Source organism: Nicotiana sylvestris, chromosome 11 (assembly GCF_000393655.2).
Source record: "Nicotiana sylvestris chromosome 11, ASM39365v2, whole genome shotgun sequence".
NCBI classification, from domain to species: Eukaryota; Viridiplantae; Streptophyta; class Magnoliopsida; order Solanales; family Solanaceae; genus Nicotiana; species Nicotiana sylvestris.
Window position 1 is genome coordinate 130,096,864 of NC_091067.1, and position 72,089 is coordinate 130,168,952.

At 39.4% G+C, this 72,089-nt stretch overlaps 2 protein-coding genes across 2 annotated transcripts; both read left to right on the forward strand.

The window, feature by feature from the left end:
• The first annotated feature begins 39,692 nt into the window (after positions 1–39,692).
• Positions 39,693–40,481, forward strand: LOC138881650 (uncharacterized). The gene is made up of 2 exons (XM_070161894.1): positions 39,693–39,868; positions 39,998–40,481. The coding sequence occupies exons 1-2, from the start codon at positions 39,693–39,695 to the stop codon at positions 40,479–40,481; spliced, it is 660 nt and encodes a 219-aa protein (XP_070017995.1).
• A 6,406-nt stretch (positions 40,482–46,887) lies between these two features.
• On the forward strand, positions 46,888–53,405 carry LOC104234871 (probable CoA ligase CCL7). Its single transcript, XM_009788507.2, has 6 exons — positions 46,888–48,045; positions 48,642–48,831; positions 49,149–49,294; positions 52,126–52,193; positions 52,311–52,413; positions 53,157–53,405. Exons 1-6 carry the CDS (start codon positions 47,050–47,052, stop codon positions 53,268–53,270), a joined length of 1,617 nt encoding a protein of 538 aa, XP_009786809.1. The 5' UTR covers positions 46,888–47,049; the 3' UTR covers positions 53,271–53,405.
• The last annotated feature ends 18,684 nt before the right edge of the window (positions 53,406–72,089 follow it).

A 72,089-nucleotide genomic window follows, 5' to 3' on the forward strand; every position in this document is an offset into this window, starting at 1 on the left:
TGTAGGCTGCCCCAGCATTTTTTAGACCGAACGGCATGACCTGATAAAAGTACATTCCCCATGGCATGATGAATGTCGTCTTTTCTGCGTCCTCCTCATCCATTAAGATCTGATGGTAGCCCGCATAACAATCCACAAAAGAACCAATCTCGTGTTTGGCACAATTATCGATTAATATATGGATGTTCGGCAATGAGAAGTTATCCTTGGGACTTGCATTATTGAGATCTCGATAATCAACACACACCCTGGTCTTGCCATCCTTCTTCGGCACAGGTACAACATTGGCTAACCAGGTGGGATACCGGGTGACCCGAATAACCTTGACCTTAAACTGTTTGGTGACCTCTTCCTTAATCTTCACACTCATATCAATTTTAAATTTTCTCAGCTTCTGCTTGACAGGGGGAAATGTCGGGTCAATGGGAAATTTGTGAACTACCAAGCCAGTGCTTAGACCCGGTATGTCGTCATAGGACCATGCAAAAACATCTTTATACTCGAACAGTGCTTTAATTATCTCTTCTCTGAGTTGTGGTTCAAGATAGACGCTTACTTTAGTTTCCCGGACATTATCTTGGTCACCTAAATTGATTGCTTCTGTATCACTCAGGTTAGGCTTGGGTTTTTCTTCAAAATGGCTTAATTCTTTACTAATCTCTTCAAAGGCTTCATCCTCGTCATATTCCGATTCAACATCACATTCTATTTCTTGAATTACTATTTTAGAATTAGATTGGCTTTTAAGACTGGGCCGGAGATTCCTCATGCATGTCATATCATTGAAGCCAGCATAAAAAGAACTGTACAAGGAAGAAAAGAAAAACAAAAATAAAACTATCAGGAAGGAAGAAAAAGGGAAATTGCATTTCATTGAACTTAAAGACAACAAGGTTTATACATCCAAACGGACGGAACATAGAATCTGAATTACAACCCTGGAATAATCCAAATAAACTGGGAAAAAAATCAAAGCAAACTACCAAAACTCCTTCCTGGTGGGGAGAGGAGTAGCTTCCCAATTGTTAATCTTTGCACTGGGCCCAACAAATTGCACATCCGCCTCGCTAGAACCCTCTCCAGCTTCCACCATGTTCACTTCGTCAAATATCCTCTTAAACTTTTCCATCAAATCTCCATCCATATCAACCACCGAACTGGGAACCGTCGTCATTGGGCGCTTTCTGGTACCAGGCCTGACAAATGATCTAGAAAGATGCGGGACTGGCTTTGGAAGGGACCATGCTCTCTGTTTCATTTTTCTGGCTCTTCTCACGTCTGTGATTGTGGGCTTGAACCCCAGACCAAATGTATTCAAGTTTTTAGGAAGAGAAACCGGATGTATGATACCTTGCAGAGATGCACCCAAACCCTTGCCCGGTACAAAACCATTTTTCAACATTTCAACGGCTACCATGACTGATGCAGCAGCTACCCTCGGAGTTGGGATGCACCTCCCTTCTGGAATTCTCTGTACCGATACTGTGTCAAAAACCTGATAAACCCATGGCCCCTTGTCGTCTTCAAACTCTATGAACGGAACAATGGCATCACTGGGAACACACAAATTATCTTCGTCGTGCACAACAATTTCCTGTCTATCCCATTCAAACTTGACCATTTGATGCAGAGTAGACGGGACCGCTTTAGCAGCATGAATCCAGGGGCACCCCAGCAAAAGGTTATAAGAAACCGCCACATCCAACACTTGAAATTCCATAGTGAACTCAACGGGCCCTATGGTTAACTCTAATATTATATCACCCACTGAATCTTTGCCCCCGCCGTCGAACCCCCGAACACAAATGTTGTTCTTGTGAATTCTATCATCGTCCACTTTTAGCTTGTTCAACATGGAGAGAGGACAAATGTTCGCACTAGACCCATTGTCAACCAGTACCTGAGTAACCATGAAATTTTCGCATTTCACCATTAGATAGAGGGCTCTATTATGCTCAGTACCCTCTACGGGCAACTCATCATCAGAAAAAGTGACTTTGTTTACCTCAAATATCTTGTTAGCTATCTTTTCCAAATGGTTTACTGAGATTTTGTCAGGAACGTGAGCCTCATTCAAGATCTTCATCAAAGCCCGATGGTGCTCGTCTGAATGGATCAATAATGACAATAATGAAATTTGAGCCGGTGTCTTCCTCAAGTGCTCCACAATGGAATAATCCTGCACTTTCATCTTTCTCAAGAACTCCTCTGCTTCTTCCTCAGTCACAGCTTTCTTCACCAACACTGGGTTATCTTTGGAGGTCTTAGCTTTTCTCAACTCTTCAGGGGCAAAGCATCTCCCTGATCGAGTCAAACCATGGGTCTCACACACTTCTTCTTTAACCTCTTTCCCCTTGTAAGTCACTGTCACTCGTTCATAATTCCATGGGACTGCCTTACTGTTGACTATCGGTAATGGAGTTATCGGTTTGATAATGACATGATCCATGCGGTCACCCTTCACAATTACCACAGGCTTGTTTGTCACTCCTGGCACAACCACTTTTGCTCTTTCATGTTTCCCTATAACGTCACTTGAGAACCCCTTCTTGACCCCCACAGATGGTTCATTATTTACCCTGTTCAACTTGATCACAGACTTCTCACTTGTTGACTTTTCAAACGGCTTGGCTTCATTGGACCGAATAATCATGACAGTTTGCGAAGGCCTCTTAGGATCCCTTCCCTTATGCATTATCTCAATCATATTTGTCTCATGATGGGTCGGCAACGGGTTCTGGTTGATATTGGGCGCCTCCGGGGTTGGACCTCAATCCGATAAGTATCAATGAGCTCTTGAATAGCTGTTTTCAATTTCCAGCATTTCTCTGTGACATGACCCGGGGCTCCTAAACAATACTCACAACTCACCGAGCGGTCAAGATTTCTGGGAGGGGGGTTTGGTAGTTTAGCCTCGATCGGATTCAACATACCCAATTGTCTCAATCTGTGGAATAGATTGGTATATGATTCTCCAATGGAGTGAAACTTTTCTGCTTTTGTAACCTCTCATTCTTGAAGGCTTGATTTGGCCGAAAACCTGTTCCAGGGGGATTTCGGTTGGCTCTCGGGGGTGGATTGGTATTTTGCGGGGCTGGGTAGGGATTATATGGAGTTGACGCACACCATTGCGCGTGGGCAGGACGTTGAGGGTATGTTTGTGCATGATGGACGGAAAAATGGGGATCTGGTGGTGGGTAATAGTGTTGTGGTGGGCTATATGGAGTGTGGGGGTAAGTTTGGTGATAGTGTCGAGGCTGGTTGTAGTAATGTGAAGGGCCCATGGATCCGACCCAAGCTCCCGACTCAATTGTCGCAACATCCTCTTTCTTCTTCTTCCCGAGTACACCCCCAGTCCCATTTTGGATGGTCTGGGTGGTTGCTTTAATTGCTGAGTAACTCATGATTTTATTAGACTTGAGTCCCTCTTCTACCATGCCTCCTATTTTTACAACCTCATTAAAGGACTTGCCCACTGCTAACACCAAATGACCGAAATAAGTGGGCTCCAAGGCCTGCAAGAAATAATCAACCATCTCACTTTCTTTCATCGGAGGGTCCACCCTCGCTGCTTACTCCCTCCAATGGAATCCATATTCCCTGAAACTCTCACCGGGCTTTTTCTCAATCTTTGTCAGTGACAGACGGTCTGGGATAATTTCAAGATTGTATTAAAAACGGCAGGCGAAGGCTTGGGCCAAATCATCCCATGTGTACCACCTGTTGTGATCTTGTCTGGTATACCATTCTAATGTCGATCCACTCAGACTTTGGCTGAAATATGCCATCAGTAATTCATCTCTTCCGCCTGCCCCTCTCATCTTGCTACAAAATCCTCTTTAGTGTGCTACTGGGGTTACCATGCCCATCATACCGATCAAACTTGGGCATCTTGAACCCTGCTGGTAACTGAATATCTGAGAATAGACATAAATCCTTATAGGCCACACTTACTTGATCTCTCAGCCCCCTCATATCTCTGACTGATTGTTCTAAGCTTTTGACCTTTCTGATCATCTCCTCATGCTCGGGATTTTTGGGTGGCTTCTCGGTCTCTACCGGGAGATCAAGATGAGGAGTGTAAGAATATGGTTTCGGAACTTTGAAGGTGGGTTCAGGGAGATAATATTGGTTATTGTGAGTTTGGAACAGAGGCTCACTGGAAGATCGGTGTACTACAGCATGTGGAGGTGCCACAAAAATGGGAGTGACTGGTGGAGGAGGGTATGGGACTTGTTTGGGTGGTGGAGCTTGAGAAGTATGGGAAGTGGTGTCGTAGCATTGTTGGTAGAGGGAAAAGGCTGGAGATGAGTTCACAATGGGAGGCTCCTGAGGTTGAGCCGATGGTGGGATATAAGCAGGGTTGGCGGGATAAACCGGTGGTGGATGACCCTTTGCCCAGGCCTGGTACATTTCAGCCATTTGCTGCTTTAACTTATACATCTCTTCCTTCATCGCATTAACATCCAATTCTTCCACCTCTTTTGACGGGGCAACAATACTTGCCTCCAATTCTTGGTTGGTCATGTTCAGCTTGTCTTTTGATCGGGTGTTGTATGAGTGAGTTGCCAGAATGCCAATCAACTAACCACCTGCCTGAACTCAATACATCAACAACAACCTTGTTAGCGATTAGGGCTTTAACAGATTGGTAACCGCACATTTTGGGGAATGAATGCACCTAAGCAGTTAACCGTTTCTATTATGCATTTGATCGGATGCTTGCGTCATCCCAGCTTTCTTTTCCTTCTTTTTTTTTCTTTTCGTCTTTTCACTCTTGCCCTTGCTTTCTCTTTGTTTTTATCCTCTCATTTCCCTCTTGTTTTGCTATTGCTTCTTTCTCTTGGTTTACTTATTTTTTCTCTCTTTTCTTTTCTTTTTCTCTCTTGTTTTTCCTCTCTTTTTCTTTTGGTTATGGTCGAATCCTATGGAGATTGCCTACGTATCATGACCCCGCATGAATCAGACTGAGCGTAGTTCTGGGAGATAAGTATGAAAGTAAATAATAAAACGTTTTTGGGATTTTCGATTTTCATAAAAGCAAATGCTTTAATTGCAAAGACTCAAAACTAACAGACTCCAAAAGAAACTAACAGACTCTGATGAAAAGACGAAATACAGACTCCAAAAATAAACTATCATACTCCAACAAGAGAAAATACAGACTCAACAACAACTAATAGACTCCAGCAGAAAGAAAATACAGACTCAAAACAATTGACAAACACTAACGGAAAAGGAAATACAAACTCAAATGAAAAAATCATGAATAAATTAATGCTCCTGGTGTCTGCGGGACATCATTCGGTCTCGCCGCGGGCCTATATGCAAAATCCCTTTGAAGTCGATCCAAGTCACTCATTATCTGTTTAACAAATGTCATCACTGCCGCGAAGAAGGTGGTGCGAGTCATATCCTCACATACTTGGCACTTCACAACAATGTAATTGGTGATGTTTCTAATTCTCTCTCTTATGACACCTTTTTTCTTGTAACAAACGCCCGATCTGCTGGGCCCTGGCTTCCAAAGTTTGCTCGACCACATGATTCTGCTCCTGAAGTTGTTGCAAATCTATTTCTAATTGTGTCAATGTTGTATAACAATGTTCCTTTTCAACCTTGAAGTCTTTCGCCTATTTGATCATTTTGTTTTCCGTGACGGTGACCCTTTTCTTTAATCCCGTTACCTCATTGTCGTACTTTTCTTTCAATTGCTTAACCAGGCGTGCTCGTTCATCTGCGTTTTTAGCCAATTGCTTTTGAACCCTGGCTAGTTCACTTTCTGCTTTGTTCAAATCAAAACTATAGTCACTCACTTTCTGCCTCAGGTTATTTATGAGTTTTTCATCTTTGGCTCTTCGGGCGGGGTTTTCTGCCGTTGTTTTCATTTTCTGAATTTGAGCTCGAAGGGTCTCATTTTCTTTAGCTAGCTTTTTCTTTTATCCTTCGTCTTCCGCGGCTTGCAAGCTATTTTCAAACTGAAGGTCCCTGACTTGTTTTTCCAATTTGCTTATGGTAGCCCTGTACTCATTTTCTTTGGTCAACCAGTCTCATTGCACTTGTGCTCCGTCGGTGAACTGTTGGACATGGGATCTCTTTGCGAGCCTTTCGGGCTCATGTTGAACTCGGGATCTTTTACCATACCAAGCAGTATAACTAGGCTCCACCTCGCCTCTAGATAGATCTCGTACTTGAGTATTAGGCCCTAAGAATCTGCACTGATGCCAAATCCGATGCACTTTTTCTTTTGGGAAGGCAGCTTTTGGCTCTAACTCAATGACTTGCCGACTCAAATCTTCATCGTGTGGGATGCTCTGGTATCGGCCTAACTGACGTAGGGCTCTGTGCGGAGCGTAAGGCTGGATACTCCGAAGACCCATCAACAGCAAAAAACACGCCTCAGCCGACATATAGATTACTTCACTGATAGAGAGCCACCCGATCATCCATTCGATCTTGTTTGCAGTTAGAGATCTCAAATGAGCATGCCATGCTTCTGTACCATCCGGGAACTCATAACCCTCTACCCGCTTTTCATGTTTTTTGATGCATTCAAGGCCAGTCATACCATAATTCAAGTATCCGGGACGATGGCAAAGGTGTTCCTCCATCCATAGTTATAACAGCATATTGCACCCTTCAAAGAACTTCCTTCCTTCTCGACAATGGGTCAGAGCTCGGTAAATTTCTGCCAAGATCAGCGGCACTATAGTCCAATTTGCCATTTTCATCATAAAGTCAGCTATCCCTACAAATCCCAACTCTATGTTCCCGTCTTTTCTTGGGCAAACCAAAATACCCAGGAACGCCACTATGAAAGCTAATCCTCTTCGAGCTTCCCACTTGTCTTGGTTTCCCGCGTGAGTAAGACCGGTATCTGGCATTTCAAAGCCACGGGGATTCCCGTAACGTTGATATAGAAAGTAGAAGGTACAGAATCCTTTGGCCAAATTTTCATCTCGGATGTCACAACTGATGCTTAACAAGTCTAAAAATTTATGAGGGGTTACTGTTCTCGGTGCCACCGGGTATTGACTTCTAATATTCCCTTCGAAACCGGCATAGCCTGCTATCTCTTCCAGTGTAGGAGTTAACTCGAAATCAGCAAAGTGAAATACATTATGTGCTGGGTCCCAAACTGGTATCAAGGCCTCAATCACGTCTTTTCTTGTCTTAACCTTCAAGAGCCCGATAAGACCACCCAACGCTTTTGTCACAACCTTTCTACTATCTTCCCCCAATTCATGCCACCACATATGTAGCTCCAAAGGGATCTCTTCACGGACTGAGAAAGGTTTATTTTGAATTGTGCTCATCCTGCACATTTATTAAGGTGATTTTAATTAAAAGGAAACTATGACTCATTTTGACTCAAGAGAAATGATCATTTTTTCAAAATTTTCACAAAATATTCGGCCTTGCCAATACGGCCTTTCAGCACTCCAAAAACGAAGATTTTAAGGCTGTGTCGGCTAACCAGCCAAAACCTTTAAAAGTGACTAAAGGTGGCTGTTCTTGCAAAAACAGTCTTCCGGTAACCTTTTAGGGACATTCGGCTATTTCTGACAAGAATGGCATCACCCTAATTATTTTCAAGTTAAAGTAAAATTTTTGTTCTTTTGGGCTATTTTTGCAAAACGAAAGTTGGACCCGATGGGGGTTGCCTACGTATCTCACGCCCTGTGAGAATCAAACTGGCGTAGTTCAGGCAAATAAAACAAACTATTTTTGAAAACAAAACTCTTTTTTTCATTTTTCATTTCGTTTTTTCTCAAAAATTCGGAAGAGTTTCAGCACTATTTGGACATTGGTTTTTCTCAAAACAGGTGATTAACTCTCTGAACCCTCTACACTGCTATTTTTTTTTCTCGACTTTTCCCAATATACATAAGCCGGTCAGCATGCAAGTCCGAAGCAAATAAATGCACAAGTAGCAAATAAGATGCATCAGGATGGTCTTTTTCATTTTTGGTACACCTGTCCTAGACAAACCCAACCTTTGTGTTGAGCCTCCAAAGTTAAATGCACATGATGCAAGCAAACATTCCTACTAGGGATCCGACATGAGGTCTTGTTATACTAGGTTCAAAACCTGGGTTTATTGTTCTAGACCTGGCTTACCCGAGCGGACAGCTCGAGCCGAGGGGGGCAGCATACCGGAATACAGAAGCTTCACCAGCTTTGCAACTTGTCCGAACCTCGTTCTAAATTTGGGATATGACTCTAACAGAAAAGAAGTCACACGAAGTGCACACTTCTTCATGATTTAGAAGACTCAGAGAGAAGAGGGATTTCGCAACAGTTTATATACAGTTCACGGAATATCAAAGCGGTAAAAGCAATCAATTAGCACATTAGGCCCAAATCATGTAACAAAATCAGATAATGGATAAAGCCAACTATAAGAATTATTCTAAACTCGAATTCTTGAACCCTGCGAAACCAGAGATTCTGGGTTCGATCCCCAGCAGAGTCGTCAGAGCTGTCACACCTCCTTTTACACACCCGGAAGGGTATAAGGGAGTTTTTCCAATTAAAGTGACAATCGAAACATGATTAATTATTTAAAGATTCAGAGTCGCCACTTGGGATAATTTTTGGTGTCCCAAGTCACCGGTTTTAAATCGCGAATCGAGGAAAAGATTAACTCTGTATTACAGTCTGCAAACCATAAATTCTAAGTAAGGAATTCTATTAACCCGGGAGAAGGTGTTAGGCATTCCCGAGTTCCGTGGTTCAAGCACGGTCGCTCAACTGTTATATCCGGCTTAATTATCTGATTTTAAATAATTATGAACCTATGTGCAAATTTTAACTTTTAGCCGCTTTTATTGAATTTTTAAGAAGATTGAACGTCGTTTAACGCCACATGAAATGCACCCGCGATCCGCAACATACTTTATTCAACGTTGTTGGGATTTGGATTTAGGTCACATGAAATGCACACCCGAGTTTAGGAAGGTAAATTATTAAAATAACGCGCCTAAAGCAACTACGCGTTTTAAATTTGCGAGGACTGTAAATTAACGCGCCTCGATTTCTAGTTGTTAGGGCCATAAATTAAAACTTGTCTACATATGGCGCCTCAAATGTATTTAATGGAATCCAATTAATTAAGCACTAATGGAATTTGAATTCTTACTATCAAGTGAGTGGTTCAATCCAAACTCGTTCAACTACAAGGCTGACATCAAAATAAACACTCATTCAATTAAGGGGAGGGCCTAAACTAAAACAGGCCCAATTACTTATGCGGCGCACCTGTTCAAGATTGAAAGAAACAAGTGGGCTCGAATTACAGGCCCAGAAAAGCTGTGAATACAAGCCATCCCCTTTCGTTTCAGCATGGATTCGGAATCCAAACCCCAAAGCAAACCAAAAATTTTTTAAATGATGCAAGGCCAAAACAAGACCCGAGATCGAGTCCTTGCAGCTCACAAAAGGGACGCCTGGACATCAGACTATCATATTCAAACAAATCAGTCCTTTAGCTAATTCAACAAAAGCAATTGTGCGAGATTCTACACCTGATTCAACCTCATTTCAATATATTCAATAACAAATTACACCTCATGAGACTGTTAAATAAATGAATCTGAATTTAAACAATAGACTCATACTCAACATGTTTACAAATAATCAAGGTAATTCTATATACGTCTCAAACCCTAAAGTGATAATCCAAAACATTTTTTCTTGTCCAAAAATACTATAAAACTGAATACTAACTTAAAACCCATCCAATATGCCAATTCATGAAAACCAAATACTATTTAAGTACGCCAAGCCTGCCATGACAATTCAAATGAATTACACAGCAAAAGAAGCTTTCGTACAATCCACATTACTCGATTTACATGATTGAAGGTAGAGTCTAACTACTGATTCGACTAAACAAGTCATTCATCAAGTTTCTATGATAATCCAGGGTCAGATTCAGGGATAGGAGTTCAACTGCCCAAAAACCAACATTTAGCTATGAGATATTTGATAGAAAATGGAGTCACCCACTAGTTACAAACCAAATTCAGCTCTCAAAAGGGTACTATCAACAGCCAGCAAAATACAATGCACTATATGACTCAAAACAATGCAATCAAAACAAAATAAAGCTAAAACTATGAGCAAAACAAGTTGACACTATGCTTCAAAGCTCCAGATTTCATTTCATCTTTGAATCAGGCCTCACATTAGATAGAACTCAGAAACGTGTACCAGAATACAGCAAAAGAATCAAAAATTTAGCTTGAGACTAGGAGGAAACAACAGTAGCAGCGATCAGCAATGTAACAGTAATAGCAAACTCAAACCCAAACTTTTAAAGATCCAAAACTCAATCCATTTCAACCCAGGTGCAAGACTTTGACATTTTTAGTAGTTTTAAACTAAACAATGAGGATCAGAAAACCAAAAACCAAGCAGTTTTGACAATGAAATGCAGGGAATTCAGTGTTGTTTTTCAGAATTTCAGCCGTTTCTTCAATTTTTGTATTTTTTCCTCTCTAAAGTTCTCTTGGGTCTCCCTTTCAAAGCAAGAAAACCATGCCTTTATAGGCAAGGAAGTAGGGTAGCTTACAGAAAATCAGATTTTGCATTTTGCCCCTTTTCTAATTTTGGTTTTAACTCACCTACCCCTAATGTAAAATTCAGAATTTCAAAATAATCCTAAACCCCAGCTTCCTAGAAGCTTCCCATTCAGTTACCCAAAGATTCCCTTCCTACAATTCCTATTTTAACCCTTAAGCACCATGTTATTACCTCTGAAATCAGATAGATATGGGTCATGGGTTGAATTGACCCAGTAATCTAAATAATGTCATCTGCTTGTTCCTTGCAAAGAACAAGAAAGCAACGTTATTCTGGGGCCAAACCGGCCTTGAACGCTAAGGAAACTTTGAAGGATATCCTTGCATGAACGAACTCGGCCATGACTTCTAGGGCTCGAACCCTAGATTTGAGATTCGAGAAGCATCGGACAGATTTAAGGGAAACCAATTGTGGATTAGGTGTAAGGCGGGTATAGTGGTTATGGGGTATTATTTTGGGGCCGATTGGATGAGTTAGGGTTTTGGCTGTTCTCTTCGATTCAAGATTCGACGAGTTCCAGTAGGATTTGAGAGAGGGAGTTTGGATATTTGGGAAGAGGAGAAGGAGGGGGATCTGTGGTGTAAAAATGGGGTCGATTGGAGCAATGCCGACGGAGACAATTTCCGGCAGTCAGCTTACGGCGGAGGCGGTGAGGGCTCTCTGAGGGTGTGTGGGGACGATGAGAGGGGGTCGTTGGGACATTTTTATACCAGAAGATCCCAGCTTCTCCACCGTTGGATCTGGAAAACCTCGACGGCCAGAATTTGTTTTAAAGAAACGACGTCATTTTGTCGCTAGATGGGGCGGAACGGGTGTGGACGGGTCTGGGCCAAAAATGGGACGGGTTTCAGGGAAAAATATTTGGGCCTATGGAATTATAAACAAAAATGGCCCAAGAAAAATAGGCTTCTTATTCAATTCTTTTCCTTTCTTTCCCAAATTCGTTTTTTTTTTCTCTTTTTTTCTAATTTCTTTTAAATTCAAATTAAAATTCAACCTAAACCTAAATTAATTCAAATAAACCTAAATTAATTCCTACTCAAATATCTTAGCAAATTAATTACCACAATTAATAAATTAAAGAGAAACTACTCAAGATCCAAATTAAAATTAAAAGGTGCAAAATGACCATTTTTGTGATTTTCCCCTTTTTTATAAAATGACTTAATTACTTGATTAATCCTAAAATATTAAATTAGACCCTAAATGCAAATTCACATATTTTTTGTATTTTTCATTAATTAAACAAAAATAAAAATCTACAGACAAATGCAAACAATTATCAGAACATGCCACAAAATCCACAAAAATTGCAAATAATGAAAAGAAGTTATTTTGTTTTGAATTTATGGGAGTAATTCATATAGGGCAAAAATCATGTGCTCACATCCATCCCTAGTCGCTTTCCCAACATAGGGTCTTTATTCCCAAGTTGACTTTATTTTAGACATAGGGTCTTCACTCCCTAGTCGCCTTTCCAACATAGGGTCTCCACTCCCTAGTTGATTTTGTTTTAGACATAGGGTCTCCACTCCCTTGTTGATTTTGTGTTAGACATAGGGCCTCCACTTCCTAGTCGCTTATCCAACATATGGTCTCAATTCCCTAGTTGAAGTTAATTTAGACATAGGGTCTCGACTCCCTAGTCCCTTTTCCAAAAAAGGGCCTCCACTCACTAGTTTATTTTTTTTTAGACATAGGGTCTCCACTCTCTAGTCATTTTTCCAATATAGGGTCTTCACTCCCTAGTTGATTTTTATTTTAGACATTGGCTCTCCACTCCCTAGTCTCTTTTCTAACATAGGGTCTCCACTCCCTAGTTGACGTTATTTCAGACATAGGATCTCCACTCTCTAGTCGCCTTTCCAACATAGGGACTCCAATCCCTAGTTTAAGTTATTTTAGACATAGAGTCTCAACTCCCTAGTCGCTTTTTCAACATAGTGTCTCCAATCCCTAGTTGATTTTACTTTAGACATAGGGTCTCCACTCCCTAGTCATTTTTCCAATATAGGGTCTCCAATCCCTAGTTGAAGTTATTTTAGACATAGGGTCTCAACTCCCTAGTCGCTTTTCCAACATAGAGTCTCCAATCCCTAGTTGAAGTTTTTTTAGACATAGAGTCTCCACTCCCTAGTTGATTTTGTTTGAGACATAGGGTCTCCACTCTCTAATCGCTTTTCCAACATTGGGTCTCCACTCCCTAGTTGATTTTATATTATATATAGGGTCTCCACTTCCTAGTCGCTTTTCCAACATAGGGTCTCCACTCCCTAGTCATTTTCATTTTTAGATATAGGGTCTCCACTCCCTAATCTCTGTTTTTCCAAGGGTATACCTATCCTGACCTTTTATTTGCTTTCAATAATAAAGTAGTATAGAGTTTGTTACAAATAACTCACAAAATTTTCCTAGTGAAAACTAGGGTAGAAAAATTTAGTTCCTTCATTTATTTTGGGATCTGAGCAGGTTTTTACCTTGAGGCACAGGGTTCGAGATGACCAAAAGAAGAATATCAATCCATAAAAAAGAAAAGAAAAGAAAAAAGAAGTGAATCCAAATGTAGAAGCAGAAGAAAGATGTGAACTGATCAAGACATGACTGATGTCATGAGCACTGCATTCCCTATTTTTATCAAAAAAAGGAGTAGAAGAATGAATTAGCACCTGCAGCTACCAAGCATCAAGGTTCAGATCAGAGTCTGCGTGAAGAACCAGTCAAGACTCAAGATCAAGTTTTAGAAGACTTATAGATAGGAATCTTGTAACTCATAGCTGATAGGATTGTTTAGTTTCTTTTTGATTTTGATGTAACAAACAGGACCACGGACCGGAACCTCGATGAAACCTCACTCGACTCTCCACATATTCCATCACTTCATTCACCTCTGAACTACACGTGGCCTGATTCCTTTTTAGCTAAAGATATATAGGCAGCTCAGATACCACGGCTCGGTCACAATCTTCTATCATCTTTCTTTTCTTTTGAATAAGTGCTAAGTCAGAAATCAATTACGTCGCTTACTTATTTCTTTGCTAAAAAATACTTCATGTTTCCAAGCAAAGAGGGGCAGCTGTAAGCACGTAATTTTTGACCCGCACATTAGAATTATCTTTAATAGTCTTAGTATTTTTAGAAATTTTATTTGAGTTTATTTCTATAGGACTTCACTTTATTATTAATTTTAATTCTAGTATAAAAGCACAAAATTGAAAAATACAAAAATAGTTTTTTTTCTATTTTAATTCAGGTATTAGGTATTTTTAGAAAGATATTATTTTTACCCATTTTAATTTTAGTTTAATCTTGAAAATACCAAAAAATAGTTTCATGTCATAATATAGCTGTTTTAATTAATTAGGATTGATTTTACATTTTTATGGTGTTATTTTAGAAAAGAAATTAATATGTTTTTTAGCCAAATTGCAAGAATTATTGAACTAAAGGGTCAATTTTATAACCCAATACCCTTTAACTTGGCAAGCCCAATTTATTAGCCCAATATACCATCAAATTTTTGTTACCTAAAAAAAAGATAATAAAGGAGCTCTCATTCTCTCATTGAAGACACTCAGCCGCAGATCCCAAAAGAGAGACCATCGTCTCCATCTCTCTCTCATTCTAAAAAAAAATCCCAGCGCCTCACCCCACCTTTCTAATCTACAAAAGCCTCACTCACCCCAAAAGCAAAAGAGCCGCATACACAAACGGAAAAACACACAAAAAAAAGAGGCAAAAGGAAAAATCACACAAAAACGAAAGAGGAAGGCAGAGAACAAATCACACATACACAAGATCTTGTTCCTTCTAAAGGCTTTTCCCCATTTCCGTTTCTGTCGTCGATTGCGTGCCAAGACGAGGAGCTGTATCAATAATTCTTCATCCAATGTCTTGGCTGCTTAGCATATAAAATTAGATTATAACTTGGTCATGTGTAAAGCCTTTCAGCTAATGAAGCTCATCCAAACCCAATTATTTCACCAAAGTTCTTGGAACCTATTTTTTTAAGATGTCGGCCAAGCTCTCTATTTGAGCACTTCAAGGTGTTCTGTTGCGTCGTCGGTCCGGAGTTCCAATTAATACCTCGTTTGAGCATTGCTATTTCTTTGGTATTAGCTTTCTTTGTATGCAGTAAAAAGGTTAGAATCCAATAACAAAAGGTCTATTTTCATCTACATATGCATTTGGTTAGTTTCTTTTCTTAAATGTTTTATGTGATTCCTCTGTTGTAATGACCCAAGGGGTCATTTTATGAATTAAGATTCTGTTCTAGGTTTATTAGCCATAAGAAGATTAATTTTAAATACCTCGATTTACGTACATAGTCCGGGCGTGAAACCGGAAAGCTTTTATGTGAAAATGTAAGAAATAATGATTTTTATAATTTAAGTTTGGTTTTAGTTGACTTTGGTCAGCATTTTGAGTAAACAGACCCGGATCAGTGTTCCAACGATCCTGAAAGGTCTGCAGTACAATATTGGACTTGCGCTCTTGCCCGAAATTTAATTCCGAGGTCCCAAGCCTTAGAAATCAATTTTTGAAAGAAATTGTTTTGCTGAATTATTAATGAAATAAAGAAAAGAATTAATGTTTGAAACCATTGGTATCGGGCCCATATTTTGGTTCCGAAGCTCGATACATGTTTTTTATGATATTTAAGTCTTATTTGTGAAATTATGTGAGAATCAGAGTTGATTTGACGTGATTCGGACGTCCGGTTGAGAAATAGTGAAATTTAAGTGTTCTTGAGAAAAATTATGAGTTTTGAGGTTAAATTCATTGTTTTAAATATTATTTTCATGATTTGATTGCATGAACAAGTCTGTACGATATTTTTAGACTTGCGTGCATGTTTGATTTGGAGCCCCAAGGGCTCCGGTGAGTTTCGGGTAGGCTTCGGGATGTTTTTAACTTGTAAAAATAAATTTGTTGTCATAACAGATTTTGGTGCACTGGTGCTCCACGCTTTTTCTTCAAAAAAAAAAAGATAATTCACGTAATCCAACTCGGCGGCAGCATTTTTTCATATTTTCGAACTAAAAAGACCTAGAGGCGATTTTCTTCACACAGGTTCATCCCCAAAGTGTTTCTAAACAATTCTAAACTTTTCTCTTTCGATTACCCAATGTTTTTCATCACTTTTCAATCAAAAATCAAGAATTTTCATGGCAAAAATTTGGGGTTTGGGTAGAATTAGAGAATTTTGTAAAAATCAAATTTTGACCTCGAATTAGGGTCGGTTTCAAACTAATTGCATACTCGGGCTCGGAGGTGAATGGGTAGACAGAATTTGGTCCGAACCCTGAGCTTGGACCAAGCTGGCCCGAGGTCGGTTTTTAATTTTTTTTTTGAGAAAACGTAGGAAAACCATAATTTTTCAGAAAAGTTAGTTCCTTTAACATTAATTAATGATATTAAGTTAATTATGATTAGATTCGAGTGTATTGGAGGTGAATTCAAAAGGAAAAGCTATAATTGAATAGTGAGTGGCATGCGGATTTGAGGTAAGTGTGTGGTTTAACCTTGACTTGAGGGAATAGGAACCCCCAACCTAATTGCTATGTGAATTTGCATGTGCGTGGTGTATAGGTAAAGTGACGAGTATCTATGCACCACCAAATTATCTGTTAAACATGATCCCTTCCCCGTTTCCAATTTAATTGATCCCTGGCTTAATTGTTTTATGATCATTGATGTCTATATACTTACTTGATTTCGTTAAATTGCTGTTAAGTATTGTTTCAAGTATTTTGGAAGTGTTGGTTGTTCCTTTGGCTTCATTGTGATACATAAAAGGGTGAGCTAGTTGACCTTGTTTTAATATATATTACGGTTGGTTTATTTGTGAAATGATAAATGATGAAGTTATGAGTGGTACGGTTTACTGTTTACAATTGTTGAGGCAAAAATATTGTGAAAGAGATTGATTTGAAATTTGTGAATCTTTATAAATAAAAGTAATATGATTGTCTGGTGGGAGCGGGTTGCACGCCGCAACAAGGAGTGATAAGGGTGGGCAGGTGGGATCGGATTGCACGCCGCAACAGGATAAATAAGGGTGATATTTGTATATAGGGAGGAGGAATAAGGGTGGACAGGTGGGAGCGGGTTGCACGCCGCAACAAAGAGAGATAAGGGAGAATACTTATGATTTATTGATTTTTAAATACAAGGAACAGAAATCTCTCTATTTTACTCTACTGTTTATCTCATATTTGACACCTATGGTTACTTTGAAAGCGAAATTTGAAATGTGGAAGCTTATGTGAGAATTTAGTTATAGCTGAGACCTGGAAAGAGGTGGCTGAATTATTTCATTTATTGTTATAGTTTATTATTTTTGTTTAGTTTAGAATTTCTTTCTTGCTTTATCATTTATATGTTATTACAGGTTATATTATAATTGCCCCGCCGTAGCCTCGTCACTACTTCGTCAGGGTTAGGCTCGGCACATACTCAGTACATGGGGTCGGTTGTACTGATACTACACTCTACACTCTTTTGTGCAGATCCAGGTACCGTTCAGTGTTAGAGACTTTAGTAGCTATCATTCATCACTCGGAGACACGAGGTAGATCTGCTGGCGTCCGCAGAATTCCTGGAGTCTTCTCTTAGTTTTATAGAGACTGTTTATTTTACTCAAAATAGACACATTATTTCTTTTAGCCCATTATATGTAGTATTATTAAAAGTTCATGAATTGTGACACCAGACTCTAGGGCAGTCTTAGAGTTATATATTTAGTTTGTGGCTTGGTTTATTTATTCGTTTATTATTTTATTCATGAAGTTATTGATGGAAACTATCAGATTTAGTTATATTTAAATTGTCTTATTGTGTTTGATTAATTATTCAAAGGGATATGGCTAATCAATTTCTAACATTGGCTTGCCTAACAAGTGTGGTGTTAGGCGCCATCACGACCCTAAGGTTGGGAATTTGGGTCGTGACAAGTTGGTATCAGAGTACTAGGTTGCTTAGGTCTCACAATTCACGAACAAGCTTAGTAAAGTCTGAAGGATTGGTACGGAGACGTCTGTACTTATCTCTCAGAGGCTATTGAGTTAGGAAACAACTCCATTTTTTATTTCTATTCTATCGTGCAATTCTTGTTATCTCAAATACTGATTGGATTCTTCTATTCTGTCGCAGATGGTGAGAACACGTGCTTCCTCTTCTGCTGAACATCATTCCGGTCCTCCAACAGCAACAGCTCCTACTAGGGGCAGAGGCCGAGGCCGCGCCAGAGGCCGAGGTAGGGGCAGGACTCAACCCATTGCTCAGGCAGCAACCCCAACTGTGGAACCTCAAATCGAGATTAATGAGGGGGTTCCAACTCAGACCGTTCAGCGGGACTAGCTCAGGTCCCAGAGGGGTTTATTGCTACCCCGGTACTTCAGGACGCTTTGGTCTGTTTAGTGGGTATTATGGAGAGTGTAGCCCATACTGGCACATTCCCTATTGCAGCAGCCGTATCTCAGGCTAGAGGAGGGGTCCAGCCTCCTGCTACCCACACTCTAGTTCAGACTACTCCTCATATTCCAACCCCAACAGTCAATCTAGTTGGGGTTATTAAGACAGTTGCTCTAGCGATGCCCGTTGATTGGGCAACTATATCCACCGATACTTTATGGAGATTGGACAGGTTCATTAAGCTATTTCCTGTGCATTTCAGTGGTGAGACTTCAGAGGATTCTCAAGAATATTTGGATAGTTGTCATGAGGTTCTGCGTAATATGGGTATTTTGGAGACCATGGGATCGATTTTGCTGCCTTTTAGATGACCGGTTCTGCTAAGAAATGGTAGAGAGATTATTTCTTGAATAGACCAGTTGGGTTGTCTGCCTTGACTTGGGATCAGTTCTCTCATCTCTTTTTGGAGAAGTTCTTGCCTGTTACTACTCGAGAGGATAAGCGTCGTCAGTTTGAGCGACTTCAGCAGGGCAGCATGACTGTGACCTAGTATGAGAATCGTTTTGTGTAGTTGGCTAGACATGTTATTCTTTTATTGCCCACAGAGAGAAAGAGGGTCAGGCGGTTTATTAAGGGCCTTGCTCAGCCCATCAAGTTGCAGATGGCCAAGGAGACAGGGACCGAGATTTCTTTTCAGGATACAGCTAATGTGGCTAGGAGAGTTAAGTCGGTTCTTGGGATGGGAGGTCAGGGGTCTGACAATTGACCTCGCCATTCTGGTGGTTTCAGTGGTGCCTCATCTAGAGGTGGAGCTTCATTTATCAGAGGCTAGTCTTCCAGGCCATTTCATTCAGCACTACAGGCTTCACATGGTACTTTGGGTGGTCGTGGTTCTTATATGACTCCTTCTGCTCAGCCAATCTACAGTGCACCATCAACTCCTATTAGAGCACCTCCTTTACAGAGTTATTATTGAGTTCAGCTAGCTCGTCAAGATCAGTCTTCATATCAGGAGGGATGTTTTGAGTGTGGTAAATATGGGCATATTCGGAGAGATTGTCTGAAACTCTCAGGTAATTAGCATCAGTACCAGGGTTCCCGTGCTATAGTTCCATCACCACCTACCTAGCCAGCCAAGGGTAGGGGTCATACAGCTAGAGGTAGAGGCCAGAATATTAGAGGTGGAGGTCAGGTAGCTAGGGTGGAGGCCAGCCCGCTAGAGGTGGAGGTCCTCCTAGAGATGTGGTGCAGGGTGGCGGGGCCCAGCCCCGATTATATGCATTTCCAGCCAGGCCTGAGGTAGAGTCCTCCGATGTTGTTATTAAAGGTATCATCTCAGTTTATGATAGAGCTTCTTCAATTTTGTTTGATCTGGGATCAACTTATTCTTATGCTTCATCCTATTTTGCCTCGTATTTGATTGTGCCTCGTGATTCCATGAGTGTTCCTGTTTATGTGTCTACGCCGGTGGGGGATGATATTGTGGTAGATTGTGCATATCGTTCGTGCGTAGTAGTCATTGAGGGTCTTGAAACTAGTGTGGATATTTTGCTTCTAGACATGGTCGATTTTGATGTTATATTGGGCATGGATTGGTTGTCGCCTTATTATGCCATCTTGGACAGTTATGCCAATACATTTACATTAGCCTTGTCGGGGTTGCCTCAATTAGAATAGAAAAGGACTCATGGTCATTCTCCCAGCCGAGTGATTTCATATGCCAAGGCTCGTCGCATGGTTAAGAAGGGATGTTTGGCTTATTTGGCTCATATTCGTGACTCCGATGCTGAGGTTTCTTCTATAGAGTCAGTTCCTATCGTTCGTGAGTTTACCAAGGTATTTCCTACAAACCTGTCGGGGATGCCTCCCGACAGGGATATTAATTTTTGTATTGATGTGGCTCCGGGCACTCAGCCCATTTCCATTCCTCCATGCCGGATGGCCCCACCAAAATTGAAAGAGTTGAAAGAACAGTTGCAAGACTTGCTTGATAATAGTTTTATTAGACCCAGTGTCTCGCCTTAGGATGCACTGATGTTGTTTGTAAAGAAGAAAGATGGTCGATGAGGATGTGCATAGATTACCAGCAGTTGAATAAAGCTACTATCAAGAATAAATATCCATTGCCAAGAATTAATGATTTATTTGATCAACTTCAGGGTGTTAGGGTCTTTTTGAAAATTGATTTGAGATCGGGCTACCATCAGTTGAAGATTAGGGTGTCTGATATTCCTAAGACAGCCTTTTGGACGAGGTATGGGCATTATGAATTTCTGGTCATGTTCTTTGGGTTGACTAATGCTTCAGCAGCCTTTATGGATTTGATGAATTGGGTTTTAAGGCCTCATCTAGACTCTTTCATAATCGTGTTCATTGATGACATTCTTATATACTCCTACAGTCAGAAAGAGCATGAGCAGCACCTCTGTATAGCACTCCAAACTTTAAGGGAAAATCAGTTGTATGCAAAGTTCTCAAAATGTGAGTTCTGGTTGGATTTAGTATCTTTCTTGGGTCATATCGTATCAGCTGAGGGTATTCAGGTTGATCCTAAGAAAATAGAGGCATTCAAGAACTGGCCCTAGACCCACTACAGCTACGGAAATCAGAAGTTTCTTGGGTTTGGCGGGTTACTACCATCGTTTTGTGGAGGGGTTCTCATATATAGCATCCCCAATGACTAAATTGACTTAGAAAAGTGCCCCATTTAAATGGTCAGACGAGTGCGAGGCGAGCTTTCAGAAGCTCAAGACAGCCTTGACTTCAGCACCGGTGTTAGTGTTACCATCAGGTTCGGGTTCTTTCACGGTGTATTATGATGCTTCCCGAGTTGGACTTGGAGCAGTATTGATGTAGGATGTCAAGGTGATTACACATGCATCTCGACAGTTGAAAGTCTATGAGAAGAATTATCCCGTTCATGACTCAGAGTTGGCAGTCATTATTCACTCATTGAAGATTTAGAGGCACTATCTTTATGTGTCGTGTGAGGTTTTCACTGACCATCGCAGTCTCCAGTACTTATTCTAGCAAAAGGATCTAAATTTGAGGCAGCGGAGATGGTTAGAGTTACTGAAAGATTATGATGTCACTATATTATATCATCCAGGTAAGACCAACGTGGTGGCCAATGCATTGAGTAGAAAGGCGGTAAGTATGGGCAGCGTTTCATTTATTCCAGTCGGTGAGAGACCGTTAGCTTCAAACATTCAGACTTTGGCTAATCAGTTTGTGAGGTTGGATATTTCGCCCAGCAGTGTTCTAGCTTGAACAGTCGCTCGGTCTTCCTTAATCGAGTGTATCAGAGAGCAGCATGATGATGACCCGCATTTGATGGTTCTTAGGGACACAGTTCGGTGCGATGGTGCCAAGCAGGTTACAGTTGGAGATGATAGTGTTTTGAGGATGCAAGGTCATATATATGTGCCTAATATTGATGACCTTCGTGAGTTGATCTTGAGGAGGCTCACAATTCTAAGTATTCTATTCACCCAGGTGCAGCCAAAATGTACCATGACTTGAGACAACATTATTGGTGGAGAAGGATGAAAAAGGACATTGTTGCGTATGTGGCTCATTGCTTAAATTGTTAGCAGGCAAAATATGAGCATCAGAGAATCAATGGTTTGCTTCAGCAGATAGAAATTCCTGAGCAGAAATGGGAGTGTATTACTATGGACTTCATTGTTGGACTCCCACTGACTCAAAGGAAATTTGACGTAGTTTGGGTTATTGTGGATAGGCTGACTAAATCAGCACATTTCATTCCTGTGGCAAGTACTTATACTTCAGAGAGGTTGGCAGAGATATATATATTTGAGAGATTGTTCACCTTCACGGTGTGCCTGTATCTATCATTTCTGATCGAGGTACGCAGTTTACTTCACACTTTTGGAGGGCAGTTCAGCATAAGTTGGGTACCCGAGTTTCGTTGAGCACAGCATTTCATCCTTAGACTGACGGGTAGTCCGAGCGTACTATTCAAATTTTGGAGGATATGCTACGCTCTTGTGTTATTGACTTTGGAGGTTCTTGGGATCAGTTCTTGTCGTTAGTGGAGTTTGCTTATAATAATAGTTATCAATCGAGCATTTAGATGGCTCCTTATGAGGCATTATATGGTAGACAGTGCAGATCGCCAGTTGGATGGTTTGAGTCGGGAGAGGCTCGGTTATTGGGTACAGACTTAGTTCAGGAGGCCTTAGATAAGGTCAAGATTATTCAGGAAAGACATCGTTCAGCTCAGTCTAGGCAAAAGAGTGATGTCGATCGTAAGGTTCGTGATGTGGCATTCATGGTTGGAGAGAGAGTATTGTTTCGGGTATCACCCATAAAGGGTGTTATGAGATTTGGGAAGAAGGGCAAGTTGAGTATATCGGGCCGTTTGAGATTCTTGATAGAGTGGGAGAGGTAGCTTATAGGCTTGCATTGCCTCCAGAGTTATCCTCAGTTCATCTGGTATTCTACGTGTCTATGCTCCAAAAATATCATGGTGACCCGTCCCACGTGTTAGATTTCAGCTCTGTCCAATTAGATAAAGACTTGGCTTATGAGGAGGAGCCGGTAGCCATTTTAGACTGGCAGGTTCGTCAGTTGAGGTCAAAGAGTTTTCCTTCAATTCGAGTGTAGTGGAAAGGTCAGCCCGTTGAGGCAGCTACTTGGAAGTTCGAGTCAGACATGCAGAGTAGATATCCACACTTGCTTGCCAACTTAGGTAATTTTCTAAGTCCGTTCGAGGATGAACGTTTGTTTTAGAGGTGGAGATTGTGATGACCCAAGGGGTCATTTTATGAATTAAGACTCCGTTCTAGGTTTATTAGCCATAAAAAGACTAATTTTAAATACCTCGATTTGTGTGCGCAGTCCGGGCGTGAAACCGGAAAGCTTTTATGTGAAAATGTAAGAAATAATGATTTTTATAATTTAAGTTTGGTTTTAGTTGACTTTGGTAAATATTTTGAGTAAACGGACCCGGATCGATGTTTCGACGATCTCGGAAGGTCCGCAGTAAAATATGGGACTTGCGCATGTACCCAGAATTTAATACCGAGGTCCCAAGCCTTAGAAATCAATTTTTTAAAGAAATTGTTTTGCTAAATTATTAATGAAATAAAGAAAAGAATTAATGTTTGAAACTATTGGTATCGGGCCCGAATTTTGATTCCAGAGCTCGATGCAGGTTTGTTATGATATTTAAGTCTTATCTGCGAAATCTGGTGAGAATCGAAGTTGATTTGACGTGATTCGGAGGTCCGGTTGAGAAATAGTAAAATTTAAGTATTCTTGAGAAAAATCATGAGTTTTGTGGTTAAATTCATTATTTTAGATGTTATTTTCATGATTTGATCGCACGAGCAAGTCCGTACGATATTTTTAGACTTGCGTGCATGTTTGATTGGAGACCCGAGGGCTCGGGTGAGTTTCAGGTAGGATTCGAGATGTTTTTAACTTGTAAAAAAAATGTTGGCATAAAAAAAATATGCTGTCATAACAGTTTCTGGTGCACTAGTGCTCCACGCTTTTTCTTCAAAAAACAATAAAAAAAAATCACAGAATCCAACTCGGCAGCAGCCATTTATTCATATTTTCGAACTAAAAAGACCTAGAGGCGATTTTCTTCACACAGGTTCATCCCCAAAGTGTTGGTAAACAATTCTACACTCTTCTCTTTCGATTACCCAATGTGTGATGACCCAAGAGGTCATCACTTGTTTTTAAATGAAATTCTACGTTCCGAGGCTTTAAAAACCTCTTTTAGCATCACCTCGATTTGTGTGCGCAGTCCGGGCGCATAGCCGGAAAGCTTATATGTGAAAATCTGTGAAAAATGATAAGTTTTGACTATAAAATGAATTAATTTAAATTCGGTCAACATTTTGGGTAAACGGACCCGGACTCGTGATTTGACTGTCCCGGAGGGTCCGTAGGAAAATATGGGACTTAGGCGTATGCCCGGAATCAAATTCTGAGGTCCCAAACCCGAGAAATGAATTTTTAAAGAAAATTATTTTCTGAAATGGTTTAAAGGTTTTGGAATTTTTATTAGAACATGTTCGTATCGGGCCCGTATTTTGGTTCCGGTACCTGGTACAGGTCTTATATATGATTTAAGATAATTCTATGAAGTTTGATAAGAAACGGAATCCGATTGACGTGATTCAGACCTTAAATGTAAAACTTAATGTTTAAAGAAGTTTTGAGAAATTTCATTGATCTTGAGGTTTAATTCGATGTTCATGATGTTATTTTGGTGATTTTATTACGCGAATAAGTCCATAGGATGTTTTTGAGGTTGTGTGTATATTTGGTTTGGAGCCCCGAGGGCTCGGGTGAGTTTTCGATAGGCCATGGGGGCTGGTGTGGCCAGGCCTGCAGGCTTTTGCGAAGCCTGGCTCGCAAATGCGAGCTCGCAAATGCGAAGGATGGATCGCAAATGCGACCCTTTCTTCGATCGCAAATGCGAAATTCCCCTGCTCAGCCTTGGGTCGCAAATGCGACCCTTTCTTCGCAATTGCCAGGTCGCAAATGCGACATGTTGATTGCAAATGCGAAAGTCCAGTTTTTCCTAAAGGGTTCGCAAATGCGAGCCCTGTTTCCCAATTCCCAAGTTAGCAGAGGTCGGGGTTCGCAATTGTGAACCCCTGTTCGCATTTCCCATACCTGCGACCTGCAACTTTATACTTAGACGATTTTAAACCCATTTTTCACATCTTTTCAAAACACAAACTCTTTTGGGCGATTTTCCAAGAACAACCCTTTTTCGAAATCGATTATAATTAATTTTAACTCATTTCCTTCAATCATTAACATCTTTTAACATGATTTCAACTTAAAATCAATGATTTTCATGGGGGAAATCTGGTGTTTTGGGTAGAACCTTGGTTTTTCAAAAATTAGGGATTTGGACCTCGATTTGAGGTCTGATTTCAAAACAAATTATATATTTGGATTCGTGGGGGAATGGGTAATCAGGTTTTGGTTCGAACCTTGGGTTTTGACCATGTGGGCCCGGGGTGATTTTTGACTATTTGGGTAAAACTTTAGAAAACTCATTTTCATGCATTGGGGTTGATTCATTTAGCGTTTATTGATGTACTTAAGTAACTTGTGGCTAGATTCGAGCGAATGGTGGTGGAATCAAGGGGTAAAGCTATAATTGAATCGTGAATTGTGTTCGAGGCATCAAGGTAAGTGTTCGGTCAAACCTTAGCTTGAGGGATTAGGAGTTGTGTCCTATTTTCTATTTGCCTTTTGTTGAGTACGACGTATAGGCATGGTGACTAGTATCTATACTTTGGTGTCGAGCATGACCGTGAGTCTTAAATTGCAACTTGTTGTATTCTTAAATGATATTACGGATTCTTTAATTGATGACTCTCGATATTGAGCAAGGATTAAGTTTGTTTTCGTGGAAACTATTAAGTTTGAGTATTGGTGATAGCAGAAATGGTTAGATGTTGGAGTAAGATTGGTTATAGCTGTTTCTCCCTTGCCGGGACGTATTTATTTATGCTATCGATTCCCTTGTCGTGATAGTGTAGTTCGTTATTGATCCCTTGTTGGGACTATTGTTATGATTATTTTTGACTGTATATTTGGAACGGGTTGCACGCCGCAACATTATTATATATGGATCAGGTTGCACACCGCAACAATGTTATATTGGATCGGGTTGCACACCGCAACAAATATTATATTGTATCGGGTAGCACACCACAACAGTGATATAAATGGATCGGGTTGCACGCCGCAACAATGTTAAATGATAAGGGATCGGGTTGCGCGCCGCAACACCATTATTATTGTTTTGTTGTTGATCTTGAATCATTCTCTCATATTTCTCTAAGTTTCTGCTGGATTTGATATTTTCCCCGTAGCATGTACCCCCTCCCATTTAAATTGTTTATTCCTGTTTGTTTTCCGCTGTATAGTATATAATTGCACAGGTTTATCTAGAGTCTGGTCCTAGCCTCGTCACTACCTCACCGGGGTTAGGCCAGGTACTTACCAGCACATGGGTTCGGTTGTGTTGATGCTATACTTTGCACTTTGTGCAGATACCGGAGCAGCATTTGAGCAGTAGCACTTGGGGAGCCAGCCTTCAGTCCACTCAGAGATCCCGAGGTAGTCATGTAGGCGTCTGCAGGCCCGGCATTCTCTTCTATCCATTTATATGTTCTATTTTCACTTGTCTCCGATATAGACTGTATTTCCTTTTTCAGACATTTGTATGTTGCTAGTACTCATAGATAATCCGTGAATATTGTGACACCAGATTCTGGGTAGAGGAGTATATTGGCATTGTAGTACTATTTTGATCGTTTTTAGCTGTTTAAGTCTTCCGCTTATTCTGTTATCATTAATCTTTAAATTGTTGATTTTTTGTTAACTCAGGTTGTTAAAAGGATTAAAATGAAAGAGTTAGAATTTCTATATTTCATGGCTTGCCTAGCTTCTATGAGTAGGCGCCATCACGACTTCCGAGGATGGAAAATTCGGGTTGTGACAAGTTGGTATCAGAGCTCTAGGTTACATAGGTCGCACAATTCATGGACAAGCTTAGTAGAGTCTGCGGGATCGGCACGGAGACGTCTGTATTTATCCCCCAAAGGCTACAAAGTTAGGAAAACTTCACATTTGTTCTTTCTCGTCATGCAGTTTTGTTTTTCAATGCTAATTGAATGTCTACTCTGTTCTTTCGCAGATGGCGAGAACACGCACTTCCTCATCCACCGCTCAGCAACCCGAGCCCCCAGCAGTAGCTCCCACGAGGGGTAGAGGGTGAGGCCAAAACTGTGCTAGAGGCCGAGGTAGGGGCTGAGCTCAGCCCGGGCAGCAGCACCAGTGGCGGAGCCACAGGTTGACTTTGATGATGAGGTTCCGGCCCTAGCAGTTCCGGTGGGCCCAGCTCAGGTCCCAGAGGGTTTTATTGCTACCCCAGTTCTTCAGGATGCTCTGGGCTGACTAGTGGGCCTTATGGAGAGTGTCACCTGGGCAGGTTTGCTTCCTGTAGCACTAGTCGTCTCTCAGGCTGGAGGAGGAGCCCAGACTCCTGCTACTCGCACTCTGGAGCAGGTAGCTCCCCGGATTCAGACTCCACTGGTTTAGCCAATTGGAGCAGTTCAGCCGAGTGTGGTAGCTTAGACCAGTGATGGAGCAGCTATGTCTGCCGATGCTTTGTGGAGGCAGGATAGGTTCACCAAGCTCTTCACTACTACTTTCAGCGGTGCATCTACTGAGGATCCCCAAGATTATCTAGACAGCTGCTATGAGGTCCTCAGGAACATGGGGATAGTTGAGACCAACGGGGTCGATTTTGCCACTTTTCATTTATCTGGATTCGCCAGGACTTGGTGGAGAGATTATTGCTTGGCTAGACCAGCCGGATCGCCAGCCTTGACTTGGGATTTGCACAGCTATTTCTAGAGAAATTTCTCCCCATCACTCAAAGAGAGGTCTATCGGAGGCAGTTTGAGCATCTCCATCAGGGTTCTATGACTGTTACCCAGTATGATACCAGATTCATCGACTTGGCTCGTCATGCTCTTGTCATACTCCCCACCGAGAGAGAGAGGGTGAGGAGGTTTATTGACGGTCTTATTCAGCCGATTCGTCTTCAGATGGCTAGGGAGGTTGGGAGTGAGATTACTTTTTAGGAGGCGGCCAATGTGGCCAAGAGAGTGGAGATGTTTCTGTCGAAGGGAGTTGGTCATGGATCGGATAAGAGGCCCCATCATTCAAGCAGATTTAGTGGTGCCTCGTTTGGAGGCAGGGATTCGTATGGTAGAGGTCATCCTCCTAGGCCCTTTCAGTCAGCACTTCAGGTTTCTCATGGTACTTCAGGTGGCTGTGGTTCTCACATACAGTATTCTGATCAGCAGCCCTACAGTGCACCACCAACTCCTATTAGTGCACCGCCACTCCAGAATTTTTGGGGTGGTCATTCAAGTTGCCAGGATCAGTCTTAGTTTCCTCAGCTGCAGCACTCAGGTGGATGCTATGAGTGTGGTGAGTGTGGTCATATCCGGAGGGCTTGTCCAAAATTGGTGGGTACTCAATCGCAGCAGCAGGGTTCCCGTGCTATAGTTTAGGCCCCAGGTTTTCCACAGCCCGCCCAGCTAGCTAGAGGTGGGGGTAGTGGTGCTAGCGGTGGAGGTAGAGGTGCTAGAGGTGGAGCTCAGACCGCTAAAGGGGGAGGCTAGCCAGCTGCAGGCCGTCCCAGAGAGGTAGTCTAGTGTGGTGGGGCCTAGACCTGATGTTATGCTCTTCCAGCCAAGCCCGAGGCTGAGGCTTCAGATGCGGTTATCAGAGGTACGGTTCTGGTTTGTGATAGAGATGCTTCAGTGTTATTTGATCTAGGGTCTATGTACTCGTATGTGTCATCCTATTTTGCACCGTATCTGGTTATGCCTAGTGATTCCTTGAGTGATCATGTTTATGTGTCTACACTGGTGGGTGATTCTATTGTGGTAGATCGAGTCCATCGCTCTTGTATAGTTTTGATTGGGTGTCTTGAGACTCGTGTAGATTTGTTGCTTCTAGACATAGTCGATTTCGATGTCATATTGGAGATGGACTGGTTATCACCTTACTACGTTATCTTGGACTGTCATGCCAAGACTGTGACCTCAGCTTTACCGGGTTTGTCTCGTTTAGAGTGGAGAGGAACTCCTGGTCATTCTACCTATAGTGTTATCTCTTATGTGAAGGCTCGGCGCATGGTCGAGAAAGGGTGTTTGGCCTATTTGGCATATGTTCGTGATTCTAGTGCTGAGGTTCCTTCTATTGATTCGGTGCCCATTGTTCGTGAGTTTCCTGAGGTATTCCCTTCAGACCTACCGGGTATGTCACCCGACAGGGATATTGATTTGGCTCCGGACACTCAGCCCATTTCTATTTCGCTGTATCGCATGGCCCCGCCTGAGTTGAAAGAGTTAAAGGAATAGTTGCAAGACTTACTTGAGAAGGGTTTCATTAGACCCAGTGTTTCGCCTTGGGGTGCACCAGTGTTGTTTGTTAAAAAGAAGGATAGATCGATGAGGATGTGTATTGATTACCGGCAGTTGAACAAGGTTACAATTAAAAATAGGTATCCGTTGCCGAGGATTGATGATTTATTTGATCAGATTCAGTGCGCTAAGGTACTTTCAAAGATTGATTTGAGATCTGGCTACCATCAGTTGAGGATTAGGGCATCTAATGTCCCTAATATAGCTTTTCGCACTCGGTACGGGCATTATGAGTTCTTGGTTATGTCATTCGGGTTGACAAATGCCCCCGCAGCTTTTATGGATTTGATGAACCGAGTGATCAAGCCTTATTTGGATTAGTTTGTGATAGTCTTCATTGATAATATTTTGATATATTCCCGCAGTCGAGAGGAGCACGAGCAGCATCTCAGAGTGGTTCTTCAGACTCTGAGGGATAGTCAGTTATATGCTAAGTTCTCGAAGTGTGAGTTATAGTTGAGTTCAGTTGCATTCCTGGGTCATTTTGTATCAGCAGAAGGTATTCAGGTTGATCCGAAGAAGATTGAGGCAGTCAAGAACTGTCCTAGACCAACATCAGCTACAGAGACTCGGAGTTTCTTAGGATTGGCAGGATATTATCGTCGGTTCGTGGAGGGGTTCTCATCTATCACAGCCTCGATGACCAGGTTGACCCAGAAGGGTACCTAGTTCAGATGGTCGGACGAGTGTGAGGCGAGCTTTCAGAAGCTCAAGACAGCTCTGACTACGGTACCGGTGTTGGTTTTGAACACAGGTTCAGGGCCTTATACAGTTTATTGTGATGCATCTGGTATTTGACTCGGTGTAGTGTTGATGCCGGATAACAAGGTCATTGTCTATGCTTCACAGCAGTTGAAGATTCATAAGAAGAACTATCCGATTCATGATTTAGAGTTGGCAGCCATTGTTCACGCATTGAAGATTTGGAGGCATTATCTGTATGGCGTGGCATGTGAGGTGTTCATGGATCACAAGAGTCTTCAGTATTTGTTCAAGCAAAAGGAGTTGAATTTGAGGCAGAGGAGGTGGTTGGAGTTGTTGAAAGATTATGATATCACTATCTTATATCATCCGGGAAAGGCCAATGTGGTGGCTGATACTTTGAATAGGAAGTCAGCCAGTATGGGCAGTCTTGCTTATATTTCGGTCGGTGAGAGACCGCTTGCTTTGGATGTTCATGCTTTGGCCAATCAGTTCGTGAGGTTGGATGTTTCTGAGCCCAGTCGGGTGTTAGCTTGCACGATCGCTTGTTCTTCTTTATTGGAGCGTATTCGTGACCAGCAGTATGATGATCCCCATTTGTGTGTCGTCAGAGACACGGTGCAACACGGTGGTGCCAAGCAGGTTACCTTAGGTGATGATAGAGTTTTGATATTGCAGGGTTGAGTTTGTGTGGCTAATGTAGATGGGCTCTGAGAGTTGATTTTAGAGGAGGCCCATAGTTCCTGGTACTCTATTCATCCGGGTGCCGCAAAGATGTATCAGGATTTGGCAGGATTATTGGTGGCGGAGAATGAAGAAGGATATCGTTGCACATATGGCTCGGTGTTTGAATTGTCAGCAGGTTAAGTATGAGCATTAGAGGCCTGGTGGTTTGTTCTAGAAGATTGAGATTCCTGAGTGGAAGTAGGAGCGGATCACTATGGGCTTCGTTGTTGGACTCCCACGGACTCAGAGGAAGTTTGTTGCAGTGTGGGTTATTGTTGATAAGCTGACCAAGTCAACGCATTTCATTCCTATGGCAGTCTCCTATTCTTCCGAGAGGTTAGCTAAAATCTATATCCAGGAGATTGTTCGTCTTTATGGTGTGCCCGAGTCTATTATTTCGGACCGAGGTACGCAGTTTACCACACATTTCTGGAGAGCAATTCAGCGATAGTTAGGAACGCGGGTTGAGTTGAGCACAACATTTCATCCTCAGACGGACGGGCAGTCCGAGCGGACTATCCAGATTTTGGAGGATATGCTTCGAGCCTGTGTCATTAACTTTGGAGGCTCGTGGGATTAGTTTTTGCCTCTAGTAGAGTTTGCCTACAACAACAGCTACCAGTCGAGTATCCAGATGGCTCCTTATGAGGCTTTATATAGTAGGCGGTGTCGGTCTCCAATTGGATGGTTTGAGCCAGGAGAGGCTTGGTTGTTAGGTACGGATCTGGTTTAGGAGGCCTTGGACAAGGTTAGGATTATTCAGGATAGGCTTCGTACAGCTCAGTCCAGGCAAAAGAGTTATGCCGACCGCAAGGTTCGAGATTTGGCTTTCATGCTCGGTGAGCGGGTATTGCTTCGAGTGTCGCCTATGAAGGGCGTGATGAGATTTGGGAAGAAGGGCAAGCTTAGCCCTAGGTCCATTGGTCTGTTTGAGATTCTTGATTGAGTGGGAGATGTGGCTTATAGACTTCCATTGCCACCGAGCTTATCAGTAGTGCATCCAGTGTTTCATATGTCCATGCTTCGGAAGTATCACAGAGATCCATCCCACATGTTAGATTTCAGCACTGTCCAGTTGGACAAGGACTTGTCTTATGAGGAGGAGTCGGTAACTATTCTAGACCGGCAAGTTTGCTAGTTGAGATCGAAAAGTTTTCCTTATGTTCGTGTTCCGTGGAGAGGTCTGCCTCCTGAGGCATTGACCTGGGAGTCCGAGTCCGATATGCGGAGCCGTTATCCCCATCTTTTCTCTGACTCAGATACTTCCTTCTTCTGTCCGTTCGAGGATGAACGGTTGTTTTAGAGGTGGAAAATGTGATGACCCAAGAGGTCATCACTTATTTTTAAATAAAATTCTGCATTTCGAGGCTTTAAAAACCTCTTTTAGTATCACCTCGATTTACGTGCGCAATCCGGGCGCGTAGCCAGAAAGCTTATATGTGAAAATCTATGAAAAAAGATAAGTTTTGACTATAAAATGAATTAATTTGACTTCAGTCAACGTTTTGGGTAAACGAATCCAGACCCCTGATTTGACGGTCCGGGAAGGTCCGTAGGAAAATATGGGACTTGGGTGTATGCCCGGAATCGAATTCCGAGGTCCCAAGCCCGAGAAATGATTTTATAAAGAAAATTGTTTTCTGAAATGGTTTAAAGGTTTTGGAAATGAATTTTTATTAGAGCATGTTGGTATCGTGCCCGTATTTTATTTCCGGCATCCGGTACAGGTCTAATATATGATTTAAGATAATTTTGTGAAGTTTGGTAAGAAACAGAATCCGTTTGACGTGATTCGGACCTTAAATGCAAAACTTGATGTTTAAAGAAGTTTTGAGAAATTTCATTGATCTTGAGGTTTAATTCGATGTTCATGATGTTATTTTGGTGATTTTATTACGCGAATAAGTCCGTAGGATGTTTTTGAGGTTGTGTGTATATTTGCTTTGGAGCCCCGAGGGCTCGGGTGAGTTTTAGATAGGCCACGGGGTGGATTTTTAGACTTAGAAAGTTGCAGATTTTAGCTGGTGTGCCCAGGCCTGCAGGCTTCGCATCTCGCAATGCAAAGGCTGGATCGCAAATGCGAAACCAGCTCAGGCCTGTCTTGCTCGCAAATGCGAGGCTTTGATCGCAAATGCGAAATTCCCCTGCTCAGCTTTGGGTCGCAAATGCGTCCCTTTCTTCGCAATTCCCAGGTCGCAAATGCAAAAGTCCTATTTTCCCTGAAGGGTTCGCAAATGCATTCCCTGTTTCGCAATTCCCAATTTAGTAGAGGTCGGGGTTCGCAATTGCGAACCCCTGTTCGCATTTCCCATACTTGTGACCTGCAACTTTATACTTAGACAATTTTTAACTCATTTTTCACATCTTTTCAAAACACAAACTCCTTTGGGCGATTTTTCAAGAACAACCCTTCTTCAAAATCGATTGTAAGTTAATTTTAACTCATTTCCTTCAATCATTAACATCTTTTAACATGATTTCAACTTAAAATCAATGATTTTCACTGGGGAAATTGGGTGTTTTGGGTAGAATCTAGGTTTTTCAAAAATTGGGGATTTGGACCTCGATTTGAGGTCCGATTTCAAAACAAATTATATATTTGGGTTCGTGGGGGAATGATTAATTGGGTTTTGGTTCGAACCTCGGGGTTTGACCATGTGGGCCCGGAGGTAATTTTTGACTTTTTGGGTAAAATTTTAAAAAACTCATTTCCATGCATTGGGGTTGATTCATTTAGCGTTTATTGATGTACTTAAGTAACTTGTGGCTAGATTCGACGAATGGTGGTGGAATCAAGGGGTAAAGCTATAATTGAATCGTGAATTGTGTTTGAGGCATCGAGGTATGTGTTCGGTCTAACCTTAGCTTGAGGGATTATGAGTTGTGTCTAATTTGCTATTTGCCTCTTGTTGAGTACGACGTATAGGCATGGTGACGGGTATCTATACGTTGGTGTGGAGCATGACCGTGAGTCTTAAATTGCATCTTGTTGTATTCTTAAATGATATTACGGATGCTTTAATTGATGACTCTCGATATTGAGCAAGGATTAAGTTTGTTTTCGTGGAAACTATTAAGTTTGAGTATTGGTGATAGCTGAAATGGTTAGATGTTGGAGTAAGATTGGTTATAGTTGTTTCTCCCTTGCCGGGACGTATTTATTTATGTTGTCGATTCCCTTGCCGGGATAGTGTAGTTCGTTATTGATCCCTTGCTAGGACTATTGTTATGATTATTGTTGACTGTATATTTGGAACGGGTTGCACGCCGCAATAAATATTATATTTGATCGAGTTGCAGGACGCAACAGTGATATAAATGGATCAGGTTGCACGCTGCAACAATGATATAAATGGATCGGGTTGCACGCCGCAACAGTGTTAAATGATAAGGGATCGGGTTGCACGCCGCAACAATATTATTATTGTTTTGTTGTAGATCTTGAATCGTTCTCTCATATTTCTCTAAGTTTCTGCTGGATTTGATATTTTTCCTGTAGCATGTACCCCCTCCCATTTAAATTGTTTATTCCTGTTTATTTTCCGTTTTATATTATATAACTGCACAGGTTTATCTGGAGTCTGGTCCTAGCCTCGTCACTACCTCGCCGGGGTTAGGCCAGGCACTTACCAGCACATGGGGTCGGTTGTGCTGATGCTACACTCTGCTCTATGTGCAGATATCAGAGCAGCATTTGGGCAGTAGCACTTGGGGAGCCATCCTTCAGTTCACTCAGAGATCTCAAGGTAGTCCTGTAGGCATCTGCAGGCCCGGCATTCTCTTCTATCCATTTATATGTTCTGTTTTCACTTGTCTCCGAGACAGACTATATTTCCTTTTTCAGACATTTGTATGTAGTACTCATAGATAGTCTGTGAATATTGTGACACCAGATTCCGGGTAGAGGAGTATATTGGCATTGTAGTACTGTTTTGATCATTTTTAGCTGTTTAAGTCTTCCGCTTATTCTGTTATCGTTGATCTTTAAATTGTTGATTTCTTGTTAACTCAAGTTGTTAAAAGGATTAAAATGAAAGAGTTAGAATTTCTATATTTCGTGGCTTGTCTAGCTTCTACGAGTAGGTGCCATCACGACTCCCGAGGGTGGGAAATCCGGGTCGTGACACAATGTTTTTCATCACTTTTCAATCAAAAAACAAGAATTTTCATGGCAAAAATTGGGGGTTTGGGTAAAATTAGAGAATTTTGTAAAAATCAAATTTTGACCTCAAATTGGGGTCGAATTTCGAAACTAATTGCATACTCGGGCTCGGGGATGAATGGGTAGACGAAATTTGGTCCGAACCCCGAGTTTGGACCAAGTGGGTCCGAGGTCGGTTTTTAATTTATTTTTTTGAGAAAACGTAGGAAAACCATAATTTTTCATAAAAGTTAGTTCCTTTAACATTAATTAATGATATTAAGTTAATTATGATTAGATTTGAGTGGCCTGCGGATTTGAAATAAGTGTTTGGTTTAATCTTGACTTGAGGGAAGAGGAACCCCCAACCTAATTGCTATGTGAATTTTCATGTGCGTGGTGTATATGAGAGGTGACGAGTATCTATGCACCACCAAATTATTTATTAAACATGATCCCTTCCCCGTTTCTAATTTAATTGACCCCTGGCTTAATTGTTTTATTATCATTAATGTCTATATGCTTACTTTGTTTCGTTAAATTGCTGTTAAGTATTGTTTCAAGTATTTTGGAAATGTTGGTTGTTCCTTTGACTTCATTGTGATACATAAAAGAGTGAGCTAGTTGACAGTGTTTTAATATATATTACGGTTGGTTTATTTGTGAAATAATAAATGATGAAGTTATGAGTGGTACGGTTTACTGTTTACAATTGTTGAGGCAAAAATATTGTGAAAAGCATTGATTTGAAATTTGTAAAATCTTTATAAATAAAAGTAATATTATTGTCGGGTGGGAGCGGGTTGCACACTGCAACAAGGAGTGATAAGGGTGGGCAGGTGAGATCGGGTTGCACGTCGGAATAGGAGAAATAATGATGATATTTGTATATAGGGAAGAGGAATAAGGGTGGACAGGTGGGAGCGGGTTGCACACCGCAACAAGGAGCGATAAGGGAGAATATTTATGATTTATTAATTTTTAAATAGAAGGAATGGAAATCTCTCTATTTTACTCTACTGTTTATCTCATATTTGACACCTACGATTACTTTGAAAGCGAAATTTGAAATGTGGAAGCTTATGTGAGAATTTGGTTATAGTTGAGACCTGACAAGAGGTGGCTGAATTATGTCATTTATTGCTATAGTTTATTGTTTTTGTTTAGTTTAAAATTTCTTTCTTGCTTTATTATTTATATGTTGTTACAGGTTATATTATAATTCCCCCGCCGTAGCCTCGTCACTACTTCGTCGAGGTTAGGCTCGACACATACTCAGTACATGGGGTCGATTTTACTGATACTACACTCTGCACTCTTTTGTGCAGGTCCAGGTACCGTCCAGCGTTAGAGACTTTAGTAGCTGTCATTCATCACTCGGAGACACGAGGTAGATATGTTGGCATCCGCAGAAGTCCTGGAGTCTTCTCTTAGTTTTGTAGAGATTGTTTATTTTACTCAGAACAGATACATTATTTCTTTCAGCCCATTATACGTAGTATTCTTAGAAGTTCGTGAATTATGACACTAGACCCTGGGGTAGTCTTAGAGTTATATATTTAGTTCGTAGCTTGGTTTATTTATTCGTTTATTATTTTATTCATGAAGTTATTGATGGAAACTATCAGATTTAGTTATATTTAAATTGTCTTATTGTGTTTTAATAATTATTCAAAAGGAAATAGCTAATCAATTTCTAACACTGGTTTTCCTAACAAGTGTGATGTTAGGCGTCATCACGACCCTAAGATTGGAAATTTGGATCGTGACATCTGTAATTTCGGTTTCTTGTTTGGATTAATTTATTTTATTTGCTTTGATATATAAGATGAATATTAATTGTTTTGATTGCTTTTGTTGGTTTTACCATTGAATCTTTAAAGATTGGAAAATAAGAGCATTTATTTATATTATAATATGTGTTGTCAGCATTTTGTAACCAAAGTTGTGCTTGAATTACTTTTGACTATTAAGTGGCCGTCGAGTTGAGCTACGTAAAAAGAATTTTTAGCTTATGAAGTTTCAATTTGAGATAATGGGCCTAATGTATTATTTTCGTTTGCTCCAATCCGATAATAGTTAAAATGTTGTCAACTAATTAAATAAGGATGTGGTGAACTCATGTGCCTTTCTACAGCAATACTTTATTCATAATCCTTTGACCTTGCACAACGAATCTCACACTAGTTAAGAAATTAATTAACTTTGAATATGCGTAGAATGTTTTAGGCACGTTTTAAAATTATTATCGTGATTATGTACACGTTTGTGTGATATGATTATGATTTTTTAAAATAAATCAAGGTACGCATTCGTGCGACTTTGGCCAAACAATCTTGATAATTAATAAAGCGTGATAATTATATACACGTATGCATGACATGATTTTAGCGCCCCAAATAAAACAGATTTATACACATGTGATCCGTTTCCAAGATAAATCCATAAACGCCATAATTAAAAGCGGTAAAAAGGGTAAATACACATAGATTCAAAAAATATGTAATTAAATATTTAAATAAGCCAGGTATGATTAAAGCGACCGTGCTAAAACCACGGAACTCGGGAGTGTCTAACACCTTCTCCCGGGCTAACAAAATTCCTTACACGATCTTCTGATTTCACGGAATTTAAAATAGAGCCATTTTTCTCGATTTGGGATTTTAAATAAATCGGTGATTTGGGACACCATAAATTATTCCAAGTGGCGACTCTGAATTAAATAAATAATCTCATTCGATTAATGTCACTTTAATTGGAAAAACTCCCTATCCCTTCGAAAAAAGGAGGTGTGACAAAAGAGATCAAGGTTTGCACGGCAATTACGTGGAATTAGAAAAGGAACAAGAAATAAAGAAAAGAAAAAAGAAAAGAAATAAAGGAGTCAAATTTGAGTGTGAACTATAAGTTATGCTAATAATAATAATAATAATAATAATAATAATAATAATAATAATAATAATAATAATAATAATAATAATAATAATAATAATACGATTGGGCAAAAATAAATGAATAAAAGAGAAAAAAGAAAAAAAAAGAAGAAAACGAGAAAAAAGAAGAGGAGAAAAGAAAGAAAAAAAAAGGAAAAAAGCATAGAAACAACAAAGAATTAGAGAAAAAAGAGAAAATTCCCCACAAAAATTAATATGGGTAGGAAATGTAATTTTTGATGGATAAGAAAATAAATGGGTAGGTAAGAGTAAATAGTTTTATTTTTATAGATAATTGTGTCAATCTCCTTTAAAAATATGTAATTCTTTTAAGACGGAGGAAATAACATTTATGGAGTTCGGAAGGAAAAGAGGTCTCCCAAAGAAAAGCTACGGCTACCCCTTGAAACGGAGGTAGTACCTTTTTTCGAAAATATTTTCACTTTTTTTCAAAATCAGTGTTTGACCATGAAATTTTCAATTTTCACTTGAAGATGAATTTCGAAATTTTTCGAAAATTTGAAAAACTCCAAAAAATAATTTTTCAAAATTTTCACTTCAGCCAAAATTATATTCATGTCCAAATACAACATTAATTTTCAAATATCATTTTCACTTGATTCCCCAACCCCCGGGACTAGGGATGTGCATTCGATTTATCGATTCGATTTTGACCCTTATCGATTATCGATTATCGATTTGTACATATGCTTATCGTTATCGTTTCAATAAGGTTTCGGTTTTTCGATTTCGATTTATCGATTTTTGGGGCTTATCGATTCGGTTATCGATTACACCAATAAGAAAATTTGCGGGATTCCACGGAAAGTATATCGCTATAAACACGCCTAACTAATATGGACAAGAAGAAGCTAAAATAAGACAAAACACCGTTTATAACATAAAAATTGTGTCAACAAGCACATGTAACGAAACTAAAATAAGGGATCAAGTGTATGCCACCAACACTCCAACGATTTATAACATAAAAATCAATGAACTTGTACAAATAACATGTCTAGCTTTTACTTGTTCTAATTTTTATAAAACCTTCTGTTCTATTGTTGAAAACATTTTTTTGTTTCACTAAACTTATGATATTTACGAACTAAAGTATATTATAGTTTTTTTTCATAAAATAAGTTATCTCATAAAACTAATCAGTAACATAATAAACTATTTTCAAGAACTTAAAATACGTACACTAAATTCAGAGGGAAAGTTTATTCATTTTGTATGGAAGTAAAGGGCATAATAGTCATAACGACGTAGTATACCAAATGTGGTGAGAGAAACAATGGTCAGGAGAATAGTACTAGTGTAGTAATAGGCGTAGTCCGTAGGGTGATTGGCCTGAAGAGAGTAGTAAAAGAATCCAAGAATATCCTCTATTTTATCGGTTTATCGATAAACCGATAACCAAAGAGGATAAAATCGAAATCGAAATCGATAACTCGATAAGGAAAATTTCGAAATCAAAATCGATAAATCGATAAACTGATAACAAATAATCGAATCGATTTACCGATAAACCGATTCGAAAACATACCCCTACCCAGGAACCCCCGGGAAATTTTACAATTCTTTATGTCCAAACGCCCACTATGTTTCTTGCTTTCCTTTTCTCGGTTACTTTTTGGAGTGGAAATTATTTTTCGAGTAGTTAATAGAAAGGAAAAAAATAAACTAGATAAAGAGGCTCATTAGTTTATTTATTTGCCTACTAGTTGTATACAATTGATATGCCCACGATCTGTGTTGAATAATAAAAGAAAAAGTACAACATCAGTGTTGTTATGATAAGTATCACGTTATGTTGGATGTCTACTTTTCTTCCATGATCTTCGTCTCAAATGTTTAATGACATATTTCATGACATATTATCTTTATTTTTATGCCTATATAAAGGCCTTGTAATAGATAGGAAAATACACACAATTGAAGAAGAAATAAGAATCTCTCTTCCTCTTTTTCTCTCTATATCTCTTAGTTTGTTTTTGCTTGTTATATATTGTTATTTTGGGTTATATTTTATAACACGTTATCAGCACGAGGCTTTACCATCTCAAGAAGATCTTTGAGAAAATTAAGGTATAATTTTTCTCAAATTTGTATTTTTTAATTATGTCTGATATTATGAAAAGAAAGTTCATTGCCCTTGAAATTTCGGGCAAGAACTATATGACATGGGTATTGGATGCTGAAATCCATTTAGATGCAATGGGTCTTGGAGACGCCATTAAAGATAAAGATAAAGCATCCACCCATGATTGTGCTAAGGTCTTGATTTTCTTGCGCCATCACCTGGATGAAGGGTTGAAAATTGAATATCTCACAGTGAAAGATCCACTTGTTTTGTGGAATGGTTTAAAAGAAAGATATGACAACTTCAAGTTGGTCACTCTTCCACAAGCATGATATGATTGGGCTCATCTTAGGCTCCAAGACTTTAAGTCTGTTTCTGAATATAATTCTGTTATGTTTAGAATTACTTCTAAATTGAAACTCCGTGGAGATAATATCAGTGACTATGATATGTTTGAAAAAATGTTTACAACGTTTCATGCCTCCAATATGGTCTTGCAACAGCAGTACCAAGAGAAAGGCTTCACAAAGTACTCTCAGTTGATTTCTCTTCTACTTGTGGCTAAACGAAATAATGAATTTCTTATGAAAAATCACGAAAATCGACCCACTGGGTCTACACCATTGCCTAAAGAGGATGAGGTGTATTCCCATTATGCTAATCGTGGAAAAGGTCGTGGCCATATTCGTGGTCGTGGCCATATCCAAGGAAGAAAATTTCCTGGTGTTAATCATCCTCCACCGAAAAATAACTTCCAAAAATGGAAAGGGAAAGATGAGAAACGAAATGCAGAGGTTCAGAAACTAAATGCTATCGTTGCGGTGGAAAAGGGCATTGTTGTCGCATACCAAAACATTTGGTTGAGCTTTATCAAGCATCTCTGAAGAATAAAGGCCATGAAGTCAATCTTGTCTATGACAATGAATTTGACATCACCCACTTGGATATGGCAGATTTTTGAGCACTCTGATGAAAAAATAAACCACTTGATCGGTGATGGATCTGTCGCTAGAGATAATTGAGCATTTTAATTTTTATGCTTTCCTATTCGTAGTATGTAATGAATAAACATCTCGTAATTTTTATTGCAATTTATAATTCTTCTTATGTAGTTCTTAAGAATATTTTATTTCTGAAATTTTAAAAATTTCACAAACAAGGAGTAATATCCTATTAATTAGTATTCTAGTCTCAGTGATCTTTTAACAATTTTAACTTTTCTTTATGTTGCTTTAATTCTCTTTAAGAAAAGGTTTACAAGCACCCTGGAACAACTTTTGTTACTTCACCCTCAATTTTTTTATGAGTATGTTCTTTTCTTACACGGATCAATTATTTTTCATACAATGTGTAGGAAAATGCAAATAATTTATACATGTAAATAAATTTGTTGTAGTTGTATTAGTCATATGTGTACTTGTATTATTTTTTGTGTAATTATTTGTATAATAATTAGAATTTGCCAGAAAATGCATTAAAGGCTACTATTGAATTATTGGTTTAACTTTATTTCTTTTCCATTTTTCTCTAAAAATACTAATATTTATTCATATACTTCTTTTGTATGTCAAACTACGGGAAGCAAATATGGATATCTTTCAAAGCAAACTTGGATCAAAGTTCAATTGTAAAAAAATTTGCTTAATTGATTCATGTACGACACATACAATATTCAAAGAGAAGAAATATTTCTCTCATTTAAGTATGTGTAAGACAGATATTACTACAATTTCTGGTAGTAATAATCTAATTGAAGGCTCTGGAAGAGCTACTATAACTCTGCCTATGGGAACAATAATTATCATAGAGAATGCAATGTTCTCCTCCAAGTCCAAGAGGAACTTATTGAGTTTTAAAGATATCCGCAGAAATGGATTTCATATTGAGACAATATATGAGAATAATATGGAATATCTCATCGTTACCAAGAATGACTCTGGCCAGAAAAGAGTTATTGAGAAGTTCCCATCTTTATCTTGTGGCTTGTATTGTACAAAAAATAGTGCAATTGAGGCACATTCTACCTTAAATCAAAAGGTTACTGCTTCCAATACTTTTGTACTTTGGCATGATCGATTGGGCCATCCTGGATCAATTATGATGAGAAGAATCATAGAAAACTCAAATGGGCATCCATTAAAGAATTTGAAAATTCTTTTAAATAATGAATTTTCTTGCACTTCTTGTTATCAAGGCAAGTTAATTATAAGACCATCACCAACAAAGGTTGGGATTGAGTCCCCTGCGTTTTTAGAACGTATACAAGGGGACATTTGTGGACCTATTCACCCACCTAGTGGGTCGTTTAGATATTTTATGGTCTTAATAGATGCATCTTCTAGATGGTCTCATGTATGCCTATTGTCATCTCGCAACCCCGCGTTTGCAAAATTAATGGCACAAATAATCCGATTACGGGCACAATTTTCCGATAATCCAATTAAGTCTATTAAACTTGATAATGCTGCTGAGTTTTCATCCCAAGCATTTAATGATTATTGCTTATCAATTGGAATAAAAGTGTAACATCCTATAGCTTATGTTCACACTCAAAATGGCCTTGCAAAGTCTTTAATTAAATGTCTACAATTGATAGCAAGACAGTTACTCATGAAAACGCAGTTGCCCACTTCTGTTTGGGGTCATGCCATTTTACATGCAGCAATGCTAATTCGTCTTAGACCAACAAATTATCACAAATATTCCCCGTTGCAATTAGTTTTATGTCATGAACCTAATATATCTCATCTAAGAATTTTTGGATGCGCTGTATATTTGCTTGTAACACCCTCATATCGCACCAAGATGGGTCCCCAAAGAAGGTTGGGAATATATGTTAGGTTTGAATCGCCCTCCATTATTCGCTACCTTGAAACATTGATGGGAGATTTGTTCACTGCTCGTTTTGCAGATTGTCGATTCGATGAGGCATTTTTCCCAAAATTAGGGGGAGAAATTAGTGAAACCAAACGTGAAATTTTGTGAAAAAATACATCATTGTCTCATCTTGATCCACGTGCCTCTATTTGTGACACAGAGGTGCAAAAGATTATCCATTTGCAGAAAATAGCAAATCAAATGCCAGATGCATTTACGGATCTGAAAAGGATAACAAAATCACATATCCCTGCAGAGAATGTCCCAATACGTATTGATGTCCCTATTGGACAATCTTCTAGTGTCATAGCTAATGAGTCAAAAGCACGCCTAAAACATGGCAGACCATTAGGTTCTAAGGATCGAAATCCTAGAAAAAGGAAAACAAATGATCAAGATGACACTACAAAAGAGTCTCATAAAGAAATTCACAATTTAACCAATCCTGAGATTCATGAGGAAATTAATGAGCTTGAGACTCAAGAAAATAAGGAACTATCAATAAATCCAATCGATATTGAGACAAATTTGAATCGAATGGATATAGTGGTGGATTACATCTTTGCATATAATGTTGCATCTAGCATTATGCAAGAAAGTGAGGATCTTGAACCTCAATCTGTTGAAGAATGTCGACAAAGGCTTGATTGGCCAAAATGGCAAGAAGCAATCCAATTAGAGTTAAGTTCACTTGCAAAACGTGAAGTTTTTGGGCCTGTACTCCAAACACCTAATGGTGTTAAGCCTGTTGGCTATAAATGGGTCTTTGTACGCAAAAGGAATGAAAAAAATGAGGTACAAAGATATAAGGCACGTCTTGTTGCACAAGGATTTTCACAAAGGCCTGGTGTCGATTATGAAGAGATATATTCTCCTGTTATGGATGCTATACATTCCGTTATCTCATTAGTTTTGCTGTCCATGAAAAGCTTGACATGCATTTAATGGATGTAGTTACAGCCTACCTTTACGACTCACTTGATAATGAGATATACATGAAAATTCTCGAGGGATTTAAAATGCCTAACACACAGAATTCAAAGTCCCGAAAATATTTTTAATTAAATTGCAAAGATCTTTGTATGGTCTAAAGTAATCAGGAAGAATGTGCTATAACCGTCTTAGTGAGTATTTATTAAAGTAGGGTTATATAAATGATGTCATTTGTCCATGTGTTTTATAAAGAAAACAACATCGGAATTTGTTGTACTTGCCGTATATGTCGATGACATAAACCTTATTGGAACTCCTACAGAACTCCAAAAGGCAATTGATTATTTAAAGAAGGAATTCGAGATGAAAGATCTCGGAAAGACAAAATTATGTCTCGGTTTGCAAATTGAACATTTGACAAATGAGATTTTTGTTCATCAATCTGCCTACATTAAAAAGGTATTGAAACGGTTTTACATGGATGAATTACATCCATTAAGTACTCCGATGATTGTTCGATCACTTGATGTGAATAAGGATCCATTTCGACCTCAAGAAAAGAATGAAAAGCTTCTTGGTCCTGAAGTACCATATCTTAGTGCAATTGGTGCACTAATGTATCTTGCTAACACTACAAGGCCTGACATAACTTTTTCGATTAATGTCTTAGCAAGATATAGCTCTGCTCCTACAAGGAGACACTAGAATGGGATCAAACACATATTGCGATATCTAAAAGGGACTACCGATATGGGCTTATTTTATGGCAATGATTGCAATCCCGATCTTGTTGGTTATGCCGATGCTGGGTATTTATCTGACCCGCATAAGGCTCGATCTCAAACAGGTTATGTGTTTACATGTGGCGGCACTGCCATATCTTGGCGATCGACTAAGCAATCAATCGTGGCTACTTCTTCTAATCATGCTGAGATAATTGTTATTCATGAAGCAAGTCGAGAATGTATTTGGTTGAGGTCTATAATATATCTTATCCGAGACAAATGTGGTTTGAAGTGTGAAAAACTACCCACAATTTTGTATGAAAACAATGCAGCATGCATAGCCCAATTGAAGGGAGGATTCATAAAAGGAGATAGGACAAAACACATTTCACCAAAGTTATTTTTTACACATGATTTTCAAAAGAATGGTGATATCAATGTGCAACAGATTCGTTCAAGTGATAATATGGCTGATTTGTTCACCAAATCTCTACCAACATCAACCTTCAAGAAAATGGTGTACAAAATTGGGATGCGAAGGCTCAAGGATGCGAGTTGATGCTCTCATCAGGGGTCCCTTACATGGTTTTATCCCACTGAATTTTTCTTGCAAGGTTTTTAACGAGGCAACTAAAAGGCGTATTTCTAAACATGTGTACTCTTTTTCCTTCACTAGGATTTTTTCCCCATAGGGTTTTTTTCTAATCAGGTTTTAACGAGGCACATTATCTATGTCTACTCTTCTTCCATGATCTTCATCTCAAATGTTTAATGACATATTCCATGACATATTTTCTTCACTTTTATGCATATATAAAGGCCTTGTAATAGATAGAAAAATACACATAATTGAAGAAGAAATAAGAATCTCTCTTCCTCTCTTTCTCTCTATATCTCTTAGTTTGTTTTTGCTTGTTCTATATTGTTATTTTGGTTATATTTTATAACAAGTGTGCATTTTTTCGCTTTCCTGGTCTTGCTTAATGTATGGAGCATTTAATAAGTAATTTTCATATATGATATTTACATCAAATCATATTACTAACTTATTATAATTAAGTAATAAACAAAAAATAGGTATATTATTTGATATAATTAAGTGATAAATATTTATTTTCAAATACATATTGTTTACGTACTTATTTAGTTTGTTTTACGTTGAATAATTATTCTTGTAATTAGATATTATGTGGACTAAAAGAAAGAAGCGTGGCCTATTTTGTTGTTGGTCCCAACTCATAAAAGGTAGTAATTTATATCCAAGACAAACGAGTGATATACCAAAATTAAAAATTCACACTTTCCTCAGGCATTGCAAATTGCAATATTTTTCTAAGAAAATGACATTATTAATTATGTGAAGAGTTTTACAGCTTGTTTGGATGGTTATTACCCATTGTATCGTATTGTATTGTTACTTTAAATACAATATTTGTTTTGATTGTTACTTAAATTTTATTGTATCATATCGTTAAATCCGTCGTTGTATAACGACGAAATGTGCCACTTTATGTAACGACCGATTTGGTGTGATCGCGTCGTTATCTTGTCTTTTTCTCTCAATCTCACCTTTTGTTATTATTAAATTATTTTATTTTATCATTTACTCTACTTTTTTATATAGTAATTTTATCTTGTATCATAATTTTTCTTTATAATATTGCAAGTTTATTCTTCATATTACTGGTGCGTGATATCATGGAACGATGACAAACGACACAATCTATCCAAATATTGTATTTATCAAACGATACAGTACAATACAATATAGTACGATAAGATACATTATGAAACGATGCGTAATAACCATCCAAACAAGCTGTTAATTACGCAAAAAACATTGAAATTCACGAGATAATTTCCAATCAATTCGGATTATATTCGTGCACACTTGTTTTATGGCCTAAAATTGTTTGTTCGACAAATGTCAATTTTATATTTGATCGAAACCCATTCAAACGATAGGGACAAATTTTCCTTTATCCTTTTTGAGCAACTTTTAGTTTCATTAAATTTTAGGTTTAATATTATCTCGTCGTTAGGAAAAGCTTTATTTTTTTCTGTGATCTCTGACAAAGCTCAAATTTGAAAATAATATATAGTAAAAAATTGACGGATAATATTAGACCCTTTTCTCTAAAGCAGAGTCTATCCATTTTTTGCTGAAGCTCCCTTAATAAAAAGAACAAATACAAGACTTACTAATTGCAAGAATACAAATAATAGAGAGAAAAATTAGATTATTGCAAAGAAGGCTTAGAATCTTTCCCAATCATAAACATAACAGCAACTCGTATTTCATAGTATAATTTTTTAGTCTGTAACCAAATACTATACCTATTATAGTAAATTAATACAAATTTTTTTTTCTTTGATCACTAATAAAGCTTAAATTTGAGAATAATTTCAAAATAATAGTCAAAATGTTGACGGATAACATTGTCTCGAAAAATTTAAACATGGAGAGTCTACCTATTTTATGCGGAAGCTCTCTTGAAACATACTAACTGTAGGGATATGAATCGACTAAAAGTATGACGAAGAGTGAAACTAAATTATTGCAAATAATGCAGTGACAAATTTGAATATTTCCCAATCATAAACATAACAGCAACTCGTATTTCATAGTATAATTTTTAAGTTAGTCAGTAACCAAATACTATACCTACTATGTAAATTAATAACCATTAAAAAGACAAAATATTTGACTTTTCCTAAATAATTATGGTGGACTCTACCATGGACGACTCAACAAACTGTCTTTCCTCTATCTAATCTTCATAATACCTTATATATTTCCTTGTCATTTTCCTATCTTTTCTCCTCAATTCAAGAATCCCAAATACCAATTCATTTCCCACTGAAAATTCAGAAAAAGCATTACATAAAAATCAAGTCAAAAATAGTGTTCAATTCAATGGAAAAATCTGGTTATGGGCGTGATGGAATATACAGATCACTTAGACCTCCTCTGTTTCTTCCAAAAGATCAAAATCTTTCTATGGTCTCTTTTCTCTTCCGAAATATTTCCTCTTTTCCTGAAAAACCAGCACTTTTTGATGGTGATTCTGGTCAAACTTTGACTTTTTCTCAATTCAAAACAATTGTATCCAAAATTTCCCATGGCCTAATTCACCAATTTGGTATAAAGAAAAATGACGTTGTTCTTATTTTTGCACCTAACTCTATTCAATTCCCTCTTTGTTTCTTTGGTGTTATTGCTTTAGGTGCTATTGCTACAACTGTTAATCCTATGTACACAGTTTCTGAACTTTCTAAGCAAATTAAAGATTGTAAACCAAAGCTTATTATAACTGTCCCCGAGTTGCTTGATAAAATTAGTGGCTTTAATTTACCTATTTTGCTTTTGGGTCACAAAAACGATTGTAATTTTAGTGGCGCAACGTTTACTGAGTTAGTTGATAAATCAGGGTATGTGAATTTGGATAATAGTGGGATAAATCAGAGTGATACTGCTGCATTGTTGTACTCTTCAGGTACAACAGGGATTAGTAAAGGAGTAGTTTTAAGTCACAGGAATTTCATTGCTGCATCTTTAATGGTAACTGCTGATCAAGATTTGAAGGGTGAAATGCATAATGTTTTTTTGTGTGTTTTGCCTATGTTTCATGTGTTTGGTCTAGCTGTTATTATGTATGCACAATTGCAAAGGGGTAGTGCTATTGTGTCTATGGCTAAGTTTGATTTGGAAATGATTTTGAAGACTGTTGATAAGTATAGGGTGACACATTTGTGGATTGTGCCTCCGGTTGTTTTAGCATTGGCTAAGAATCCTGTGGTGAAGAGGTATAATTTAACATCGTTGAGGAATATTGGTTCGGGGGCTGCACCTTTAGGGAAGGAATTGATGGAGGAATGCGCTAAGAACTTTCCTCAGGCTGTTGTTTTTCAGGTAATTTTTTTGCTGCATTATTTCTACCTCGAATATTGGAATGATAGGGAGTCTTGGCGCAATGGCAAAGAGTTGCTGCCATATGATCAGGAGGTCACAGGTTCAATCCATAAGAACCGTCTTTTGCAGAAATGCAAGTAAGGCTCTATACAATAGACCCAATGTGATCTAATCTTTTTCAGACCCTTGCGAAGTGGGAACTTAGTGCACCAGACTGCTTTTTTTGTTGGAACGGAACATGTCAAAATGGATGAGAATATAGAGGATTGCATAGCTGACCCCAACTAGTTTGAAACTGATCCTTTGTTAATTGTAGTAGTTGTTGTTTTAACCTTTCAGTAATAGTACTTCTCCTTGTCTAGGCATTTGCCTTCAAAACATCAAAACAACTTTCTCTTTTTATAAAACATCAAAACTTTAGTGACCTTTGATGCTTTTGTTTACAATGTTCTGTTAACACCAAAACAGTAGCGAGAGAAATAAATGAATAACCAGACAGCCCATATGGGCAATATGGATAGCTTCCCATGAATGGTCATGACATTTGGTAAGTACCTTAGGAGGAATTCTCATAGTTCATAGTGCTATAATTTCAGGGATATGGTATGACAGAAACATGTGGAATTGTGGCAGTGGAGAGTCCATATGTTGGACCGAGACACACAGGATCAGCGGGGACCTTGGCTCCTGGAGTGGAAGCTCAAATAATTAGTGTTGATAAACTGAAGCCTCTTCCTCCTGGACAATTAGGGGAAATATGGGTGCGTGGTCCCAACATGATGCAAGGTACAATCTTTGCCAAATTTGGTGTAGTTATGTATGTATGACTAGAATAGAATTCTATTCTTTTGCTATCATAAAAGGTAAAACCGGTACAACGGAAATTGCACTTTGTACCTTGTTGCATGTAAATCTGCTGAACTGTGTTTTTTGAGCTACTATGTTTCTTTTGGACAAGGCAATAATTGTTATTCTGAAAATGAATTGTTTTCATATGGCAGTTTACTCAATTCTGTTAACTTTGAGGAATACTGGTTCTCATTTCGCGATGGGCAGGCATTGCGTTTTATGTCCTGTTCTTTATGGAGTTTTGTTATTTTCAGGCTATTTCAATAATCCACAGGCCACAAAGCTCACTATAGATAATCAGGGTTGGGTTCATACGGGAGATCTTGGATACTTTGATGAGGAAGGAATGCTCTATGTCGTTGATAGGATCAAAGAGCTGATCAAGTGCAAAGGTTTTCAGGTACCCTCTTTTTGGTGATGGCAAATTTTCCTCCGGGTTTTAAAAATAAGTGGGAGTTTGGACAAAAGAATTGTAAAATTCTGGAAAAAGTAAATTTTTTTTCGAGTAAAAATGGTATTTGAAAATTAGAGTTGTGTTTGGACATGAATACAATTTTGGGTTGTTTTTGAATTTTTGTGAATGATCTGAAGTGAATTTTGAAAAATAGTTTTTTGGAGTTTTTCAAATTTTCAAAAAATTTAGAAATTCATCTTCAAGTGAAAATTGAAAATAATTAGATCGAAAAAAAGTGAAATTTTTTCGGAAAAAGTGAATTTCTTTTATGGCCAAACGGTAGCAAAGACTTAGCTGAACTTGCTGTATCTATATTAGTACATGCTGTCTTGCCTCTAATTGGTGCATATAGCATTAGTTCCCTGGCCAAAATTTGATATGCTGAAGGGAGAAAAAACACCGTGTCTTTCTGATTCATTATGTCTGTTTATCCTGAAGGGACTAAAATTATGTCTGTTTTTTTCCTATGTCAACTGCCTTTTTTCTTGTCTTGAACTTAAGTTTTCAAATTAGGAACTCTTTGTTTGTTGGTGGTCTTTGGATTCGACTGTTGTTTAATTTTTAGTAATGAATTAGGGGGGAAGTTGCATGTTCAATTAGTTTTTTGTGAACAAGCTTTTAGAGAACATTTTGTTTTGGAAAACCTGAGTTGGTTTTGTTTAGGTTTCTGGAAAGCTTTTTGGTCTAATTTCAGGAAACTGATATCTGTTTTAAATCAAATTGGTTTTTGTCTGAGGAAAGCTTCTTGGAAAAACATTTTGGTTTGATTCCAAAAAGGATCACCTTTATTAATTTCTCGCACCTGCTCACAACATGATCTTCTCAACTATATATTGTGATTCCTCCCATATGTTCAATACTCTTTAACAGGCTTTGTATCACGTGTTGGCGAAATTCCTCTTAGGAGGTCTATCTATTTACAAGCTGTATATCACAGTAGGTCCAATCAGCCTCTGTTGTTGTTGATATTTGTTTGATCCTATCCTTCCTCTCAATCCGAGGGTCTTGCGGAAACAGCCTCTCTACCTCCCCAGGGTAGGGGCAAGGTGTGCGTACACACTACCTTCCCCAGACCCCACTTATGGGATTTCACTTGGTTTGTTGTTGTTGTTGTTGTTGTTGTTGTTGTTGTTGTTATCCAGTCAGCCTCTGTGGTGGTTGCTTCATGGGATAATGCCCGTGGCAGCCCCCATAGAGGAGACTCAGTATGTTTCCTGTGCAATTGATTAATAAACTTTGGGCTTGTAAACCTAAGTCATTGGACATCGCAGCATATAGTCCAAGTACCTTGCCATAGAGGTTTCCATAGTAGAGCATATAGCTTCCTAGTTGACTAGTTCAACTTTTCCTGGACCACCATTTCTTTCAGATTCGGACTATGGCATAATGATTGTTTGACCATTCTTTTCAGAGAGAGGAAACTCCAGGTTTACCAGTTGAATGTGCTGCTGAACTTAGCACTGAGGTTCCCGTTTAGGGTGCTCTCAATAATAGATTCTTTTATTTGCCTGTCCTTCTTACTCGGGATGAACTTCTTTTCACTCATTCATCCTCTTTGAAAGAACTAAAAGAAATATAATATCTACCGCTCTAGTCGAATTAAAGATTGTCAAAACTCATTATACTTCAAATAGCATTGGAGAGAGACTCCATAACTAAGCAATCTATGAATATCATCAACTTTGCTCCGCACTTAAATGGATAAACTCTACCTTGACCCGTTTATGGCCGAAACATAGCATCCTGGGTGTACGAAAAAAAGTTGGAAGAGCTGAGTGTTGCATCGCATAAATTTTGATACTTCTTACTGCTCTGATCTTTTCTTCTCCTGGCAAGCTCGCCTCTCACCCCTTAGATAAAAATTGCACGTGCAGTACACTTAGGGTTCTTGATGGTCTCGGCAAATGCAGAATTAAGAAGATAGATCTCTACTTCCACCTTGGGGGTTGCGAGATGCTAAGAATGTTTCTTTCCTCAAACTTCCTATGTCTATGTCTTTTTAGCCTGAATTATTCAGTACAACCTGACCACATTAAGTTACTCCATATGAGACTCATAAACAAAGTAAATCCCCCTATAACCTTTTATCCCATGTATTTCTAAAAGGAGAAGAAGGGTGTAGAGCTGCTGGATCCTTCGTTTCGAGGTCCATCACTTGAGTCTTGTGTGCTAGTCCATCTTCACTGCATTTTCAGTCATATAAAAATGAAACTTCAATAGAACAAAGATAAGCAGAATAAAAGAATCTTCATACATGCTTTTTTCTGAGGGATAAAATAGCTTGATGTGAGAATAAGATTAATCCTTGTAATTGCCAGCAGGTATTTTTATCTTTTTCCACATTGCTGGTTTCTGCTCAAATAACTTCCGGGAAGATTCTTTATCCCGTCCTTTTGATAACCGTGGTATCCGGGTCAGCTTGCGCCGCACCTCGACTAATTACACGGGGTACTTGCTACCTCCTACCGGAATGCTGGGATTTGACCTGAGACCTCACGGTTCTCAACCCACTTCATTGATCACTATACCATATCCGTGGGTGCTTCTTTATCCTGTTAGTTAGACTAATATGCAAGTTGAAAGGATAGGTAAAAGCTCCCACTTCGATTCCTAGTAACCTAGTGAAAATAACCTTATCAAGTAGGTGTTGTCAAGTGTTCAACATTAGGTGTCTATTTTCATTTCCATAAGCAATGGATTATTTAATGTTTCCAGATGCGGATTGATTTTTATATCAATTAATCAAGGGTGATAGTTCAAGTTTATTTCTTTATCAGGTTGCACCAGCAGAGCTTGAAGGTCTACTAGTTTCTCATCCTGAAATATTAGATGCTGTTGTTATCCCGTAAGTATTGCTCTAGTAAATTTTGAAGCTATCTTATTCGAAAAATGTCATGTGATACTGTAATGTTATTTGGAAAGATGATCCAAGAATGTATGAAGTTAAGAGTTTTTTTTATAGGTTTCCTGATGCTGAGGCTGGTGAGGTTCCAATTACATACGTTGTTCGCTCGCCTAATAGCTCTCTAACTGAAGAAGATGTTCAGAAGTTCATTGCAGATCAGGTATGATCGCGAAACAGTGACATCTCTTAGATATTCACATGATGCGCGCACCTGCACAACAGGCTTAGAAGATCAAGGCAAGATGAAAATAAAGCAGTAGCACAAGCATTAACAACAACAAGATAACAAGAAAACGAAGCAAAGGGGACAACACGTAAAACTATAAATCTCACAATAGTATCGCACCAGACTAACACTAATACTATTGATATGTAAAAGAAACATTCACGACTACCAACTAGCCTTCTACCTTAATTATTGACTTCCATACCATCCTATCAAGGTTCATGTTCTCGGTAAGCTGAAGCAAAGCCACATCTTGATCACCTATTTCCAATACTTTTTCGTCCGACCTCTGTTTCTTCTCAAACCCACCAGGGCCAACCTCTCGCACCTCCTCACTGGGGCATCTACGCTCCTCTTTTTCACATGCCCAAACCATCTAAGTCTCGCTTCCTGCATCTTATCCTAACCATTTAGATATCTGCTCTTGGATTGATTATTGGGAGTGGTTTAAGCAGTGTAGCCCGGACCATCGTCAGACTATCTGTTGGTGTGGGATTTACTAAATTATACTACTAATTGTCACTTCACAAGCTAATTTTATTGAATATTTCGCTGGACCAGAACATGCTCTAGTAGGTCCAAAGGTGGAAATCATTATCAATCTTTCTCTTGAAAAATGACTTCCGTTATACCAAATACAATTGAACATTTACATGTAATTTCCATATGTCTTGCAGGTTGCACCTTTCAAAAGATTGCGGAAGGTGACATTCGTAAACAGTGTCCCCAAGTCAGCCTCTGGGAAAATCCTAAGACGAGAACTGATCGAGAAGGTTCGATCAAAACTCTAAGATCTGCAGTTTATTCATGAGATGTTAAATTGCGCTTCCATCTACTGTATTTTTTCGAATTGTGGCAGAATTTGTATGATTATGTGAACTTAGAAGTAACATGTATAATAAAAGGTTCACTATTGGAACTGCTTATTTCCTTTGTTTTTGTTTTTACATATTCTATTTGACCATTTCCAAGTCAAATTTGTGTTAGTTTTGGTAAGAACATACATTTGATTTGTTTTATAATTTCGGAAATAGTCTTTAACTTTCAGAAAAAGAATATGTTCAATGAATCAAACGACTTTGGCTATGGTTGTCGGTTTGTTGTTCTAAAATGGAGTTTAATATTATAATACGATATTATGGAGTATGGTTTGAAATAATTGCATCGACTATTTATCCAATTTTGTCCTTTGGATGTCATCCTTCGCATTATAAGTAGAGGCAACAGTGTCATTTCAGGACCTAATACGTTATATCACAACCTTATTTGATAATGTGTTGTTAAAATGTCAATCTCTTATCCAAGTACCAATAGTCCTCAATGTTTTTTGCAAAAAGTTTCACAATAAAAAAGAAATATAACGTTATCATATTTTTTCTGTATATCGAGTAATCTTTTAGGGATTTTTACATACCTATACATTATTGGAAACTTTATTACTAAAAATGTCCATGTTTAGTTAATTACCCGATTTAAACAAGTTTTATCTACAAAATATATATATTTCACCTTAAAAGTCTCCCAATCAATTATTTGTGCCTTAAATCAAGGGATTTAGTTATATCTTTTTCCTTTTTTCTCTCCTCTCTCCTCTCTCCCCTCTTCTCTCCAGATTGAACTTATAATTAGGAAAAATACCAATTGTACTCTTGCGCTTCTTCAGCACTCTTTATAGTAGGAAAGTTGTTGCGCTTTTGTTTGGTCTGAGGCTTGGATTATGGCCATTTTTATTTGAAAAAATAAATGAAACCAATGTGATTTTTTCTGGTGATCATGTTCCGCCAAAAGAACGTGTTCTATTGATCGCCAACCACAGAACTAAGGTCGATTGGATGTACCTATGGAATCTTGCATTGAGAAAAGGATGTTTAGGCCACATCAAATATCTACTTAAGAAAAGTTTGATGAAATTGCCAGTCTTTGGCTGGGAATTTTATGTCTTGGAATTCATCCCATAAGAGAGAAATTGGGTAGTCGACGAATCAATAATAAGACACGCACTTTCGACGTTTACAGATCCTCAAAATCCATTGTGGCTAACCGTTTTTCCTGAAAGAACAAATTACACTTATCTATAACTTGTCTTCAACTTTCATACATTATTTCTATCCAGTTATATACAACTATAATATCATACCACTTAAATACATTTTTATACAAATTTTATACAATATATCTTTTGTATATTTTGTATCTGATTTGTATATAGTAAAAACAAATTTCATACAACTAATTATATATTATACAACTTATCTACAAGTTTAATACATTATTTTTACTCAGTTATATACAATTACAATATTATACAACTTAAATACAATTTTTATACAATATTGTTCAACTTTCATACAGTATTTAAATAATATATATATATATATATATAAACAACAGAATATAATTTTCTACAATTTTACTACAACTTTCTTCTTCTTCTTCTTCTTCTTCTTCTTCTTCTTCTTCTTCTTCTTCTAGTTTCAATCTGAAATTCAGCCAAAATCAAGTCTAATCTTCACCAAAACACCCTCAAAATTGAGATATAAACTCCAAACAATATTCCCAATTGTTTGCAACAACACCCAATCCAAACAAATAATGGTTTTTGAAAATCCAAATTCGAATTCAAAGCTTCAAAGCTTTTTAATGGCTGTCAATGGTGGAATTGCTGATCTCTTTTCCTTTGTTTTGCATCATTGGAATTAGGGATTGAGAGATAGAGAAAGACGTAGAGAGAATTCCCAATTATTTGCAACAATACCCAATTCAAACAAATGATATTTTTTGAAAATCCAAATTCGAATTTAAAGCTTCAAAGCTTTTTAATGGTTGTCAATGGTGGAATTGCTGCTCTCTTTTCCTTTGCTCTACATTACTGGAATTAGGGATTGAGAGATAGAGAGAGACGTAGAGAGAGAGAGAGAGAGAGAGAGAGAGAGAGAGAGAGAGAGAGAGAGAATAAGGATGAGAAATAATTGATTCCTAATATAAATGGATACTTATTTAATTCCTAAAGTGTATATAATTGGTAAATTTGTATATAGGAGGTAATTAAATTGAAACTTGAGTAGGGAGAGTAATAAAGTTTCCAATAGTGTGTAGGTATGTAAAACATATCTATACACTATTGGAAATTTTATTACCAAAAATGTCCACATTAGTTAATTACCCGACCTAAACAAGTTTTGTCTACAAAATATATATATTCCACCTTAAAAGGCTCCCAGTTCATTATTTGTGCCTTAAATTGAGGGATTTAGTTACACCCTTTTCCTTTTTTCTCTCATCTCTCCCCTCTTCTCTCCAGATTGAACTTATATTTAGGAAATATATCAGTTGTATTCTTGCGCTTCTTCAGCACTCTTTACAGTAGGAAAGTTGTTGCGCTTCTGTTTGGTCTATGGCTTGGACTAGGGCCATTCATATTTGAAAAAATTAAATGAAATCAATGTAATTTTTTCTGGTGATCATGTTTCGCCAAAAGAACGTGTTCTGCTGATCGCCAACCACAGAACTAAGGTCGATTAGATGTACCTATGGAATCTTGCATTGAGGAAAGGATGTTTAGGCCACATCAAATATCTACTTAAGAAAAGTTTGATGAAATTGCCAGTCTTTGGCTGGGGATTTTATGTCCTGGAATTCATCCCATTAGAGAGAAATTGGGTAGTCGACGAATCAATGATAAGACACGCAATTTCGACGTTTACAAATCCTCAAGATCCATTGTGGCTAACCGTTTTCCCTGAAAGAACAAATTACACTTATCTACAACTTGTCTACAACTTTCACACATTATTTCTATCCAGTTATATACAACTATAATATCATACCACTTAAATATATTTTTATACAAATTTTATACAATATGTCTTTTGTATATTTTGTATCTGATTTGTACATAGTAAAAACAAATTTCATACAACTAATTATATATTATACAACTTATCTACAATTTTCATACATTATTTTTACTCGGTTATATATAATTACAAACAACTTAAATACAATTTTTATACAATATTGTTCAACTTTCATGCAATATTTAAATAAAATAAAAAATATATAAACAACAAAATACAATTTTTTTAAATTTTACTACAACTTAACTACAATTTCTGTAGTATAATGTATGTCATGTCTTCTTCTTCTTCTTCTTCAATAATGATTTTTGAAAACCCAAATTCGAATTCAAAGCTTCAATGCTTTTTAATGACTGTCAATGGTGGAATTGCTACTCTCTTTTCCTTTGCTTTACATTACTAGAATTAGGGATTGAGAGATAGAGAGAGACGTAGAGAGAATTCCCAATTATCAACAACACCCAATTCAAACAAATAATATTTTTTGAAAACCCAAATTCGAATTCAAAGCTTCAAAGCTTTTTAATGGCTGTCAATAGTGGAATTACTGCTCTCTTTTCCTTTGCTCTACATTACTGAAATTAGAGATTGATATATATATATATATATATATATATATATATATATATATATATATATATATATATATATAGAGAGAGAGAGAGAGAGAGAGAGAGAGAGAGAGAGAGAGAGAGAGAGAGAGAGAGGAAGAGAGAATAAGGATGGGAAATAATTGATTCATAATATAAAGAGATACTCATTTAATTCCTAAAGTGTATATAATTGGTATATTTGTATATAGGAGGTAATTAAATTGAAACTTGAGTAGGAAGGCTAATAAAGTTTCCAATAATGTATAAGTATGTAAAAATCCCATTATTTTAATGTGGACCTATGACCAACATTCTTAACCATAATACGCTACTTTCTCGCTTAGCCGAGAGACATTTTTTGCAATAATGATGCTAATAAATATTGGTCAAGTTTGTTTTTTGACACAGTTACCTTCACACATTTCAAATATTGCAAAAGCTTCTTTTATTTACACTTCTATACAAATAGCGATTATGATGAAGTCCTATTTTACCTTCACAAACCTATAAACTTGCATATCATCAATTAGATTTAGCTTCTTTGTCACGATCCTAGTTCGTCCTCCGTGAACTATCGTGACGGCACCTAATCTGTACAACTAGGTAAGCCTAACAAATGCGGAAAGAAAATAATTGCGGAAAAAAAATAATTAAAAACTGAGATAAAAAAGGAAACAGTGTTTAAGATGCCGCCTGACATATAACAGTACAAAATCTCAACCTAACACTCTCAAAATCCGGAACCTCATGAATCACAAGCTAAGAGTTTACATAAAAAGCTCTAACTCTAGAAATATCTATCAAAAAGGAAAATACAGAAGGGCTATACTAGTACTGAGAATAGAAATGGATTCTTCGGTCTGCGGACGCGGCAGATATACCTCGAAGTCTCTATGAATGCGCCTCGCCTCAAGTGTGATAAGACTGAGTGGAAGTACCTGGATCTGCACATGAAAAATATGCGCAGAAAGGGCATGAGTACACCACAGCGGTACTCAGTAAGTGCCAAGCCTAACCTCGGTCGGGTAGTGACGAGGAAAGTTAGGACCCTACTGAGATTCATGAAATATAGGGTATAATAATGTAGAATAAGACAATATAATTAAGCGCAACAGTAAGAAATAACATAGAATAGAAAGAACAACAACAACTATAACAGAGGCAAAATGATCACGGAAAAGAGTACAGCTCAACACAGAGATAACAACCGGGGATTTTCCAGGATACCGTCCTGTAGTCCCAATATACATATCCAGTGGATCTCCTGGGATACCGTCCCATAGTCCAACTCATATTGCACGGGGATTTACCGGAATCCCGATCCATAGTCCCAAATATAAATACCCAGTACTAGGGGAATCTACCGGGTGCAGTCTCGTAGTTCCAATATAAAAGTGCAGGGGGATCTCCCAGAATACCGATCCGTAGTCCCAAAGTAAACATGCAGGGGGATCTCCCGGGGATACCGTCCCGTAGTCCCAAAGTAAACACACAACAACAACACGAAGAATACACAATTCATTTCAAATTCCATAACAAGGTAAGACAGGTATTTCTAGCTTAGCATGCTGCACATAATCCAATTAAAGTAATTTGAGCAAGTAATGCAATTAAATCAATTAGATATGCTTCCCTAAGCTAACAAAAAGTTTAAATTGCATGTAGTATAAACAAGGAAAAGAGACACGGTTAAAATTACTTAAAGAAAATTGGATTTTCAACAATTAGCACAAGTACGCACTCATCACCTCACGTACAAGGCATTTCAACTATCAATAATACCAAATTCTAAGGGGAGTTTCCCCCACACAAGGTTAAACAAGCCACTTACCTCGAACCGGCTCAATAATCAACCTGAGACCACGTTCTTGCCACGAGTACTCAACTTTAAATGACCCAAATCTATTCAATTCAATTGCATAATATAAATAACACTTCAAGTAACTGATTCTACTAATAAATTCTGAGCTAATACGCGAAATTAGGTAAAATGACCAAAATGCCCTCCGGGCCCACGTCTTGGAATCGGGTAAAATTTATATTTTCAGAATCTTCATACTCTCACGAGTCTAACCATACAAAAATTATCCAAATCAAATGTCAAATCCCTAATAAAAACTCAAAATTTAGGTCTAAGAACTTTCCCCCAATTTTCATCAAACTTCCGAAATTAAATGATGAATTCATGTTAGATTAATAGGTTACAAGTAAAATGGAGTTAAGAATCGTTACCCAATCGATATCTATGAAAATTCCTCAAACCCTCGCTCAAATTCGAGCTCCCAATTCTAGTTTTCACAAAAATGGTTAAACCCTCAATTTTGAACTTAAACATTCTACCCAGGTATTTCCTTCTTCGCGAACTGGAAGGACCCTCGCGTTCACGAACTACAACTTCGCTTGGGTCCAGCTTTCCTTCATCGCGAACGCGATGTCCGTGTCGCAAACGCGATGACCAATTTCCTCCTCCTACGCGAACGCTGGACCATCATCGTGAACGCGTAGTTATAAGACCTCCCAGCTTCACGAACGCGAAGCATTAAACCTCCCCCAGCCCCAACCCCAGCTCCTCTTTGCGAATGCAAGACCCCACTCGCGAACGTGAAGAAGGAAACCAGAACTGGGGTCGTGACATTCTTATTTCAGTATGATCTAAAATGGAAGACAAAAGTATATCTTGTAAGCATGTGATTTTTGACCCGCACAATTTTTAAAGTTAGTTTTAATATTTTAATATTTTTAAATATTTATTTGAGTTATTATACAGTTTTAGTTTATTTTTAATTCCAAAACATAAATTTAAAAACACAAAAATAATTTTTCCTTTATAATATTTCTCATATTATACATATATTTTTATATAATTTAATATCATTTGTCTTTCTGTAGTGATGTTATTCTAATTTTGTTATCTTTTCTATTTTTACTTTAACATAATCTTTGGAAAGATATAATATATATATATATATATATATATATATATATATATATATATATGTATATAGTTCCACTTTTAATATATAGTTTAGTTAAAATCAATTAGTATTTTATTATTCTTGAAAAGAGAATGAATTTTTGGGCTAGTTCTATCTTGTTTTTATGTGAGAAGACAATTATTTGAGCTTGATTTGGCCCAATTTTAAGCCCAGATCAGGACGACCCAATACCCTCTAAACCCTAATAACTATCTCCTAAAACTAAAGTCAGCCTTGAACCCTAATAGAGAGAGAGGAGTCAGCCGAACCCCACTCTTCCTTTTCTACACCTTCAGCCGCCCAACCAAAGGAGAAGGACTACTCCAGCCGCCCCACCTTCTCCCCTCCACTCTTCTCTTACCTCACTCTCTCTCCCTCCCCTTGTTTCTTCTGCTACCACTGCTTCACCAGTGAGTGGCCGGAAATCTAGCAACAACCTTCGAGCAACACCACAAAAATTTCTAAGGAACCCTAGATAGGTCAGCGGCCGGACCCCTCCCACTCTAGCAGAGTCAGCCGACCCCAAGAAACGAACCAAACCTCATCTACCCATATTCTCACAAACGGAACAATAGCCACCTCATACATCCTCTACATTTGGCCCTACCTCAAATTCGATGTACATTCTTCATTGCTCAGTCCCCCAATCGAAGGCTTGCCTTGTTCATTATCTGATCTTACAGTGTTTAGGAGATTGTTGGATGCCTTACCATACTACAAAACAGTTGATATCCTAAGCCTTATTTTAGCCGAAATTCCCTTTGAAAAAGAAGCAAAAGTTTTCTGATTTTCTTTTCAGTTTGCAAACAATTTTTTAGGGGATTTTGAAGTTCAATTTCTGGGTTGCCTTGAGCCTCATTTTTGCTGCTGAAGTTTCGCTAGTTTGAGTCCATTTTTGAGCTTGTTTGTGAGATCTATTCGGAGATGAGTATTGAAGTTTTGTGGTTGTCAAGGTCCGGTCCGTCGAGATCATCAGCTCTAGCCAGAAGTTTTCTTGTTCATTGTTTCAAAAACATGTTACAACTATAAAGGTCCAATTCTAAACTGTATTTGCTCTTTAGTTTTAAGATCTGTTTTCTCGATGCAATGAATGGAATCTTGATTTGGTTGCCTATTACTTTTCGTTCTTGATTAAAACTGCTTCTGTTTGATTTGTTCATCATTTAGTTTATGTATTCTTTGTTAAAAGTATATTTTAAGTTGCTTAACTTGATTAATATTTAGAAAAGGATCATTAATCTTAATTTGGTTTGGGCAGTTTGGGGGGGGGGGGGGGTGGAATCATGTTAAAAGAAAAGTGATGGGATCATTATTTCATTAGTCAGGCTTGAATCAAAAGGTCGTGGAATTGAAAATTGAAAGAAAACAGAATTGCGTTTAAAGTTTAGTATTTCTATTTAGTTATTATTAGCTCTTTATTTTTCCGCTAGTAGCATACTTAGGACGTCATCATTTGGGTAGGTAAATTTTAGGTCTCGTCTTTTATTTTACTCGAGGCAAGAGGTCGTTCCCTTTAGTTTTTATTCAGGGGAATGCTCCGCAGAGTTTGTACATATATTTTCATATTTTATCAGGGGAATGCCCCGAAGTGAATGTGAATGTCACGACCCTAAACCCAGACCCGGTCGTGATGGCGCCTCTCGTGAAGACAAGGCCAGCTGATTGTGACGACCCGACCCGTCGTCTCATGAGTTACTGCTCCGTTTTCCCCGTTTTCAGCTTCTTTATGCTTCATTATCTGTAATTGGTGTGATCGAGTCGATTTGGATTGGTTTTGGTAGGAAATGAGACACTTAGTCTCTTTAAGGAAGACTTAGTTTGGAAAAGTCATCCGGATGTTGACTTATAAGTTAGAGGGCTCGGATGTGATTTCCGATGATTCGGTTAGCTTCGAGGGATGATTTTTGACTTAGGAGCGTGATCGGAAGTGGTTTTGGAGGTCCGGTGTAGAAATTAGCTTGTTTTGGCGAAGTTAGTATTTTGGCGATTTCCGGTTAGTAGGTGAGATTTTGATCCGAGGGTCAGAACGGACTTCCGAGAGTTGTGTAAAATTTTAGGTCGTTCGGAGGTGATTTAGTCGGGTTTTTGATCGAATGCGTGTTTCGGAAGTTTTAGAAGAACTTAGGCTTGAATTCGATGTGAATTGATAGTTTTGGTGTTGTTCGAGGTGATATGATGATTGGAACAAATTTGAATGATGATTTAAGATGCGTTGGTGCGTTTGGTTGAGGTCCCGAGGGCCTCGGCATGGTTTCGGATGGCTAACGGGAAAAGTTTGGACTTGTGTTGTTGCAGATTTTCTGGTGCTTCAGGTATTTTTGCACCTGCGGTTTGGGGACCGCAGGTGCGGTGTCGCAGATGCGGGTTGGGGGTCGCAGAAGCGGAAAAGGCAAGGATTGGCTGGGACCGCAGATACGGATAGGGAGCCGCATATGCAGCTATTGGACCGCAGATGCGGCTAGGCGGGACTTAATGGGGTTCCGCAGATGCAGAGTTTCAACCGCAGAAGCGGCTATTTGACCGCAGATGCGGTTATGGCTGGGCAGAAGGTATTTAAGTTCTTCTTCGCGAATTTTGGAGGGTTTCTCATTTCTAACTTCAGACTTGGAGAATTTTGGACGATTTTGAAGAGGAATTTCAAGGAGCTTCGATAAGGTAAGGATTTTTGGACCTAAAACACAATCCTATGGTGTTATTACATGAATTAAGACTGGAAATTTAAGAAAATCATGGACTAAAAATGGAGGTTAGGGCTTGAACTTAAGAGAGCTAAGATTAGGAATTTGAGGGGTCAATTGAACTCCGATTCTTGTGATTTTTATATGTATAAACTCGTGGCGAGATAAGGAATCTAATGATGTAATTTTTTTTGAGTTTCGAGAAGTGGGCCCGGGGCTCGGGTTTTGCCAATTTCGGAATTTTTGATATTTTTCGATTATTTTCGATTGGGTATTGTTTCCTTAGCCTATTGTGACGTATTCGTTGTGGTTTTGGTCAGATTCGACGTGCGAGGAAGCCGATTTGATAGGCAAGGGCATAGCGAGCTAGAGTTTTGGCCGGCTTGAGGTGAGTAATGATTGTAAATGTTGTTCTGAGGGTTTGAAACCCCGGATTGAACATAGTAGTGCTATATTGAGGCAATATACGCACTGGATGATGAGCGTGAGGTCTTTTACTACTGGGGATTGTGAATTGGTCTGTCCCAATTGATGATTTTACCGCGTATTTGACTGAAATTCATTTGTTATCATCATGATTTGGGCTGATTGCCATATTTGGGCATCGTGCCAACTATTTGAACCCTTCGTGGATTTTTATCACTGTTTCCTGACTGCTTGACTTATTATTTGAACTCAGTCTCGTTGATATCTACTGTTTTACAAACTCAGCCACTTTTACTCAGATTTGAAACTTAAATAATATTTCTACATCATGTCTTGGGCTGAGAACTACTATTTTACTAATGCCCAAGGGGCTTGTGATGATTTTTGGACTGAGTGAGGCCGAGAGCCATATGTGAGGATATGTTAAGTTATATGAGGCCGAGGGCCTGAGATACTTTCTATGCTACGAGGTGGCTTGAGTGATGTAAGGCCGAGTGCCGAGTGATGTGAGGCCGAGTACTGAGTGATGATGCCACGAGGTGGCTTGATATAGCGCTTGGGCCGTAAGGGGCCCCTCCGGAGTTTGCACACCCATAGTGAGCGTGGGTACCCATTATGATCTAAGAGTAAGCCTGAGGGACTGATACTGTTCTGAGTTGTTGATACTGTACCAGAGGGGCAGATTTTCTACTTGTTATTTACCTGTTAAATTACCTATTTTACTTGTTTTAAAAAGAAATATCATTTGATTTCAATACTGATTTATTGCTTTAAGTGATTTTACTACTTGATATGGAATTGTTTTGTGCCTTTACGTGTTTTCATACTTTCAGCCATTATTTATAATTATTACTCACTGAGTCGGAGTACTCACATTACTCCCTGCACAATGTGTGCAGATTCAGGTATTGCAGAGTCCGCTCCTGAGTGCTGATTCTCCCAGTTTAGGTAGTGATTCGGAGACTACGAGGTAGCTGTTGGCGTTCGCAGCCCCGTGCCTCCCTTATCTTATCATTTTCATGTTTTAGAACTATTGTATCGGAATTAGTGTTCAGTAGACTTGTATCCAGATTTCTTAGTTGCTCATGACTTGTGACACCCCGGTTTGGGCTATGTCGGGATGGTTTCCCTTTTGGTATTATCGATGTTTCCATAATTATGGCTATATTAATCATGTTTTAGACTTGTTTATGTTAATTAATTGTTAAAAGAGGTGTTTCGTTTGTTTTGGCTAGCCTTGTCTTCACGAGAGGCGCTATTATGACCGGGTTCGTGAATTGGGTCGTGACAAGTTGGTATTAGAGCCTAGGTTACATAAGTCTCGCGAGTCATGAGCAGGTTTAGTAGAGTCTTGCGGATCAGTACAGAGACGTCTGTATTTATCCTCGAGAGGCTGCCGAACCTTTAGGAAGAACTTCATATCCTTGAAATTCTTGTCGTGCGATTTTGTTGGTCCGAGAACTAAACTTATGTATTCTATTCTCTCGCAGATGGCAAGGACTCATGCTACTGGATGAGGCGGATGACCACCAGTACCACCCACTGAGGCCACCAGAGGCCGTAGACGCGGTCGTGGTCGTGGTAGAGGCAGAGCAGTGAGGGCAGCACCTGTTGATCCACCAGCTGCCCCAGCTCAGGACCAGGCTCCAGCTATGGATGCTCCAGCAGCACCAGTTCAGGCACTAGCTGTGCCCATCATGATTCCGGGTCTTCAGGAGGCCCTGGCTCAGATCTTATCGGTTTGCACTGGCCTGGCTCAGGCAGTTTCAGCTACCACAACAACAGCTACTTCAGAGGCCGGGGGAGGCAATCATACCCCTGCTGCTCGCACATCTGAGCAGGTAGTGTAGGGATTGCAAACGCCGGGAGCACCTCCAGCTCAGCCGGTTGCACCAGTTCAGGAGTTCGTAGTTTCAGCTATGCTAGATGATGAGCAGCGTCATCTCGAGAGGTTTGGTAGGCTCCAGTCTCCTTCATTCAGTTGTGTTGAGGGCGAGGATGCCCAGGGTTTTCTCGACAAGTGTCATCAGATGCTCCGTACGGCAGGGATTCTTGAGTCTAGTGGTGTAGCATTTACCACCTTTCAGTTCACTGGGGCTGCCTTCACTTGGTGGGAGGCGTATGAGAGGCGTAGACCGGCAGGTGCAGCGCCTTTGACTTGGCAGGAGTTCTCCACTCTCTTGTTGAAGAAGTATGTACCGCAGTCCCGCAGAGAGGAGCTGCGTAGGCAATTTGAGTGGCTTCGACAGAGATATATGACCGTGTCACAGTATGAGTCGAGGTTTTCTGAGTTGGCTCGTCATGCCATTTGGATGGTCCGACAGATCATGAGAGGATCAAGAGGTTTGTGGATGGCCTTAACTATCATCTCCGTATTCTGATGACTAGAGAGAGAGTCTTGGGTATTTCATTTGAGGAGGTGGTTGATATTGCTCGTGAGATTAAGACGGCTCACCGGCAGGATAGAGAGGAGAGGGATGCCAAGAGGCCTCGAGGTTCTGGAAGTTTCAGTAGTGCTCCGTCTAAGGGCTAGTTCCAGCATGGTAGAGGCCGTTCTTTCAGGCCCGCTCAGTTGGCCCGTCCCGAGTATCGTGGGGCAACTTCAGGTTGTGGTTATCATGGTTCTTAGTAGGGTCAGCCTTCAATCAGCGCCCTTCCAGCTCAGAGTTCATCTCGTGCCCCGTTTGTTCAGGGATCTTCCATGCCGAGTGGATCAGCTAGTCACTCTAGTGCGAGGGGTTCCCTTCAGTCCCATTCTCCAGCACCTGGGAGTTGTTTTGAGTGTGGAGAGTTTGGACATGTATGGAGGCAGTGTCCTCGCCGTATTGCTAGTTCGTCTCAGCAGAGGGGTCAGGCCTAGACTTCTGCTCCAATTACCTCACCACCCGCCCAGCCAGCTAGGGGTAGAGGTCAGGCAACCAGGGGTCGCCTCAGAGGGGGAGGTCGATCAGGGGGTGGTCAGGCCCGTTTCTATGCACTTCCAGGCAGACTAGATGCTATTGCTTTAGATGCTGTCATTACAGGTATTGTTTTAGTCTACCACAGAGATGCCTCTGTATTATTTGATCCCGGTTCCACCTTTTCTTATGTGTCATCATACTTTGCTCATTATTTGGGTATGCCCCGTGAGTTTCTTGCCTTACCTGTTCAAGTATCTACCCCGGTGGGTGATACTACTGTTGTAGATCGCATGTACCAGTCATGTGTGGTGACTATTGGGGGTCTGGAGACCCGAGTAGATCTATTGCTATTGAGCATGGTGGATTTTGATGTCATTTTGGGCATGGATTGGTTGTCTCCATGTCATGCTATTCTGGACTGTCATGCTAAGACAATCACTTTGGCTATGCCGGGTGTACCGAGGATCGAGTGGCGTGGTGTGACTTATTACGTTCCTAGTAGAGTGATTTCTTTCTTGAAGGCCCAACGTATGGTTGGGAAGGGTTATCTTTCATATTTGGCGTTTGTGAGGGATGTTGGAGTTGAGACTCCTAGCATTGATTCTGTTCCAATTGTGAGGGAGTTTCCCGATGTATTTCCTGCAGACCTACCGGGCATGCCATCAGACAGGGATATTGATTTTGGTATTGACCTGGTGCCGGGCACTCAGCCCATTTCCATTCTGCCATATCGTATGGCACCAGTAGAGTTGAAAGAGTTGAAGGATCAGCTTCAGGAACTCCTAGATAAGGGGTTCATTCAGCCTAGTGTGTCACCTTGGGGTGCACCGGTTTTGTTTGTAAAGAAGAAGGATGGCACTATGAGAATGTGCATTGATTATAGGCAATTGAACAAAGTAACCATTAAGAACAAGTATCATTTGCCTTGCATCGATGATTTATTTGATCAGCTTCAGGGAGCGAGGGTGTTCTCCAAGATTGATCTCCATTCTGTCTATCACCAGTTGAAGATCATGGATTCATATATTCTTAAGACTAATTTCAAGACTAGATATGGTCACTATGAATTTCTTGTCATGTCTTTTGGGCTGACCAATGCCCCAGCAGCGTTCATGCATTTGATGAACAATGTATTTCGACCTTATCTGGATTCATTCATTATTGTATTCATTGATGATATTTTGGTGTACTCGCGTAGTCAGGAGGAGCACGCGGAGCATTTGAGAGTTGTATTGCAGAGATTGAGGGAGGAGAAGCTTTATGCAAAATTCTCCAAGTGTGAGTTTTGGCTCAGTTCAGTGGCTTTCTTGGGGCACGTGGTGTCTAACGAGGGTATTCAGGTTGATCCAAAGAAGATAGAGGCGGTTCTGAGTTGGCCTAGACCGTCCTCAACCACAGAGATTCGTAGCTTTCTTGGGTTGGCAGGCTATTATCACCGATTTGTTTAGGGATTCTCATCTATCGCATCGCCCTTGACCAAGTTAACTCAGAAGGGTGTTTCATTTGTATGGTCGGATGAGTGTGAGGAGAGCTTTCAGAAGATCAAGATAGCTTTGACCACAACTCCAGTATTGGTTTTGCCATCAGCTTTAGGTTCTTACACAGTGTATTGTGATGCTTCGAGAGTTGGGATTGGTTGTATATTGATGCATGAGGGTAGGGTGATTGCTTATGCTTCTCGTCAGTTGAAGACCCATGAGAAGAACTACCCTGTTCACGATCTGGAGTTGGCTGCCATAGTTCAAGCATTGAAGATTTGGAGGCACTACTTGTATGGCGTATCTTGTGAGGTATTCACTGATCATCGTAGTCTTCAACATTTGTTCAAGCAAAAGGACCTTAATTTGAGGCAGCGGAGGTGGCTAGAGTTGCTAAAGGATTATGATATTACTATTCTGTATCATCCAGGAAAGGCCAATGTAGTGGCCGATGCTTTGAGCTCAAAAGCAGCGAGTATGGGGAGTTTGGCGTATATTCTAGTTGGGGAAAGGCCCCTTGCAGTTGATGTTCAGGCTTTGGCCAATGGGTTTGTGAGATTAGACATTTCGGAGCCCAGCCGGGTGTTGGCTTGTGTGGTTTCTCGGTCTTTCTTATATGATCGCATTAGAGAGTGCCAGTAGGATGATCTGCATTTGCTTATCCTTAAGTACAGAGTCCAGCATGATGATGCCAGAGATGTGACCATGGGTGATGATGGCGTGTTGAGGATGCAGGGCCGGATCTGTGTGCCCAATATGGATAGGCTTAGGGAGTTGATTCTGGAGGAGGCCCATAGCTCGCGGTACTCTATTCATCTGGGTGCCACGAAGATGTATCAGGACTTGAGGCAGCACTATTGGTGGAGAAGAATGAAGAAGGATATTGTGGGGTATGTAGCTCGATATCTCAATTGTCGCAGGTGAAATATGAGCATCAGAGACCAGGTGGCTTGCTTCAGCAGATGGTTATTCCCGAGTGGAAGTGGGAGAGAGTCACTATGGATTTTGTGAGTGGTCTTCCTCAGACTTTGAAGAAGTTCGATGCTATTTGGGTGGTTGTGGATCGGCTGACCAAGTCCGCGCACTTCATTCCGTTGTGTACTACCTATTCTTCGGAGCGGCTGGTAGGGATCTTTATTCGGGAGATTGTTCGATTGCATGGTGTGCCAGTGTCGATTATTTCAGATAGAGGTACTCAGTTTACTTCTTAGTTTTGGAGGACTTTTCAGCGAGAGTTGGGTACTCAGGTGGAGTTGAGCACAACATTTCATCCGCAGACGGACGGGTAGTCCGAGCGTACTATTCAGATATTAGAGGACATGTTGCGTGCCTATGTTATTTATTTCAGAGGTTCTTGGGATGAGTTTTTGCCGCTTGCAGAGTTTTCCTACAACAACAGATATCAGTCCAGTATTCAGATGGCCCCGTATAAGGCGTTGTATGGGAGCGGTGTAGATCTCTAGTTGGTTGGTTTGATCCCGGCGAGGTGAGATTATTGGGGACAGATTTGGTTCAGGATGCCTTAGAGAAGGTGAAGTTGATTCAGGAGAGATTTCGTACAACGCAGTCGCGTCAGAAGAGTTATGCAGACCGAAAGGTTCGAGATGTATCTTATATGGTTGGCGAGAAGGTCTTGCTGAAGGTTTCGCCCATGAAGGGTGTTATGAGATTTAGAAAGAAAGAGAAGCTGAGTCCGCGATTCATTGGGCCTTTTGAGGTACTTAGGAGGATTGGGGAGGTGGCTTATATGCTTGCTTTGCCACCCAGCTTGTCGAGTGTGCATCCGGTATTTCATATTTCTATGCTTCGGAAGTATGTTGGGGACCCGTCCTATGTTTTGGACTTCAGCACGGTTCAGTTGGATGATGATTTGACCCTTAATGTGGAGCCAATAGCTATTTTGGGTCGTCAGGTTTGAAAGTTGAGATCAAAGGATATAGCTTCAGTGAAGATACAGTGGAGAGGTCACCCCGTGGAGGAGGCTACCTGGGAGACCGAGCGGGAGATGCAGAGCAGATATCCTCACCTGTTTGAGGCTTCAGGTATGTTTCTTGACTCGATCGAGGATGAGCGTTTGTTTAAGTTGGGGAGGATGTGACGACCCGACCCGTCGTCTCATGAGTTACCACTCCGTTTTCCCTGTTTTCAGCTTCTTTATGCTTCATTATCTGTAATTGGTGTGATCGAGTCGATTTGGATTGGTTTTGGTAGGAAATGAGACACTTAGTCTCTTTAAGGAAGGCTTAGTTTGGAAAAGTCATCCGGATGTTGACTTATAAGTTAGAGGGCTCGGATGTGATTTCCGATGATTCGGTTAGCTTCGGGGGATGATTTTTGACTTAGGAGCGTGATCTGAAGTGGTTTTGGAGGTCCGGTGTAGAAATTAGCTTGTTTTGGCGAAGTTAGTATTTTGGCGATTTCCGGTTGGTAGGTGAGATTTTGATCCGAGGGTCGGAACGGAATTCCGAGAGTTGCAGTAGCTTTGTTATGTGATTTGGGATGTTTGTGTAAAATTTTAGGTCGTTCGGAGGTGATTTGGTCGGGTTTTTGATCGAATGCGTGTTTCAGATGTTTTAGAAGAACTTAGGCTTGAATTCGATGTGAATTGACGGTTTTGGTGTTGTTCAAGGTGATTTGGTGATTGGAACAAGTTTGAATGATGATTTAAGATGCGTTGGTGCGTTTAGCTGAGGTCTCGGGGGCCTCAGGGTGGTTTCGGATGGCTAACGGAAAGAGTTTGGACTTGTGTTGTTGCAAATTTTTTGGTGCTTCAGGTATTTTTGCACCTGCGATTTGGGGACCGTAGGTGCGGTGTCGCAGATGCGGGTTGGGGGTCGCAGAAGCGAAAAAGGCAAGGATCGGCTGGGACCGCAGATGCGGATAGGGAGCCGCACCTGCGGAGCCGTAGATGCGGCTATTGGACCGCAGATGCGGCCAGGCGGGACTTAATGAGGTTCCGCAGATGCAGAGTTTCAACCGCAGAAGCGGCTATTTGACCGCAGATGCGGTTATGGCTGGGCAGAAGGTATTTAAGTTCTTCTTCGCAAATTTTGAAGGGTTTCTCATTTCTAACTTCGGACTTGGAGAATTTTGGACGATTTTGAAGAGGGATTTCAAGGAGCTTCGATAAGGTAAGGAATTTTGGACCTAAAACACAATCCTATGGTGTTATTACATGAATTAAGACTGGAAATTTAAGAAAATCATGGACTAAAAATGGAGGTTTTGGCTTGAACTTCAGAGAGCTAAGATTAGGGATTTGAGGGGCCGATTGAACTCCGATTCTTGTGATTTTTATATGTATGAACTCGTGGCGAGATAAGGAATCTAATGATGTAAAATTTTTTGAGTTTCGAGAAATGGGCCCGGGGCTCAGGTTTGGCCAATTTCGGGATTTTTGATATTTTTCGATTGTTTTCGATTGGGTATTGTTTCCTTAGCCTATTGTGACGTATTCGTTGCAGTTTTGGTCAGATTCGACGCGCGAGGAGGCCGATTTGAGAGGCAAGGGTATAGCGAGCTAGAGTTTTGGCTGGCTTGAGGTGAGTAATGATTGTAAATGATGTCCTGAGGGTTTGAAACCCCGGATTGCACATCGTAATGCTATATTGAGGCAAGATACGCGCTGGATGATGAGCGTGGGGTATTTTACTACTGGATTGTGACTTGGTCCATCCCGATTGATGATTTTACCGCGTATTTGACTGAAATTCATTTGTTATCATCATGATTTGGGCTGATTGCCATATTTGGGCTTCGTGCCAACTATTTGAACCCTTCGGGGATTTTTATCACTGTTTCCTGACTGCTTGACTTATTATTTGAACTCAGTCCTGTTGATATCTAATGTATTACAAACTCAGCCACTTTTACTCAGATTTGAAACTTAAATGATATTTCTACATCATGTCTTGGGCTGAGAACTACTATTTTACTAATGCCCAAGGGGCTTGTGATGATTTTTGGACTGAGTGAGGCCGAGAGCCATATGTGAGGATATGTTGAGTGATGTGAGGCCGAGTGCCGAGTGATGATGCCACAAGGTGGCTTGATATAGTGCTTGGGCCTTAAGGGGCCCCTCCGGAGTCTGCACACCCACAGTGAGCGCGAGTACCCATTATGATCTAAGAGTGAGCCCGAGGGGCTGATACTATTCTAAGTGATTGATACTGAGCCAGAAGGGCTGATACTGTACTGAGAGTGAGCCCGAGGGGCTGATACTGTTCTGAGCGGTTGATACTGTGTCCGAGGGGCAGATTTTCTACTTGTTATTTACCTGTTTTACTTGTTTTAAAAAGGAATATCATTTGATTTCTTCACTGATTTACTGCTTTAAGTGATTTTACTGCTTGATATGGAATTGCTTTGTACCTTTACGTGTTTTCATACTTTCAGCCATTATTTATAATTATTACTCACTAAGTCGGAGTACTCATATTACTCCCTGCACCATGTGTGCAGATTCAGGCATCGCAGAGTCCGCTCCTGAGTGCTGATTCTCCCAGTTTAGGCAGTGATTCGGAGACTACGAGGTAGTTGTTCGTGTTCGCAGCCCCGTGCCTCCCTTATCTTATCATTTTCATATTTTTAGAACTATTGTATCGGAATTAGTGTTCAGTAGACTTGTATCCGGATTTCTTAGTTGCTCATGACTTGTGACACCCCGGTTTGGGCTGTGTCGGGATGGTTTCCCTTTTGTTATT

Coding starts and splice junctions, on each gene's coding strand:
- LOC138881650 (XM_070161894.1), top strand. CDS start 39,693: ATGACATGGGTATTGGATGCTGAAATCCATTTAGATGCAATGGGTCTT. Junction 39,869..39,997: donor GTGAAAGATCCACTTGTTTT/GTGGAATGGTTT, acceptor TGTTATGTTTAG/AATTACTTCTAAATTGAAAC.
- LOC104234871 (XM_009788507.2), top strand. CDS start 47,050: ATGGAAAAATCTGGTTATGGGCGTGATGGAATATACAGATCACTTAGA. Junction 48,046..48,641: donor CTCAGGCTGTTGTTTTTCAG/GTAATTTTTTTG, acceptor CTATAATTTCAG/GGATATGGTATGACAGAAAC. Junction 48,832..49,148: donor TGGTCCCAACATGATGCAAG/GTACAATCTTTG, acceptor TGTTATTTTCAG/GCTATTTCAATAATCCACAG.